The sequence below is a fragment of the Abrus precatorius genome, unplaced genomic scaffold, assembly GCF_003935025.1.
Source record: "Abrus precatorius isolate BTA unplaced genomic scaffold, Abrus_2018 Scaffold8, whole genome shotgun sequence".
In the NCBI taxonomy this organism is placed as follows: domain Eukaryota; kingdom Viridiplantae; phylum Streptophyta; class Magnoliopsida; order Fabales; family Fabaceae; genus Abrus; species Abrus precatorius.
The window spans coordinates 19,603,102-19,675,190 of NW_020874428.1; the positions used below are offsets into that span (position 1 = coordinate 19,603,102).

A 72,089-nucleotide genomic window follows, 5' to 3' on the forward strand; every position below is an offset into this window, starting at 1 on the left:
AAAGGCTTATGGAAACTTAAGACGCCATGTTACATCAAAGAAAGCTCTATCCAATCTTTTAGAGATCACCCAAGTCCCATTCTCCTTTCTGTACCAAGTGAACCTACTTTTCATACCCATATCAAGTAAGCCACATAATTCCACAGCCACTACAAACCGCTATGCTCTCCTAGGGTAGAAAGAACCCTCTTATACCTTTGACGCCAATAGGATCTCATTGAAGTCCTCGATCATAACCTAGGGTATGTCCACCGGGCTTCTTAACATTGCCAGATGTTCCCATAAAGACTCATACATAATCGGGGTTGGGCTTGCATAGACTCCAGAGAAAGCCCAAGTCGTATTGCCAATAGTCATTTTCAACGTGGCAATTTGAGGGTGTGAGTCAATAACATCTCATCTTAGCTACAAAGAGTCATATGCTGGAATCCAAAGACCTCCACTGTGGCCTTGAACTTCCATAATCACACAGGGTCAATAATTTAACCTCCTCCAAAATTGTTGAAGACGCGCAAACTGGTAGTGAGTTTCCATGATCACACATATACTAGGCTTCCAACACTTCACCATATAAGCCAGGAAATGCTGACAGTTATGGCCCAAGACTCCTCTACAATTCCTCTATAGTATACTCATAATTTTAAGATCCATGAGATACTAATACAAGAAAAGACCTTTACAGGTCCCCAGCTAGTTTTGTTGGTCCCTTATCCACATGAGAGATATAATTGATTATTTTTATATATTTATAAATATATTATTTATTCAAATGAAATAAATAAATTTATATTATTTTTATGTAAAAATTTATAAAATTTATTTATTTTATTTCAACTTTTATGTTAACAATGAGATTTATTGATCTTGTATTTTAAAAAAAATTTAAAAAGTAATATAAATATTTAAATTTAACATCTAATTTTAATAGATTATAATTATATATATATATATATATATATATATATATATATATATATAATTTAAAGTAATTTTTATTGTACATTATTATTTCAAGTATACGGGTATTATAGGAAACACAAATTAATATATTGTAAAATTAATATTTTATTTAAAAAAATATTTTTTTTATCTTACAAAAATTACAACCATCAATTTGAAAGATAATATACAATATCATTAAAAATTTATGCTTATAATAACAAGTAATATAATTTAAATTAATTTATACATATATTAATATACTTTAATATTAATACATTTATCTTTATTATAATAAATATTATAACTTAAACAACATTTAATGTTGCTCAATTCTCTTCACTTTAAGAAGATATATTTCAATTATAACAAGTTTAGAAACTTTAAAACAAAGCAGAGTTTTAATTTGAAAAGTAAGTAAATTATTGAGTAATTTCGAGAATCTGTTTTGGCATAGTTTTAGATTCTAGTTGAATGATATTTTCATGAAAAATTATTTGTGTAATTTTTATCTGAACGATTATTGAAAATTTCTCAGCTGAATTCCACACGTTAATTATTATCCTTGATGTGAATATACAATATTAATGGAGGTGCCTAGCCAACTTCTGAATATTGTTTCGATAACAAGCAATCATAAAGGGTAGAAAATAAGAAAAAGAGTAAGAGTATTAGTTTTTAAAATGGAATAAAATTGGTTAATCATCTCTTAATGCATTGCTAGCTTAACTATATTTACTTTTACCATAGTCATGTTTATTATAGTTACTCTACTATGATTAATTTTCTCTAATCTTGGTTACTTGTATTTAATTACAGCATGTTTATTTAACCATAGTTGGACTAAATTTCATTTTTATTGGTTAAGGAGGAAGAGGGAGTTAGTGACATGCATAAAGGGCACACAATGATTGGATTTTACCATAACAAATGGATAGCTCTTACAGTCGTTTTTCTTTTTGAGTCCATGACTATATAATCAGGCCCAATGCTAATGAGCAATGGTCAAGCCCAAAAAGAAAGCTTACATTTCGTACAAAAGAAGTGCTCATATATATATATATACTTAAGAAAATATTTTATATATTTTTAAAATTAACAATTATAATTATTTAAATATTTTAAAAATTTGAAAAAAATAATTTTTTTAAAGATGAACCACTAACCTCTTACTGTCTATAATATATATTTAATATAATATTAATAATAATTATTATTTCATGCATGAAAAATATATAATGTCCTCTTAAGGTCAATAAGCTTACCAGTACATTACTGGCTAGATACAAGACATGTATTTTCAAAAGTTTATATATACTTTATAATATTATAACTTTTTTTAAAAAAAAAATTATATAACTTATTAAAAAATTTTAATTTATAATATAAATATCTTATATAATAAAAATTTAATTAGTTTAGACACTAAAATTTCGTTAGATTTATGATAAGGTGTTTTTTGTTAAATAAAAAACAAACAATTAGGTTTAAGGCCTTATTGATCATAAATAACCTTGGATTGATTTTATTCTTTCTAGAAAAGGAATTTACTTCATTTCTTAAAATTAATCAGTTTTAGAACCACCGTAGGAATCACTCTCAATCTAGTCTTTTAGTAAATTCAGCCAAATATCATCATGATTCAATTATAGTTATGATCTAACTTTGAATTAAATTAATTTTACATCATTTTTGACTAACACGATTCCTGACTGCACAGGTTAAACACTTATTTTTACATCATCATTTTACAATAAATAGATATATAAAATAAAACATTTTTAAGATATAAATTTTACATTTGTAATATAAATATATAAATTTTCCTTCAAATCCCCACACCTATCTCTCTCCAATACCCATACCCATTCCTCACATCCACACCACCCTTCTCCCTTCCCCACATCCTTTTCTCTCCAACACCTACACTTTTACCAACATTCGCACCACCCCTCCCCCACTTGATAGACGATGCCGAATCATTGTCAGAACAACTAAATTTTCTAAAAATTTTGTAATATAGAGCCAAATCTAGATCAATTCATGGAGACACATTCTCAGTCAAATTTAATTTTATATTTTCTTTTAAAAAATGCAAGTAAGGTTTTTGAGATTTTGAAAATTGTAAATTAATTGAATTGAATTATGAACAAAATAAAATTGAGTAAAAATGAATTAAGAACATCAATCCACAGAATATTAAATGCGTGTAACTCTGCTTATCATAATATTTAAAGATTTAAATCCGCTTTTGAACAATCACCCAATTTAATTATAATTCAATCGAATAAACTAATTGAACAGTGTTACAAATTAAATCAAATAATTATTTAACCTAATTTACATTAATTATCAAATCAGAGCATCAATCGTGTCTTAATTTGATTTCTAACAACAAAAAAGTTAATCACAATCGCAATACACAATTATGAGATTGGAGAGAAAAAGAGAACAAACTCGGAGCAATTAGTGCATAACTCAAGTCAAAATTACAACATTTAGGTTTCGCAGATTGAATAAAAGATTTAGCCTTCCATCGAAGCACTTAATCCACGCAAGAATGAGAAAATAACTAAAGAGTTCGAGAGAAAGTGAAAACAAAGATTCTTATTTCGGCCAAATCTTAAAGTGTTTTTATTACCTCCCCTAAATTAGAACCTTATTAGTCTATTTATAAGCTCTAATTAAGGTAAATTAAATGGCCAAAATACAGGTCTTAATTATAACTACAAGCCCAAATACAAATATTTGATAATAAAGGGTCCAAATGCAATCTCGCAACAATATTCAACAAATCTATTTCAACTTCAAAAAATCATAAAAAATTGAAATTAACTCCAAATCTAGCGATCCATATATGCATTTTGAAGCCTTGGATGCGTAGAATGCAATGAAATTAGAATCAGTCAAAAATGATATATGTAGAAAAAGTTATGGCCAAAAGAATGGTTAGAGGTTAGAATTACCCAAAACTACGAAATTAAATTATTTGTAATAGGCCCAATTTATTTCAATAAAAAGAAAATGGTAAAAAACTCTAAAAATAAAGCATATTAAAAGTGTTTATAAACTAAAATAAAACTATAAATATAAACATAAAATATATCACATCACCACCCTAAACAAAATTCTACATATTGAACTTCTCCACTAGCTTAACAGTGCCCACAACCATTTTCCTCACATTCACCACGTCACCATTATTCTCGTGGCAAGTTGACAATTTTGGGGGTTGAAACAACGACGCAGTGGAGAGAACCGAGGAAGAGTTGAATGATGAGACCATAGCAAGTGGAGAGAGCGTAGAAGCTTTGATGCGATAAATGAAAGTTAAGGTGAAAAAGACAAAGGGGAGAGGAAAAGGGGAGGGGAATAGGGGTGCTGGAAGGGGTTGTGAGGGAGGGGGAGGAAAAGGGAAGGATTACGGATAAGAAAGAAAGAAAGTTAAAGGAACTTTTATGTAGTTATGTAAAATATGTTCAGGGACTTATTTGTTAATATTAATTTTAAATAAAAAATAAAAATAATAAATGATGTGACATGCTACATACGCTGTGACTGGGCTTCGAGATAACCACGTGGCGCTATATGGAATGCTAAACTGACTTTCCATCAATCAACTCAGCACTTAACAGAGAGAGGAGTTTAACGACAAGAATTAAATCTTAAATTTTTAATTTTTAAGAACTACATTATAACAAAATATTTTATAAAGACTTATCACAAGACGACCTACATTTATAGAGATTAATAACATATTTACGCCTAAAATTACTTACATTGATAATGCACTAAAATTAAATTCTTCACATTTGAAAAATAAACATTATACATTCATATAAAATTTTTATTTTTGTGAGAAGTAAACATTTGCTTCATGATTTAAGTGTTATTATATATTTATTTTAAAAATTTTTCATTCTCATATAATGTATTCATGAATTAGATATGAATATATTTTTAGGTAAATTTTTCATTTACGTATGATATAAATGTTTATTGTGTGATTTATATATTGATATACTTTATTTCATTTAGATATTAATTTATTTTTTTAGTTGACGCTATAAAAATCTTATATTAAAAGTAATTCTATTTGAAATGGGTAAAATCACTATAAACATTAAATTCTTTTTTCTAAATATTTAATACAACTGTATTTGTTATACATACAAACTTGAGATCATACTAGCATGTGATGTATATATTATTTTGTAATTGTAAAATTTCTATCCACGTAGTAAATATATCTTAAAAATTTACATATCAATTCAAAATGTAAATTTTAATCAAATATAATGTAATTAATTACTCTTCTCATATGGCAAAAAAATTATAATATTTATACAATAATAGGATCAGCATATCATACATATTTATTAAAAATAAAATATTAATATATATTCTAAAAATAAAATATTAATTAAGTTTGTTATACATTTTTGTAGTGTTATCCATGTTTATAACACAAATATTATTTACTAAAATTGTATATATGAAATTCTTACTGACAGAATTCAAAGATTACTTTACCGTATACATATATCAACTAAAATATATTTTGATTAATTATTTGTATTAAAGTTTTAAACTTTAAACCCTTAATTTAATTTAATATTAATTTTTGGAAATATACTTATAATTTTATTAAATATATTTGGAAACATTTAAAATATATTTAATAAATAAAAATATAATTATTTTACAATATATTTATCTAAACTTTTCAATCCAATTATGTTAATTCTAATATCTTTTTTCTCAAGCTTTTATGTAACAAGAAAATTCTTTGCTATGTTTTACATTAATTAAATCTTAAAAACAAATATAAATAATTTTTTATGATTATTTTTAATAATTAATATAGAAATATTTTTTTTTGCTATAATATAGAGATATTTTTTTATTCATAAAAAAATTACATGATATATATTTATGAAAGTGGATGATACAGTAGAAAAAAATTAATTTATGGTTATTTAAAAAATAAAATAATATTAAAAATAGTTTAGAGTTTATAGAGAAGGAGCTATAAATAGAAAACATGTGTCTTTAAAACAAAGAAAAAAAAAACTCTAAAGAGCACATGAAATAAAATGAAAGAAGAAGAGAGTATTGGAAGTACGGAAAGAGTAAAAAAGAACAAAAGTTAAATTGCATCAACTAAGGTTTTTTTTCCCATCTTTTTACATTTTTTTATTATATTATTGATATTGTATTTTTCATTTTGCACTCTCAATTATTTTGGTTCTTTTTTCTAAGTGCAATAATAAACTCCAATAAAAATACATTAAATAAGATTTTTTTTAATCTCTTAATACTTTTGATTATATTATTGATCTTATTTCATTATACTAATTTTATTTTATTTACCCTCTCACTTGTTTTGGTTTTTTTTTTTCTAAGTGTAATAATAAATCCAGCCAAAATACTCATATTTGGTTTGTATTAGTCTTTTGAGTGCACTCTCAAAAAAAAATCTAATCTTTTCTAACTCTACAAATTTTGATGTGTTTTTTGTTATGACTTATTATTGCATTTAAAAAAAAATCAAAATGATTGAGAGTCCAAATAAAATAAAATTAACACAAGTCAATAATATAATTAAAAATGTCAAGAGATAACGAGAATCTTATTTAATGTATTTTTTTTTAGAATTTATTATTGCACTTAAAAAAAAAGAACTAAAACAATTGAGAGTGAAAAAAAAAACAACAAAACAAGATCAATAATATAAACAAAAGTGTAAAGAGATGAATAAAATCTTAGTTGATATGTTTTTTTGTTAGAGTTTATTATTGTACTTAGAAAAAATTAAAATAATTGAGAGTGTAAATAAAATGACATAAACACGATAAAACAAGATCAATAATATAATAGAAAATGTAAAGAAAAAAAAGAACCTTATTTAATTACTTTTGTTAGAGTTTTTTGTTTACTCTTTAAACTTTGCTCTCTTTTTGTTGGTTTTTTTAAAATTTAAATTGTGTTGCCTTTTCTTTTTCACTTTTAGTGTTCGTTGAGAAAATACACTCTAAAACTGATTAATTTTTTCTCGTGCTTTCAAGATTCTATTATTATTTTTCTTTGTTTCTTGTATCTTTCAAATTCTTTTTTCTTTCTTGAAAGATACTTTTTTCCAAACTCTAAACCCTTTTTAATATTGTTATATTTTTTAAATAAAGATTTAATCATTTTTACAATTTTTTCTTGACAACAATAAATATATATTTTTTACTGTTTCACTCTTTTTTTTTAAATCTACAATTACTTTGACTATTTTGAATATAAAATTCTTATCTACTAATCCACTACCTATTTTAAAATTAAAAATTAAACTTAAAATTTTTAAATTAGTTTTTATCTATTATTTTTAATTTTTAAATTATTTTAGAAAGAGACAGAGATAAAATTAATTATTCAAGTATCCAAATCATTAAATTGGTAATGCTACACACTCTCATGTATTGTTGTTCCACATGAGATGCATGATACTTATGAGATGAAGGGTAAAAGCCATTCTCTTTATTTCTTTGGAGCGTTTCCATAAGAATTAATTTCTTGTTATAAAAAGAAGTTGCCCTCGTGGAAATTTCAGCTCCACTTGCATTCCCTTCTCTACTCCTACCCCATACACTTCCTCTTAGGAGTATCCACTTCTCTACTTCTAAACCAAAAGAGGCACTTCTCAGTGTAAATTTTATATATTAATTAACAAAACATTTTCCTTAATTAAAACATGAATTACATGTGCACAAATTATCCTACTTATGATCACTAATTCTCCCCCCCCCCCCCAATAAATAAATAAATCTCACTGATCATTGCCTTGAGAGATAATGCATGGCAACCCTCGTTTTCTATAAACAGTACACAAATTAATAAAGCAATCTCTCTCTACAAGAACAAAATCAAATGAAGAAGTAGAATATAATGGTTTATAAGTAGATTCTGAAGATTTTATTTGCTAGTTTATTTCAGCTATGATTACGTTTTGTCTTCACCGCTCCTTAATTAGTTTGAAAATGGTTTCCCCCCCTCAATTAACAAAATCAGCTTAACAATTAGCAAAACTGATACGTTATGTATAGTCAAAAATACTAGCAGGATACTCTAATATATTTATTTAAATACATTAGTCATTATTAATTAAGATTTTTAAAATTAGGCATGTTTCATAAACTTTATAATTTTTTTATAAATTTAATTTCAGTTAATAATAATAAAAATTGTGTTAGATATTGTAGTTTTAGCACTACTTGTCTATCTTTTTTATTTATTTATTATTATTATTGAAATTATGGTTTCCATTACTGAATTATGTGTTTCTAGTCAATGAAGATTGCCAAATTTCTGAAACGTAATATGATAATAGCCTCACACGTAAGTTAACATAGTTGTGGTTAACTCAGTCAACTGATGAACTGGTAGTTGTGGTTAACTCAGTCAACTGATGAACTGGTGTACCCAAATCAAAACTGTAATTTGTGAAAAAAAAGAACTAATTAGTGGAACTTGCTAAATATTATCAATCACATATTGATCACATGCGTAGCAAAATTATGTCCACAAATATAATCTGCGAAAGAAAGAAAAAAGATTATAATAATTATTAAGATGCTTCTATTTACTTACCTAGAGAATTGGATCCTTAATCTTTCTATAATCTTGATTGATTTTTCTCAGTTTGTTTTTCTCCAAGTGCCCCACGTAAATTTGACTTCAAAATATTAGTTGGATCAATGCTAGCTTAAACGAAGATGCTTTTCTTGTGTCGAAAACGACAAATGAATAATTGGGTATGTCCCAATTCAAGTAGGAAGCTTATAGTTTTCTTTATTATTTTTCCTTATACGATCGAGGAAATATTGTATATTTCTTTCTCCCCGTATTCAAAAAAGCTTTATGCAAAATCTTGTTGCCATTGCTGCATTAAAGTCTACATTTCTATTTGCAGCAATATATTTTAAGAAACATATTATAATCCCCTTGATTATTTTAAGTAGATATTGATCCCAATCAAAATGGATGGTAGATATATTTCTCTCTTTATATACACTAGCAAGTCATATATGGTACTCACAAATCACTTTTAATAATCTTTTTCATTTATTTAATATTTTCTTTATCAATTATTATTTAATATTGATTGTAATAGAAATATAAACTTCATTTGTTTTTTAATAAAAAAATTATTTTAAGTTTATTAACATTAACTCTAAGGATTGGTTAATGTTAGCACACTATTTCTTTGTAAAGTAATAAAAATTGCTAAAACAATTTTAGAAAAGACACATAACATTATTATTGTTGTGTAGAGAATGATGGAGAGGCTTTCTTCTCTTTAGTTTATGTATATACCAATCAATATTGTATGCGTGTGTAATGTTAATTAATATGATAATTCATTTAAATTATACATCTAATGAACTAGTGGGTTGAAAAATCATTTAATTATGTATCTCATAAAAAGACAAAGGCTAGATTACACTGGAGTGTGACCACCCTACACACATGCATGGAGTTTAACCCATGAGAAGATCACAACTCACAAGCACTTTAGCACGGTTATGCATAAATTTAATTAACCAAAGACTATTAGGTAGAACTGAACTAGTCATTGATCTTATGGAGAAGACCATATATGATCAGTCTTCAAGAGAATCTCAGATAAGAGATTAACCACTTGCTATTCCCTTTTTGTTATTTTTTTTTTCTAACAATAATATTCTTGAAGGATCGATGGACCACTAGGCCAATTATAGTTTTGGTATATATATTTATATAACAAAGCGTTTTGTTTTTATTAGAAATTATGTAAGAAAGCGTTCTTGTTGCTTATATGAGGTGGGAGAGGTGATATAATCTACCCTTAATATAATGTTCCAAAGATATAGTTCAAAAATAATAATGCCATAGGTAGTAAACAACATCAAAAATATTCTTCGTCCATCAAATTAAATTAGTCAATTAGAACGCAGAATTTCCAACATAGAGAGGCAACATGCACAGAATGGTTTACCAGGTTGTCACGTAATATGCATGTTTGAAATGTATAAAAGATTTGGTAGTACATGTATGAGTGATTATTTTTATATAATTAATAAGCAAACTGATTTACCAAAATTTTGTTAATTTGTAATTAGCATATATCATTCACCAATATACACATTACACATGTTATGGGTGAATGGAAAGTGAACAAAGAAGGAGATAATAATTTTTTTTTGATTTATTTGAAGACGAAAAATTAAATTACGAGATGATAGAAAATGATTTTTCAATTTATCTTGCTCACAGCTGTCTACAGATCGCTTGTAATTGAATATGGTGTAGAAGATGGCGAAACAAAACAAGGACAATATTTTCATAACAAGAGAAAATTTTAAATCGGTAGGTTTAAAACAATTGACAAAGGAAGTTGAGGATTTTTTTAATTTATTTATACCACATATATTATTTATTGAAGATAATTTTATTTAAGTTGGATAAAATCACTGTTGAAGATCAAATTCTCTTTTCATATATTTAATACAAATATAGTCATTGAAATTTGAATTTGAGATTATAAATTAAGCTGAGACAAGCTCCTGCTGAAAAGAAAAAAGAATTTACTTTAAGATTAGAATTTGTACACAGAAACATGGAAATATTTTTATTATGGCTATTTAGTATATTTTAATTATTATAAATTGCTTTAAAAAATAAATATTGAACTTTTTGCATCTTTCATACGAGAAACATCTTTTAATAAAATTTTCATTGTTAAGTTAATGTGTTTTTATAGACACAATATACAAACCTATAATTGAAATAAGCATATGATCTTGTTAACTAAGTATCTAGACACTAATTAAAAAATTAATAAATATTTTTTTATTAACAATTATGTTAACGGTATAAAAAAAATATAATAAGAGGATATTGATAACATTTTTAATAAAAAAAATTACTTTTAAATTTTTTAATCAATGTTTTAAAGACACTAATTATTATCATAAGTTTTTTGATTTTGTCAACACTAGTACCTATATTAATTTTGAGCAATTACAAATTAAAGTTTTTATCAGAAAGAAATTATTTCTTATATTAAATATATAAAAAGATAGTAATTGCTTTTTTAAAATCCACTTTTATTTACTTAAAATAAATTATAAATTTGATCTTAATAAAATCGATAAACTTATCGTAGTGATCATTTGATAATAAATCAACAAAAAAATTATATTCTAAATTAATTGACATAAAAAACCATTATATATATATATATATATATATATATATATATATATATATATATATAATATTATTGACGATGATAAAGCCACAGATGGTGAAGCAAAATATTAATGAATCAATGATCTCTAGTGTATGGCTTAACTTGTAATATTAAGTTGGAGTTTTAATTAGAAAATATTTTTATGAAAGACGTATATGATTTAAATAATAGAAATTATTTGAATCGATGACTTGACCAGTTAATGGATTTTTAAAATTAAATCAACTGGTCCATTTGCACTCTTTTTTAATAACTTTTTCAATGTAATTTGTTTATAGCTGTAGCCTAAACTCCAGTTTAAACTGGATACAAACAGGCTATGAATATATTTTCATGAGTATGCGCCTTCGTTCTATCATATAAACATCAATTACTTATGAGAAAAGCTTGAAGCACACACTTTCTTGTGTATTTTTTGTTTAATAAACTCTTATTTTATTATTAAGTAGTATTCAAATGCAAAAATTTTAATATCATTGAAAAATATGTTCAAGAATTTTATTTGTAAAAGGACCTTAAGATTATCTTTTTACTGTTAATTATATTGTTCTTTGTATATAGACCTCTTATACATTGTATTTTTTTTAACTTTAATATGAATAATATTTAATTACAATATATTTTTATCTTCTTTCCTTATCTCTATTTCATCTTCCCTCACTCGCTTACCACTGTTTTCTAATTCCTTTATGGTATCCAAAGCTAACGATCTTAGCATCAATGGTGACTATTCAAAACCCTAACCTCAATCATTTGATAGTTTCTGTTTCTATCAAATTAGATGATAAAACTTCCTCACATAGAAGAGGCAAGCCTTAAGAACCATCCAATTGTTCAAATTGCAGAAATTTCTTGATCAATCTTCACGCGGAGACATGCCAAAAAAATACAAAATTGATGAAGATAAAGTCGTAGATATAGTTATGAATGAATATGAGACTTGGGATCAACAAGATCAAATGATCTTTACATGACTTCTTGCATCAATGTCCCCTAGTTTGCATGCTATGATGGTTGGTGGTGATCATTCTTTTCAGATATGGCGCACTCTCCATGCTTATTTCGAGTCATAAACTCGAGTGAATGTTTTATCGATTGAAAGCTTAGTTAAAAAGTATCAAAAAATTTGACTCTCTTAATTTGTAATTTGTTATCGATTAAGAAAATTGTAGATACCCTCACCTCTGTTGGATCGCCAATTGGTACGTCAGAACATATCTCCATTATTCTTGATGGTTTACCCTCTGAGTATAACCCTCTTGTAACTTCTATAATTTCAAGAACTGATCCATATACGATCTTGAAATAGAAAACTTTCTTGTCACTCTTGACAATTGTCTTGAACATCAAAAGAAGGAAGAATAAGGCAACTTTTGATACAAAACATGCAAGTTAATCTTGCACAAATTCAAGGCAGATTTGGAAGGCATCAGTCTAGAAGGTTCTCTGGTAGAGGGAATACCAATTTTTATAGACACAATTTTAGAGACAAAGGTAGAGGTTTTGGTCGTGGCAATGGAGGAAGAGGATCCAACAAACCTCAGTGTCAAGTATGTGGTAAACTTGGTCACATAGCCTTAACTTGTTACCATAGGTTCAATCCCAGCTATCAGGATAACTCTTCTTCAAATCAACAATCTTACTGTTCTAAAAGCCAACCTACTGCTATGGTTTCAAAAAGTGCCTTTAATGGTCAGTCAAGTGTTTCTGCTCTTATGACTGTCCCAGAAACATTGTATGATCCCTCGTGGTACCTAGATACAGGTGCAACTCATCATATCACATCTGACTCCTCAAATCTTATGGTTAAAGCTCCTTATACTAGAGACACCAAACTTAAGATGACAAATGGTGATACTTCTTCCATAAAAAGTATTGGTAAATCTTTCTTTTTTTCTCCCAAATCTTTTTCATCTTTTTTGTTTCATAATCTGTTGCATGTTCCTAATATTACTAAAAATCTTTTAAGTGTATCACAGTTTGCAAAAGAAAATAATGTCGTCTTTGAATTTGGTGCTAACTCTTGTTGAATGAATGTTCTTATGGAAGACAAGTTAAGGGATGGTCTTTATGCCTTTGATGACATTTACATACAGACCTTTTCTTCTATTGCTGATTCTGCAAATAATTATGTTTTATCTTGTAAATCTAGAGGAAATAATACTTTGACATGTAGTCCTATTTCTACATATACAAATAACAATAATAATTCTTCTTCTTGTTATAAATCTAGTTTGTATAAGTTGTGGCATTCTAGGTTAGGCCATGCTAACTTTAAAATTGTACATGTTCTAAATAATTGCAATATTTCTGTTCCTACACATTCTACTTTTTCAGTTTGCAAGACCTTTTGTTATGTTAAGTCACATAAATTGCCTTTTCCTTCATCTGATAGCTCTTATGATACTTCTCTCCAACTTGTTTACTCTAATATATGGGGCCCAACACCTATTCCTTCTTCTAAAGATCGCAGGTACTATATACACTTTTTAGATGCTTACTCAAAATACACTTGGATTTATTTGTTAGAACACAAGTCTCAAGCATTATCTTGCTTTACTCATTTTAAGACTATGATTGAAAATCAACTTGGTCTTAAAATCAAGTGTCTTTAAACAGATAGAGGAAAAGAATTTACTACTTTTTCTAAATATTTGAGAGATCATGGTATATTATATATAGACTCTCATGAACAAAATGGGGCAGCAGAGCGAAACATAGACATATAACTGATATGGAACTGTCTATGCTTGCCAATGCTTCTATGCCTCTGAAATTTTGGGGTGAGGCTTTTTAGTTTGCTATTAATGTTATAAATCAGCTACCTACACCAACTCTTGGACTTTCTAGTCCCTTGGAAATTCTTTTAAAGAAAATCTCTGAATACAAATCCTTAAAGGTTTTTGGATGTGTTTGCTATTCATGTCTGAGACCTTATAATAAAAATAAATTGAATTTTAGGTCTCAAGAATGTGTGTTTCTTGGTTATCATTCCTCTTACAAAGGATATTTGTGTTTGTCTAACAGTGACAGGATATACATCTCAAGGCATGTTTCTTTTAATGAGGATCTTTTTCTTTTTTTGCCAATCCACACTTTTTGAAAGAATCGAAGCAAAATTCTGTAGAAGATATCTCATGTCCTTTGCCTTGTATACCTATTGTTCCTCTAATTACAGCTCAATATCTTCCAAATACAAGCACCACTATACTTAACGATGAGCCTCTGCCCCCTGAACTAGTGTTTCCTATACCTCCTACACCTTCCTAAACTAATGACAATACTTCTACCATTCCACCTTGCACTATCAATACACATCCTATGACAACTCATGGCAAATATGGCATTAGAAAACCTAAAATATATTGTCACTTCCTCTTCAGATTTTGATACAGAGTATTTTCTCACAAAACCTTAGAGTGTTCAATCTGATCTTGCCATTCCTCATTGGAAAATAGCCATGGACTTGGAATATGTTGTCTTTTTAAGGAACAATACTTGGATTTTAACCACCTTATCACCTGGCTGCAATCTCATTGGTTGTAAATGAGTTTTTAAGATAAAGACAAATGCAGATGACACGTTAAATAGGCACAAGGTCCGTCTTGTAGAAAAAAGCTTTCACCAAAGGGATGGCTTCGACTTTAATGAAAATTTCAGCCTTGTTGTGAAGCCAACAACAATTAAAGTTGTTCTCTTTGTAGCCTTAACTTGTGGTTAGCACATAAAAAAACTTGATATTGCTAATGCCTTCTTAAATGGAGATCTTCAAGAGGCTATTTATATGCAACAGCCACAAAGATATGTACGAGGTGATGGCTCCTTAATATGCATATTGAACAAAACATTATATGGGCTCAAACAGGCTCCTAAAGCTTGGTTTGAAAAACTACATCAAACTCTACATAGTGTTAAATTTACTGCTACAAGAAGTGATTCTTTCCTCTTTGTGAGGTTTTACCCTAAAAATACTACATTCATACTCGTATATATCGATGACCTTGTGATTTGTGACAACTGCAATACAACTATTCAAACTGTTATCTCTCACCTTGACTTCAAATTCTCTGTTAGAGATGTTGGATTTCTTGATTTTTTTCTTAGGCATTCAAGTCAATAAAACTCCAAATAGCTCTATCATATTGGCACAAACCAAATACATTACAGATATCTTAAAGAAAGCCAATATGCTCACTACTAAACCTGTCAAAACACCAATAGTAGCCAATTTAAAACTTAGCTCAAATGACTACAAATTTTGAAAATCTAACCTTGTACAGGTTTATTGTAGGAAGCTTAGAAATTTCCTTTGCAGTGAACAAGGTTTGTCAGTTTATGCATGCCTCTAAAGATGCATATTGGCAGGCTGTTAAATGTATATTACAACATCTTTGTTGCAAATTAGCTTATGGAATTAAGCTCAATAAATCAAAGGATTTTTGAATCACTGCATTTTGTGATGCTGATTGGGGTTAAGATCTTGATAATAGGAAGTCCACTACTGGGTTTTGTGTGTACTTGGGTTGTAATCCAATCTCATGGACATCTCGAAAGCAACACGCTGTCTCACATTCAACTACTGAAGTTGAATACTGCAGCATAGCTTCTATTACTATAGAAATTGCTTGGCTGCAGTCTTTTCTTGCTTAATTTCATATCTCTGTTTCACTTATACTAATGATATACTGTGATAATTTGAATGTTGTTCTTATTATTGCCAATCCTATCCTTCACTCTAAAATCAAGTACTTTAAGTTAAACTTATTCTTTGTTCGAGACAAGGTGTCCAAATGTGAAATCAGAGTTCATCACATCCCTGCTACAGAATAGACTGTTGATGTATTAACTAAGTCTTTAGCTTATTCTTCTTTGTCAAAATGTATAAACAAACTCATGGTACATTGTAATGAACCCATGATTTTGAGGGGGGTGTAAAGGAAACTTAAGATTATCTTTTTACTGTTAGTTATATTGTTATATGTATATAGACCTCTTATATATTGTACCTTTTTATCTTAATATGAATAATATTCAATTACAATATATCTTTCTCTTCTTTCCTTATCTCTATCTCATCTTCTCTCACTCGCTCACCGCTGTTCTTTGATTCTTTTATTATTTAATAAACAAAAAATGGGTGAGAAAATATAATGCTTGATATACTTCTTTCATTCTTTTTATCTGTTATATTTTTAACAATTTTTTCTTATTTATATATTTTTTAATAGTATAAGATTAATTTTTATCAATTATAAAATCTTAGGGAAAGATTTTCTTACATCGGTATAAGTCTAAAAACTTTTACATCTAATCTGAGCCTTTTATTTAACTTAAATCTAACGGGTTATAAATTATTATTTCACTAGATGTTAGATTTAAGTTAAATAAAAGACTCATATTAGGTGTAAGAGTTTTTAAACTTACACTGGTGTAAGAAGATCCTTCCCTAAAATCTTAATTAATTTAACATAAAAGAATAATTTAATAATAAGATAAATAAAAAATGATTTTAATATTTTTTTTTATCTTTTCATTGTTACAAAGTTTTGATTTTATTCCTTAAATTAAGTTTTTTTTTTTCATTTTAGTTCCTAATTTTATTAAATTCAATATATATTTTTTTTATCTATAGTAATGAAGTGATTATAAGTAAATATTGTTATGCGTCAATTTTGATATCACATGACAGTAATTTTGTTAGAGTATATCATCACTTGTCACCAAAAGCATTAAATTAAAAAAATAATTTAAATTATATATATATATATATATATATATATAATTATAAGACTAATTTTTTATAAGAAAATATATAGAATTAAAAAATATATTTAAACATAAAAGAGTTTATAAAAAATAATAAAATTAGATGATAATTTTAACAAAAAAAAAAGTTACATTTTTTATTAATTTCTGTCAACCTCTTAAAGTGACTAATTAAATTAAAAAAATCCCACAAAGTTCTAGCGAAGTCGTGCATTCCTTTCAGAAAAATGTGAACATTATATTCCTTTTAATCGTAAATTTTAAAAATAATAAAATTTTATTAAAAAAAATATTCATTATTTTTTAAACGATAAAAATGTAATTGATATTTTTTTAATAAAAACTTATTATTTTTATATACTTGAAAGAAATTTTAAAAGCTGATGATAACAAAAATATTATTTTTATTCATTTGATTCTCTCTTTCCCGAGCATATATAAATTCTTAGCCTTTTCAAACTCGTCATCAAAAAGTTTAATATTCTAAGAACCATTGTCCGTTTGCCACTTGAATTGTAAAATTATTGTCATCATTAGACTGAAAGGCAATAAACCTTCTTCGTTCAATGCATCTGTCAACATTAGTCTGCTTCCATTGACATTTATTCTCAAACCATAGACCAAAAACCTTATATCAGCAAACTCTTCCATGACCTAAACGACAAATACCTAAGACAGACATAGTTTTGTCCACATAAGTAATAAAGATATGTCACTAAGTCACAATAATACCTTCAGAAAAACATATACTAAGTTCTCTTATTTGGGCATATAAGGTTTGTGTCTCTCAACTTTGGTGAAGCTGCTTAGAAATAAATGCAAAACAATGGCACTACAAATTTTTAAAAATATTCAAATAGTGGACTGTAATTTAGCCGTGATCATTGATCAAGAAACAAGTTAAACTTCTCTTAATTAATGCATTTGCATTAACTTTTTTTTTTCTTTTAAAATAATTCTGTTAAGCATTATTTTACACAAACACATAGAATTGAAACACACAAGAATCAGAATAAGAACCACTCTCGATCATCATTCACTCACATGATAGTGTAAGGAAAAACAATTAACCAAACCTATAATTAAAAAGTGGCAAAACAATGAAAAGGTTGTTTACTTTCCTGCATGATATCTATATATGTAACCCACGATGGAGAAAATGTGTCAGGTAGCACTGTTTATTATAGAAAGAACACCAAAAAAAATTCAAAGTGACACATATTTAAAGAAAAACATTTATCATATATATTAAAAGTACAAAAGTATTCCATATCTACTTTTAAAATAATTTTAAAAATGACAAACTACATTAACTATTTCTTAATTTGTATCTTTATATAAATAGAGGCTCGTTAAAAAATTTCATTATAAATATTTTAATCTACTTCCTTACATATATTTAATGCTTTTGGATTTAAACGACAGATATTCTTTAGAAAAGATGATCCTATTCAGACTGGGAACATTTACAATATAATTACAACAACTCTCCTTAGTAAAACTTATTTCTATACACAAGTATAAAGTCATTTTTAAAGTTGGGTAAACGATAAATTCTCTTATTTATTTAAGTTTCATTTAAGGTAATAGCATACAAATTAAAAATATGATTAATATTTTTTATTTTTTCATATATCGTTTCAATTATGTCATTAATTTCACTTATATATTATAATTATTTATCAAATATTCAGAGCGTGCCAGAGTATAAATTCTTAAAGATACGTGAACGAATAGTTCATCCTAAATCTTTTATTAACAAGTTGAAATAAAGTAAGTTAAAGATGTTTTTATAATATTTTTATTTATATATTATAATTAATAGAAATTGAAATGTAATTTAAAATTTTATTATTTTATTTAGTGTCTCTGCTAATTTATAATTATAGATTATAAATATCATGTGCTTGAATACATGAAGGAGATACTCATGACTAAGAAATGTAAAATCCTAGATACCATATGCTACACTTTAATATTATGGCAGTTCTAAATTTTTTTCTTACTAATGCGATGCAGTACTTTCCTAATTTCAAAGACTCGTATCAAACTTCAATTTAGTTGAATAAATTTAAGAAAGAATTGGTACATTATGTATTTGAGAATTGCCTTAGTTAGATTTGTAGTATGGTATAACTTATTTGTATAAAATTGATCGATCTACATATTTAGAAAATCAGTGTTTATAAAATTAACTTTATTTAGAAATTCATAGTCCATTCAAAGTATTTTATTGATTAGAATTTTGGTTTGTAAATTTGAATATAATTTCTGTATATTGTAATTTGAACAATTATTTAAAAAAAATAATTTTTAAGGGTTAAAAATAAGAGTCAACTAAAAAATATAACCTTTCTTGGTTAGTGTATTAACTTTTAAGAAAAAAATCATCTTCTTAGTAATTAATAGATTAAAACCACTAATAAAAATCATTAACAGTTTCTTTAACAAACCCATTAAGAAATTAGGAACTAAAATTCAAACATTTCTTAACTCTTTAATATATAGCATGTAAAATCTTCAAATATATATATATATATTATTAACTACAAAATGCTCTAATATAGTATAAATAATTTTATGACAATTGTGTAAAATAATTAAAACTTATGTACAGATAACAATATGATTAACTATTGTTATATTAAAATTTTAAAATAAAATATAATTAACAGGCATAATTTTTAAGATGTTAATTAAAATAAAAAAGCAGTATCTATCAAAAACGAAAAACAGATGTTCAAATTAGTTTCCGAAAAGAAAAGTACAGGAGACAGTTTGTCTAAATTGATCATTAATTTATTTTTTCATGAATAAAAACATATGACCATCAATCATTTTTACACACAATCTTTCAAAAACATGAAAACAGTACTACTAACTTAATTAGTACTCATTAATAGTTCAAATTAATTTTTAAAAATAATAAACTCAAAACAATGAAAACACACAAGTGTCACACATTTATAATAACAACACCTAAATAATTTGATTTTTAAAAAATGAAAAATATTTACATTATTTTTCAAAGACTAAGATAGATATTATGCACTACTCAGAACTAAAATAAAAATAAACATGACCTGAGGCCTGTTGGACCCAAACCACTGTTTAAGATTGCTGACTTACAAATAAAGTGCTAGCAGACAAGAGTGGCAGATGAAGAAAGATTAGTGGTTTCGTTGGATGATGGGAACTACAAAGAATATATTGTGGGCTGTAAGCCTGGTATTATATATATTTGCTATTTTTTAAATATTTTTATTTAAATATATTTAAATAGTATTAATTTTGATGAATTTTTTTAAAATATATTAATTTTTAATTTTTTATATTCTTATAGTTTATGCTATTCAATGAAGTTGATATTTTTATTCATGAATATTTTTTAAATAAAATATAAATTTACAATATATAATTGTTTTTATTATTCTTATAAATAAAGCATTTGTCATTATATAAATAAAATCGGATATACTATATTTTAAACTTATTATTGTAATTTTAATAATTCAGTATTTATTAATTTTTTTATTATACATTCATAAATTCATAATATGAAAAATACCCACTGTTATTTTTATGTGTTTTTTTGTTATCTTTATTATTAATCTAATTATAGAAAATAATAATTTAAACAAAAATAATAAATAATAATATTAGAATAATGCTAACAAAGCATTTTCTAACACACTTTTTGTAATATATATTTTAATAAATGTTAGTTAATAATAAAAAATAATAATAGTTGGCTTGCATGCAGGAATGAGAGTGATTGGGGGAAACAAAGTGCTTTGATAATACCACTTGGTGTCGGAACTGGTACGAGGAAACTGCCGCGGTTTTCTTCAACGACCGTTGCGCTCTTGATTCTGAGCCACATGTTTTTGGCCTGTACTCCACGTGGTCGCTTCAGGGCCTTTCAAGTTTTATTTCTTTCCCTTCATATTCTTCATCATTGTTCTTATCATTAGATTCATTACATCAAATGAAACTTTATCTCTTTTTCATTAAAAAATATAAAGTCCCATTTTAATTTGTCTCAAACAACTCAAATGTAATTCAAATGTCTAATCCCATTTAAGGGGTATTTTGTATTTTCTTAATTAAAGGTAGTAATTTATCTTATATTTTAAAAATTAAAAAAATATTAATATTTTTAATGAAGTAATTAATCTCGTAAAATTAATTGTAACAATTGTTTTAAAATATTTTATTATATTATATATAAATTAATATATATCTATAATTGTATATAGCTTATTTCAAGTAGCAAAACAAGTTGGGGGAGGGTTTTAAATTTCTGTGTGCGGCTACTTGATGAGCAAGTGGCTCTGTATAATGACAAAGTACACAGCGTGTATTTATGTCTTTACATTGAGTTTTAATAATTTTGGCTAACACATAAATATATTGATATATATTATAATTTATATCACTTAAAAAGTCATTTATTAATAGTTTTAGTATAAATTGTATAACAATAAGTAAATAAATTCTCAGTATACACTTTAAAGATATTAGTTTAAAAATTAATAAATATTTTTTTTAAATTTAAAAATTATAAGGAAAGTTCATTAATAATATGTTTTTAATAATTTTGTAGTTTTAATTATTTAATTAATTTTCTTGATATATTTTATATTTTTATCTGTCACTTCAAGCTTTTGATACAAGAATTAAAGAGTAGATTTAATATTTTTATTTCTATTCAAAATTACCAAATGATTTTCTGTTATACTTTTTTTTATCACTTTTATTGAGTAATTTCTCTTTTATTTTAAGTTAGGATATAGTTGGTAAAAAATAATAAATATTGTTTTTAAATTTAAAAGTGATTGATATAAAAGATTTTTTTTTTCTTTTAGAAATTAAGGTGTAGTAGATAAAAGAAAATGGAAGGAATCCTCTCAACATTTACCTTATACTAATCAAACAAGCTAAATATGCATTTTAGATCTTAAAATATTAAACATCCATTAATCTGTATATCAAGAGTATCCCTTAACCGGTGGTTGAAGAACAATTCTTTTGAAATATAAAAGTTATCATAAGTGAATTTTGTTTCTTTAAATAAAGTTTTTTTTTTTCATACACATGATTAAGAATCAAATTCCTGTGAATCAATGCAAAATAATCAAAGTTCTATCATTATATTAAAGGGAACATTTATTTACTTAGTTAAATGGTTGAATGATATAAAAGAACTAATTTAACACATAATTAAATGGTTGAATGATACATAAAGCAAAAAAATGGTTGAATGATAGATATATTAGTTCTTGTTGGGTAGTTTTTATAAGATGTTTTTCGCCATTTAACTTGTTTTAGGAATTGTTTGAAAATAGAAGTTTTGAAGGAAAGAAAAGAGGAGGATACTTTTTTATTTAAATCATATTATTTAATTTAATAATTTTTAATAAAATAATATATTAAATTTTTTATTTACTAAATAATAAACTATTTATACATTATATTTATCTTAATATATTATTAGTTCTTGGCATGATGCACCCCGTGTGCATCGTTAATGCTTGTAATGGTAGATGCAAACTACGTTCGAGTGTGAATTCTTTGGCAAATTAGTAGAATTATTTATGGAAAATTCAAGAAAATAACAACGTGAGGCTCGTAATCATATATGTTATTAATGCATTTTTCCTGTAATTTTTAATGTACATTATAATTTCTTAGTAAAAAATTGTCTTTTCAATTTTTAATAAACACTGTTTAACAAGACTAAAATTATTATATTATTGAATTAGAAGAACACCCTAACAAGTTTATTAATGGACGATCTATAAATGCATTTATAAACCTTCTTATATTTTAAAATAGTCCCTAAAATGGAAGAAGTGAAAAAGTTAAAAATCATGTAAAACTTTAAATTGGTCTCTAAAAAATAAAAAATCCTTCAATTTAATCTTTACAAAAATATATTAAAATTAATTCTTAAATGTGGTCATTATGTATATTTATTTTAGTCCTTCAATCCATCCTTCAACCAGAATACATTAATGAATTCAACTATTTTAGTCTCTCAATTAGAATTCATTAATTAACTATCTTACAGGTAGAAATATAATACGTTAAATATAATTAATATGTTAATATCTTTAACCATGTCAATTAAGAATATTATGACACAAGTAACTAAAAAAATATTTTATTTTAATTCTTTTTACATAATATTTCATTAAAAATGTGCATGAAAATAAAATATTTTTAATCATTTTATGTTCTAACATTTTAAATTGACATAACTAGGGACATGTTAGTTTGTCAATGATTTAACATTAATATTATTAATAATTATTTAAAAATAAATAGTAAATATTATTAATATAGGTTTTGTTTATAATATATATTTATATATAATGAATTTATACTAAAAATATGATATATTATATTAATAAATAATTTTATTAATAAAACTATTAATATACACTATCAATATATTAATATTAGTATAATATATTATTTTATAGCATAAACTTTTAAACTTTATACTAATATTTTATTTTTTATTAAATAAAAAATATCCTACAAAATTTATTGTAACTTTTACAACTTTTGTTTGTCCGTAGGTAAATGCCGATGTTTTTGTAGTGTTTGGCATGAAAAATGTTCTATTTAACATTAATAATATTACTAATAGAGAATTTAATTTTGTTTTTATAGGCAAAATATATATTATTAAAGAGAGTTCAAGGAGAACTTTAAACTTAAACTTATATACACAATAAAAATTAATATTTATTCAGAAAAATAAAAAATAAAAGTATACTTATACAAAGTTAAAACGGATGTAATTTTGTGAATTCAGATACCAATAAGCTAACAAAATAACTTTTCCTTTACTAACAAGTGATAGTCATTTTCAAGACTTCAAAATAATAGAATTTAGGACTTCTCTTTCTTCCAAAACACTATTGAAAAACACAATTCTATTTCTATGCAATTAATAAACATATCTCTTTTCTTTTACTACAACTAACATCAACCCAAGAAAATAAGTGAGTCGATAAATTTGAAAGTAAAACCAGTGAAAATCTAAGCCAACACACAGTAAAGTACTAGGTTTGAGATAAAACTAAACACGTTCAAAACAAATGAGTTGGAAGTTTCTCTAAATCATGACAGAAACAACAAGTTATATTAACAATTTAAACACTACGATAATTAGTAAACCTTTACAAGAAAGAACATTCAACAACAATTGCTAAAAAATAGTAGACACTTAAAATGAATATTCCCTCTCTATAGCCTTAATATATTGTCTTTTATGTTTGAGTATATTTTTAGGATCTATGTATTAAAAAATAAAATTCAAGTAAAATCAAAATAATAAACACTATATATTATATAAGCGATCACAAACGAATATAAAATTATAGTCCATTGTCAATAACTGTATAATAATGCTTGCAAGAAAAGAATACATGCGTCGAAAATTCAAAGTTACAGTGACAAATTTGTTTAGAAATATACAAAATAGTTAGAGAGAATAATCAAAGTCTTTGAAAGTCAGATTAGGAAGCATTAGTTTTACGGAAGTATTTGTCACTCTAATTAAATGATTTTTTTAAAAAATACTTTTACTATTAATATAAATATAAAAATTAAATATTTTAAATACAAATAACTTAAATAAAAAATACAGTGAACATTTAGTGTTAAGTTGTGGATATTAATTGACAAATGATTACCCCCTCCCTCCAATTTTGATATGCAGAGGTCTTTATATTTTGGAGAAAAAATATTAATTAAAAAGAAATAATGTAGTTAGCTTTCATTGTATAACTCTTACAAGAAATAAAAAGTAATTAAATGTATTATTGTTGAACTTTTAGTTGACTAATGAAGTTAATGATTTATCGAATTCCTCGTTTAATCGTTTGGTTTATAGAAGATATGATAAACATCATATCATACCTATCTAAATTTTCTAAAAAAAATATTCTTATATGATTCATTTGTTAGTCTTTCATTAAATCTTTTTTTTTTATTTGCTTATGTGATAATAGACTTAATTCATATAACGCAACATAAAATCTATGCGATATTTACACATTTATCTCTTTTATATTATCAAATTCGAATTTTTAAAACCTTAATTTTATAACTTAAAACTTCATTTAGAAATATAACAAATATAATAATATTAATAGAACATCATATTTATGGTATATTCCAGTTAAATTATATTAACATATATTATGAAAGAAAATAATAAAGCAAATTAACATATTATTGGTAGAACAATTATGTAAAAATGAAGAATAAAAAATTAAAAAAGGAACCAAATAAAAAGGTAAATTTTTAAAAGTTCAAAATAATATTTTAATTTTTAACAAAGTATTTTATGATAACCATAGCAAAATGTTATAAATTCACAAAACTTGTAACTATAAATAGTTGGACCGTGAGATAATTACACGTAATTTATAGAATGAGGATTATAAATTTCAGGATATAAAAAATGTAAAGATTTTATGTAGAGTCTTTTTTATATTATTACAAAAGAAAAAGAATTTAAAGCCTAACAGAAAACTAAAGATGTAAAGGTTTAGATGTAATTAAATGTTGTATTTTTCCACAGAGTTATGCATGTTCCAAAGTGATTACAAATTGGAAATAATCTATTGACTAATAATTCCAGCTCGAGTACATGTTTTATGAATAAATGATTGCGACGTAATAGTATAAACATTCAAACAATTGAAGCTATTTTGTACTGAAAATAATCTTATTTAAGATTAAAAAAATTATTATAAATAAAAAAACTTTTTTTTCAAATATTTCATATAATTATATTTATTGAGATATTTTTATACAGGTAAAAATTTTGCTGTATCTTTACATATTTCTAATTAATTCTTATTAGTGACCCGCTTACCTCAAATTCTATACATTCTAATTTTCCTATATCTTTAGTATTTTCAATTATTATTATTTGTTGATGAGGACTTAGTCATTTTCGCATTTCAATAGCATGTGGCACATATATGCTTAGCTATAATATGTCATATAATTCTGAAAAGAAAAATAATTAATATAAAGGGTTACTGTTAAATTATTTTTACACTGCTCAATAGTAAAATATGAAATACACATTATAACAAGTACTCACTTTCTCTATCTATAGTTTCTTATTCAAGAAAAGCAGTAAATGAATCGTGTTAAGCAAATATCAAAGTCCAGTTATATTATATACCTGAAGAATATGCTAGCTCCAGCCCTGTGCTATAAAGTTGCACCAAATAACTAAACTTAGCTACTAAAGAAAATGCCATTATTTCTTTTATAGACTAGCTTGTTTGTTACATATCAATAGCATGTTCTTAGATCCTTCACAGGGTGATAATAACTTAAAAAAAAACGACTTAAATTTATTAATAACAAATATAATAATTTTATAATTTAGGACATTTTTCAGAATTTCAATAATTAATTTTAATAACTTTTATACTCTTTAACATGCACGCCCTGAATTTAGACGAGTGAGATTGATTATTGAAATTTCCTAGAACTTGCTGTAGGCTATAACCTTGTCATCAAGGGACGATTAAGCATAAACTTTTCTTGTCTTTCGTTTTCCTATTTGGTGGATAAGCTTAAACTCTTATGAGGTTCGAAAATCTTGAAGTTAATTTGTAGGTATTCCAACTCGAAAAGCTGTCTCTAATGCACAATAACGCGTTGATATGTTTAATTACCCCACAAACGATTCCTACTCATGGCACAAGAATTCTTTCTTGCATCATATGCACATACAATCTACATTGCAAGTTGCAAATCAAGTGGCCATGTAATGCATTAGAATTAATTATTAGGCTTATAGGTGGTTATATCAACATATATAGCAGCTATTAATTAAAAGGTACGTAGGCTTTGTTTTGTATATACATACAAGTATGAATGAATCTCCATGTCAAGACTTGAATGTTAGTTTTTAGATCCCCACCTATCAATACAAGCTGCTATATAACAACAATAATGAATTTTATCCACCATATGATTATGTGGATCAAGATCAAATAGTAGAGCCAAAAGTGGATGAAAGACTAATAGGGATTCCCTACATATATACGATCAATATTAATGCCTATACAGGGAACAAGTCAGTGGTGTATAGAAGACCGGATGAGCCAAAAAGGGAAGCAAAAAACTGATTATGATATTTGCATATTCGTAAACAAGCAAAAAACCAAGTACATAAGCCAAAGATGACCCGCTTAAAAAATAGTACGTGGGTTGTATTCACACTACTATTGTTGCATTCGTGTACGTAAATATATTGTTATAGAGATGCAGAAATGTCATACACTAGCCAGGTGTTGGTGAGAATCGAGGTTCTATATACCTATAATAGCTTCTCACCCCTGTGAAATAGAAAATGAAAGTTAAATATATAGTCCAATTTGTTGTAGGGATATGGTTTTTGTACAATTTTATTATTCTTTTTAATTTTAAAAAATATTAAATGTATATATTATTTATTCAAATAACAGAACTATTTATTATTTTACGAGTATGGACAATTTGTATTAAGTACATATTTGGATATTAAAGGCAGAGCAGAAAGAACAAAAAATGATTACCAACCCATTTGAATTTCTGAGCTAAGCCAAACTATAAAGGCTAATTAGGAGAGTGGGACCCAACTCTGAAATCTTCTTCAAGTTGGGAGAGAGAGAGAGATAGATGGAGAATTGGCTTTTTGTTCTGCCCATAACAATTTATAATATGGATCTTTTAACATGCAAAGAACCTGAGAAGGTTTATGATGTTAACTCCATTCTTTTTGGTTTCAGACAGATCTGAGGGTCAAACTTTCGTTAGAATTCCGATTAAATATTTTATTTGGTTTTGATTGCATAAATTTCGGTGAAAAAGACATAAATGGCCCCTCTTAGTGAGGGGGAAGGTCTAGGGAGAGCTGTAAGGTGAAAAGCAGATTCCATTTGGTCTTAGGCTGGTGCTAATGAATACCATATAATACGTACTATAATTTAATGCAAAAAATATCCAATTTGCAATAAGTTTTTCTGTTTGCTATTATAAATGCTTCAACTTAGCACTCTATTTTCTCAAGGTGTTTCATAAATAATTACCCTTCATAACAAAGAGAGAGAGAGAGAGGGAGATGGAGCTCTATGACCATGATTTCTTGGAGGAACTTATGTCTCTAAGAAGAGAAACATGGGACACCAATCCATGCTTAGAAGAAAACCATGTTTTCTCTAATGGTTTGAGTTTTGACTGTTATAATCAAAACTCTTCTACTTTTCTTCCAAATTCTTCCTCTTGCCAAGAAGTTCCTCAAAGTTACAACAATGACTATGCCTTCAATGAAATCTATAGTTCCTTACTTGATGATTTCTCTGCACCCCAGATCCTAGATTCATCCTATAACACCCTTGATACCCCACTTAGTAACTTTGCATTTATCGCTCAAGAAGATTATCCAATGTCCATGATGATGGAAGAAGATCCGGGTTTGCTAGGGGAAGAGCTTCATAGTTTGGACTTGCAAACCACATGCAAAGTGGAGCCTAATCATTCCCCTGAAATGCCTGTTTTCAACAGAGATACATGTGTGGAAAGAAAGAATAGAGCAAAGAAGATGCAGGGGCAACCCTCCAAAAATCTAATGGCGGAAAGGAGAAGAAGAAAGAGATTGAATGATAGGCTTTCCATGCTAAGGTCAATTGTCCCTAAGATAAGTAAGGTATGAAGTTAGAATCAATGAATCATTCGATGTGTACTAAAATGTAAAAACACATAGGGAACTACTATAGTTTGTCATATGTAGAAAGTGCTAATTTGCTTGTTAAAAAATGCTTGTCACAGATGGACAGAACATCTATACTTGGAGACACTATTGATTACATGAAAGAACTCCTGGAGAAGATTAATAATTTGAAACAAGAAATAGAAGCCGATTCCAACATTGCTAGCATTTTGAAGGATGTAAAGCCAAACGAAATCTTAGTGAGAAATTCCCCTAAGGTTTGTACTTTCTCTTCTAGTATTGCTTACCAAGATTCTTTTGAAGTCAAATAAGGTCTAACTTAGATAAACTTCTCAATAAGTACTTGTATAAAAAGAAATAAAGAGATAAAATAAATTAAACTTCTTCTAAAAGTAAAAATCATGTTATGCACCTAAACTTTTGAAGAAAGTAAACAAAAAAGCTTCAAAAAAGAAAAGTGTATAAGTTGATTTTAAAGAAACTTGACTCGTTTTATCTCTTTTGTATTCTTCTCCCACAAGAACTTATTTATAAATTGATCCAAACGCCTAAATCACCATCAAAGAATCCTTTTTGTGATTTGGTGCAATCCTACATCGATTATTTTCCCCTCTATGCAGTTTGATGTAGAGAGGAGGAATGTCAACACAAGGGTAGAGATCTGCTGTGGAGCGAAGCCAGGCTTATTGTTGTCTACAGTAAACACCTTGGAAGCATTAGGCCTTGAGATCCAACAATGCGTTATTAGCTGTTTCAATGACTTCACAATGCAGGCTTCATGCTCAGAGGTATGTTAGCGTTAATTATACATTAATATAAAATCATGTACCTTCACCTAAAAGTATTAGCTTTTGAGATGGTTGGTTGGTGACATGATATTCTGAATAAGTAGTCTAAAGTCTGATCTTGTAGTCTTCCCTAATTCTTCTAACAAAAAAAATTGAAATTTTAGCACAAGGCAAGGGTGTCTCTGCATTTTTTATTCTTCAAGTCCAAAGATTCTTTTGCAAGCAAAAAAGACCATTCATGTCTCTTTGCTGAAAAATTTTGGGATAGTTGTCATTACTATGATGGTTTTTGGGCAATGTGTAAAAATGCTTTGGTTTTGTTTTTGTATTGAACCAATATCATGATCTAGTTTGTTGAGCAGTGGAGTAATGAATCTTATTATCCTATTTTTTATTATTTAATAGGAATTAAAGCAGAAGACGATTATGAGTTCTGAAGATATAAAGCAAGCACTATTTAGAAGTGCAGGATATGGAGGACCATGTTTGTGAGAATAGAAGAAAGGTGTAGAAAACACAGGAGAGTTGTTGAGTTTCTGTTATCCAATGATTCACAGGCCAAAGCTGGATTCCTTTTTTTTACTTCATGTATGAAAATAATTGATTTCTTCAACAGGGACATTATAACATTGCTTCAAATGGATTGGCTTTGTTCCCTCTAACATATTCCTAACACAAAAGCCAATATGATTGACTAGTGCTTATGATTATTTGGCACATTTCATGTAATATAAAGTATGGATCATTACAAAGCTGTCTTGCTGAGTAGGGTTGCATCCTTTACTACATAAAAAATCATGTATAATCATATACACATGTTATGTGGGTGAATGTAATAGAAGTTATGGACACCTAGTTATATTGCCCTCAGGACTAAGAATATGCATTTGGAAGGTCAAGCCAATATGTAACAGAGAAAGTAAAGTTCGAAAATTTGTCTCTATTCCCTTAGGATATGCCTTTTCAGTTTCTCCTTAGCATAACTTGTATGCTAAGAGTACAGACAATGATGTGACAACGATAATTCTGAATGTAATATTTTTATTATTAATAAAAAAAAGTATTGGAGGACAGTTGATAAAATATTTAGTATGTGATTATTCGAGTTATTTAAAGAAATAATTAATGTTTAATAGTTTTAATATTTTTTAACAAGCATTTTCTTTAAACAACACCTCAAATATAAATTATATGCGAAAATAAGTTATCAAAATATTACGAAAAATAAAAATCACCAGATATACGCAAGTAGAACTGATTAATTATTAGTGCATTAGTAGCTGCACCATAAAAATAATTATCACACAGAAGATGAAAAAAAGCTACGAAGTTTCTTCATTTTGTGCTATTTTTCTTAAGGTGAGAAAGTGGTGTTGAAATAAAAGAAAAAAGAATGAAGTAATATGTGTGTAGGCAGATAAAAATAACAGCGGTTCTCCATAGTTAACACACACAAAAAGAACCATTAACTTGATTTAAATACGCATCAAATAGCTCTTTAATAAAAACAAATTGAATTCATGAACCAACAAGAAGCATAAAAAAGTTATAACAAAAAGAGTGGCGGAACTCTGGCTTAAGATTTTGAAGGGACGAAGAAATAGAACAAACTGGAATTATTGCAGGATATTAGAATCCTTGCTTGACGCCTCTGGTGATTATCTAAATATCTGTCATTGAATAATCAAATGTTTAGAAATGAAATTAACAATAATATTATTAAATAATAGATACTGATAAATTAGAGTTGTCATTGAACTTTTTTCACTTATTGGAAAATGAAAACCTTGGAGTTGCATTCCTTGGATGCAAGTAACAGCAATGTATACTTGTCTCAATCTAAGATTCACAAGTGTTCATAAATGACAATTTTTTAAGTTTAAGTCTTGTCTTTTTTCAATTTTGTTTTCAACTGCAATTCACCAATCTTGCTTTAGTAATGGATTTTAAACCATATAATAATTAAGTATACAATGTACCTTTACCATACTGCTGATTGGAATTCAAAAGTCGTCTTCTATTGCATAAAATAAATAAAAAGTCACCATCCATCCACTCCACCAAATCATCAACATATATACCATCATTTATGAAGAGAATGCTTATTTTAAAGTTACAAAATTAATTATATGTTTTAATAAAAATACGTTATTTGAATTAATTTGTATGCATATTTTAATCTTCTTAATCGAAATGAGTTCCACTGAACTTTAAATTAAATGGACACTAAAACATTGTCTCTATCCTTAAAAATCAATTCATTTTATAGCCTTTATGGCAATTCCCTCACTTTTAGATGTTTCTAGAAGCTTTATTCTCTTTTCCTTTTGGGTTCACGAGCATTCCAACAACTAATAGCCAAGTTCAGCGTATCATTTGCAACATACAAATTAAAGTTCTTTGCAAAGGGTCAGAATTAGATTGTGCTTCAATTTACCATTGGACAATTTTTACTAAGTTTGATAACAACCATATATAAGCAGAAAACGTTCTAAAAATCTACATGGGAAGTTTCCAAAAAAAAATAATTATCAAGGGACCCAGAAACTAGTAGAAATTAGAAACCAACATAAATCTTTTAATCGATCCAGAAACAAATTAACAAAACCAAGACACCCAAAACAAACACTTAACTCACTATACTATAAACTTTACTGCTAACTCCAAATAGGTCTTTTGTGTGAGAGGGTTGCATATTATTTCCAATACCCTTCCGTATATAGTTAACCCATGTTCACGTTCTGCAATATATTAAAGAAATTAACATGAATACATCCAACCACCAAGCTAGCACCAGATCGAGGAATAAATTAAAAAGAATACTTGGAATCAGAGAATATAATATGAATACCCTTTGTATTTTGCTTGTACTATAATCACTGTCTTATCCAATCATTCTTTTGTTCGAATTGTTTTTCTCTAAAGATTGCTCTTATTAGAACTACCGTTGCCTTGCCCATACTATATTTGGTGAGAATCTTTTCAATATGACCAATGAAATGGCCCCATCTGCTCTAATCTCTAGCAGAAACAGTTCGGGCTTGAGTTTCCAAAACTGAATTTTTGCATCTGCTGGATATTAAGATTAAATATACTCTAATACTGCATGAGAAAAACATTTCTTCAATCAGTTTTTTTTTAAATAATAATTTATGTTATAAATTTTATTAAGATAAGTTAAAAATAACTTGTTTTAATAAACTATGTTGAAAAGTATATTGAAATAAGTTAAAATATATTTATAAAAATCACAAACTATTTTTTTAAGTGGTTCACAAACTCCTTCAAATAACGCCTAGTGCAACTCACTCTTAAAAGTTAAATTAGAATTCAAGTTTTGTAAATAGCACTTTGATTTTATATTTAGCCAGTGTGAGACATCCAAATAATCTCAAATTTCATGCCAAATAAAGCCACCAAGAGTCCAAAAAATTCAGATCTTTCCATTGTAATATTCCAGAAGTATAGGACCCTTTGGTTGTAAGGGAAAAAATCACCTGAATATATACAAACATACAGAAAATATTTGGATGAAGAATCGTTTAGTAATGGAGATTTGTTGAAAAGGTAATGATGATGACTTCATGGTACGTTTAGTTGAATGTAGCTATGTAGAAATGAAGGACCCGAACACTTGCCTTGCCAGTCAGAATAAACCATAATATATACCTACAATAATATACTCTTTTTAGTCCTTTTTATAAAAAATAAAATGAAGTATTTTTTAATTTTTATTATAAAAAATAATAATAAATTCAAAAAATATTAATTATTAAATTTCTTTTATACATTTCTTTTATTAATATTATTAATTGTATAAATTATTAATTACAACATTTAATATTATAGATATTTTTATAATAAAATTTATATTTATAAAAAATATAAATGAATTAATTATTTTTTTTAGTCTTAAAAATTTAATCTTTTTTTTTCTTATAAAAAGAACCAGAAATAGTATTTCACAGCACATGCATGCATCTTTGTAACGTAACTCTTTTCTCATTCACTAAAAAGATGCTTAGAGCAACTTTGAGCCTTAAGATATATTCCCACTTTAGGAGATGCATGAAGAAAAATTTTATGTTTGATATGTGGTAATTTTTAGAGATTGGGAAGAGAAATGATAGATTTTAGAAACTTTTGAAGGGCTTATATTTTTTTTTCCTTGCTACTTCTAGGTTAGAAAGGATTGTCTCTTATGAATAATTTAAATAACTTCAATTTTTTCACTTTCTAGATTTTATATTTATCTTATATTTTATCAACTATCATATTATTACTTTCTCTTTTTTAAAAAGGGTTATAATTCTTCTAATTTTTTTTATTTTATATATATTATATATTCTGAAAAATAGTATTAACTCTTTAACCTAATCATTTTGTTAACGGTGCTCTTTTCTTTGATCATCCCAATTAAAACGATCTGACTTTTTTAATTTTTATTTTCTTTATTTTTATGTGTAATTTCTTTAAAAAGAATATTATTTTTAAATTAACTATTTTATTTATCATACTCTTCTCTTTTATTACCCTAATTAAAATTGTCAAATTCTATCTTTACTATTCTCTTCTTATTTTCTTTCCTTTACTTGAACACGTTAATAGAGAGAAAAGATATTAATCTAAAGTACCTTGAAAGCTTTGATTTAACATTTCTAAAGTCTCTTAGTTTAGAATTTAAAAAATAAAAGTTACATTTGCGTAAACATAAGGAGAAGAAATTGTAGACAACATTATAGTTTATCTAATTCCTATTAATTAACGACTAAACTTATAACAAGTATTATCCTAAATACTTAGTTATTTGTATATTGTCATATAAAATCCAATTAAGTATCAGCGATGCTCATTGGCATGTTTCAAATGGTTATTTGCATTAGTTTGTTCATTGTCAATGTTACTAGGACAATTAATCAGTAATGATCATGGGTTTATATATGCCTTAGATGTAAATCTATTTCTTGAATTCAGCTAGACTTGTCACTTAAGAGCCCATTTAAGACAATTATAAGATTTAGAAATCATATAGTAACACAATATCCCACTATTCATTTTACATAGTCTTTGCTATCCCCCAAAAAATTTGATATTTTGAGTTAAAACAAAAAACCCTAGTTAGGAATCAAATTAATGACTGTTATTTCAGAAATACTCTCGCATGAGTCACCAGACAAACTACCTAGATTTGACTAATCATTTAGTTTATTATTAATCTCTTCAACATGGGCCTGTCTCCATATCTTGCTTTTCTTAGCTACATTATTGTCTTCTTTTAGCTCTCTCTCTTCTTTAATTAGCACCAAAATCAAGTAACGACTGTATTAATTGATTCGATAATAAAAAATTTACTTCTCTATTTTGTTGTTGTTAATACTAACACTTCTTCCATGTATTAACTTTGTGTTACTATATTCATTCTAATCATTTTTATAAGATTTATTAATTAAATCACACGTATTAAAAAAGTTATTGAAAGCGATTAATGTATTGGTTTTCTAAAATTAATTACAATATTTTAATTTTATTTTTGATAAAGTATTATATTAATTATTAAAAAGTTAGAAAGATTCAACAATAAAAGATAAGTATGTAAAAAAATAATATATATTTTTAAAATTTTATAAATAATATTAAATAAATAACTAATTGAAAAAAAATCTTAAAGGTTCTTGTAAAAATAACAAAAGAGGGTACAATTTAGTCATAGTGTAACATATTTACATAAATAATAGTGTATAAATATTTACATTAATGATACTTTAAAATTAAATTGTAACATAAACAATATGAACAATCATTACGGAGCATGCATGAATTTCAAGCACCAAATTAAAAAATGGAAAGAAAGGTACATACATACCTCTTTTAAAAATTGTTTTTGGTTAAATTTGATGAGCATCTTTATTATCTTAATATTGATTTGGGTGCCTTCGATATTTTATAATCAGATACGACATTTCTAATTTTCTCTGTTAAGTTTAGATGAAACATTATACAACTATTCAGAACAACAATTATGAGTCTTAAGACACATTAAAGAGAAGATAGAAATAAAACTTTTTTTTTTTTTGTTTTAATCAGCAAAAGCGACCTATCTTTTTATAATAAGTTATAATTAAATTGGTTCCAAGTAGCCGTTAGAAATCTATCTAAGTACAAGTAACACACACTGTTCACATATACTTAGGAGATGTATTGGTTTAGGATTTTATAAAATTTTAATAATTTTTTTTAAAGTAAAAAAGTTTATTGATATTTAATTAAAATTTTATATCAATTAAAAACAATCTAGTAGTATTTAATTTGAATTTTTAAGATTTTTTAAAGAGTTCATTAACATCTATTGATATTCATTTGAGAGTTTTTACAATTTAAAAATAATTTATTTGTATTAAAAAATATAAGGATTTGAAAAAATTGTTCTATTAGATAAATTTTGAAGGACTTTTTAGTAGTATCTATAAATACCAATTTCATAAAACAATCACATTCAAACTCATCAGATTTTGAATGATTATTTAAAATGACTTTTCAAGTGAGTTTTTCATCTCTATTTTTTTTATGCTCTTGTCTTCTCCAATTATTTTTTTTTACTAATAATATTATACTACTGCTCATATATAACAAAAAAATGTTTGAAATTTCAGCTTTTAAGTTGTAATTTTTTTAAAGGTATGTACTAATTATCTTATCATAAAAATTATAATTAAATTTGGCACTACTATAATTATATTTTTCATATGATGAAGTGTTATATATGCTAAATTTTAGGATTGCATTGGAGCTATTGACGGGATACATGTTCTAGTAATGATAAGGGGGCAAGATGTAAGCAGTTTCATAATTGCATAAAAAGATATCACAAAATATATTAGCTGCTTGTAATTTTGATTTGGAATTCATGTACGTTCTTAGTGGGTGGGAGGGTTTGGCTCATGATTCTAAGCTACTAAATGATGTTATAAAAAGGAGAATTGGACTTAAAGTAGCTCTAAGGTAAGTGCTTATTTTTTAAATGATGATGATGATGATGATGATAATAATAATATTATTATTAATATTATTATTATTATTATTATTATTATTGCATATGTAATTAAGTAAATATTTTTTGGTGAATTGTGAATTTTTTAATTGACACCAATTTTTAGTTCCATTTTGAGGTGTAAGATATTATCTATAAGATTTTGTAGGTTGGGGTAATAACCTTAAAAATGAGAAAGAATTATTAAATCTTAGTCATGTGTCTTTAAGGAATGTGATCTAAAAAATATTTAATATTTTTAAATCAATGTTCACAATTTTTAAGTCAGTACTTTCATTTTTATTTAAGACATAAGTAGAACTTGTGTTAGCATGTGTAGTACTACATAACTTTCTTCGCAAGAAATGTCGTTCTGATGAATTTTTACTTGAATCAATGGACGAACCTTCATTTTCAACATTACCTGTTAATTAAAATCATAATTTTGAGCCAATTTTTCAAACTCAAGAGTAAAAGCAAGAAGTTAATGTTTGGAAGACTAATATAGTTATGGATATGTAGGTGAATGCTATTTAGGAGGACATGATATTATGGGAAATTATTATTATTATTATTTATTTAGACATTGTTGTTTTTTTTTATTTTAATTTTTAACTTTTTTTAAATTTAAATGTATGAAAAAAATCTTGAACTCTTTATATAAAAAATCTACAAAATTCTACAAAGTCCACAAAATCTCGCAGAATCTATTAAAATCCTAACTTAAAAGTCTTACATAATTTATTAAAATTCTGATTTTAAAGTCTTGCAGAATCCTGCAAAATCTTAGAAATCATGAAAATCTTGCAAAGTCTTTTAAAATTTGTAAAACTTTTTTTAACTAAAAAAGTCCTTTAAAATTATAATTTAATACACTTCCTTGATTATACGTGATTATTAATATTCACTTGTCACAAAATCGACACTTTAACACAATCAAGATACCATTTGGTTAAAATTTTATAAATCAACTGATGATCAACGTTATGCATCTCGATGAGAAAAGTTGATCAATAATTATCATAGCAAAAAATAACATATTTACACATTTTTCAAAAATATATCTTGTCAAATGTCGAGTACTTTATGTAATATCTTCAAGAATCTAAAGCATACTTACAAAGGGAGGGTCTCTTTCTTGGGGTGGTGGTTCTCCTTTCTCTGATTATGGAATGCACTAATACAAAAAAAAAAAAGCATAGTAACGAACCTCTTTACATGTGGCAATTTGATTTTGATAAAGTTTGGTTCAAAATTATTTTGCTTTCCACATGGGAGTTCCAATTTGGATGTTGACCTAGACCTAATAAGTGCTCTTGCCCCTTTCGATAGAGCCCACAGAAAAAGCAATTTTATTTTATAATATTTTAATGTGTATTTAAAGGTATATAATAAAAAATGAATAAATATTTTTTTATTAAAAATCATAATATTTAATAGTATTAATATATTGAATTTTATGATATTTTAATTTTTAATAAAAATTATTATATCTATTGTTATTGTGTGTTTTAAAATATATATTAAAAAATTATATATACATATAGAGTAAAGATCTTTTTATATTAGTATAAGTATAAAAACTATTACACCCAATCTAAACATTTCATTTTTAACTTACATTTAACGGTCAGTGAAGTAATAAATTATAACCTGTTAGATATGTAAGTTAAATAAAAAATTTATATTTAGTATAAGAGGTTTTAAACTTACACTAGTATAAGAAGATCTTACCTTTTATATATATATATAAAACATGAAATAAATAGATTCAATGTGCGCACATTAATTATTAATTTTTGAAGTATAATTTATAATACTTTAATTTAATTCAAATTTTAATTTTCGTAAAATATAGTTTACTTACGATTCAAGACTCTGTTTTTTACAACAATATTTTTATCTTACCATATTTCTATTTATCTATTGATCTCGTCAATTAAATAACTAATGACATTTATTAGTTCCTTCTTGGAAGGTGTTATTTTTAATTTATAGAAAAACACTAACATAAGTTTTTTTAATATTTTATATCTTTCAAAGGATTATTTTAATTGTTATAATTTTTAAAACCCATTTCTAGTTTTTTTTTTTTTAAAGTACAAACCAACACGTTCACAATCACCCAATTGTCTTTCAAAGTAGGGTTTAGGAACATATACTCATTCATTGTCGAGAATCAAGAACAAAAAGTACAAATTGGACGCTAGAAAGACACTCTAAAAATTTAGAATCAATTCTTTAAAAATGATGAAAGGAAAAATATATATTATAATATATGTTAATGCAAAATTTAGTCAATATTCTTATTATAGCTTTAAGGGGATCATTTATACCCTTATATGAAAAGTATCAATAGTTAAAACCTTAATCGTCAAGATTCATTTTCCTTTTAAAATAATGACATAAGAGTATTGAAGAATAATATAGAAATAATTAATTTTATTACGAATTTGTCCCTTTTCATTTCCCATTAATTAGTCTTTTGTCGTTTGAATTTTCTAAATCTTTTGTACAATAATTTAATGTCTTTTCCTTTTCTCTTAACTATCATTCTTGCATGTTTAGCAACATATATAGGTCATCTTTAATGGAAACTATTTTATTGGTTCTTATATAAGTTTGTGTATTTTTTAGTAGAATATAATATTAATTATTAATTATTAATATATTATATATAATATCATATATTAATTTTTTATACGCATAATTAAAAAAAGTATCCATTGTGAACTTGTAATGGTAAAAGAAAACAATTTTGTTTGTTGATAGTGAAAGCTTTATAAGCAACCGTGCTTAACACTAATACGCCACACATCTCATCGTGGCAATGGTAGGGTACGTAGCCACAATAATTGGGAAAGCTACCTTCAAAAGTTATGTTAGTTTTTTAATGGAAAAAAATTGAATAAAAAATATGTAAATAAGAAATTTGAGTAAAAATAATGATAAAAATAAGATGAAATGTAAAATAGCAAAAACTATTTTTTTATTTGATTGAATGAGTAAAAAAAATATAAATAAATAAGTAAATGATCTAACAATTTTTAATATTTTAAAATTTGATTTTTTTTTATTATTTATATTTATGTTGATATAAAGTTATTAATTTTATTTTTTTATAAAATACTATTTTTATTTTCTTAATAATTAATAAACAATATCGCTCCATTTCATGCTCAAATGGAAGTAAAATGTTTTAACGTGGGGCCCACTAAAAAAGTTCATTTCATTTTTCAATTTTTTTAGTCAAATTAAAGACTCTATTCCAACCCTTTCAATTTCGATTAAAACAAACGTAGCGTAAGTGAAAATTTGAGAGTTTTTGTGAAATTTTATGAAAATAGTTATCCAAAGTCCATACGACATTTCAGTTTTAACTGTATTTACAATTTTATATTTTTAATTTAATTTGATAATTTTTATAATATAACGTATCAAAACATATTTTTAGATTATTCTAATAAATATTATGATTAATGGTACATGTCTTTATATAATAAAATTTTATTAAATAATTATTAATCAAAAAATGTGTACCTAGATGGAGTTAAGTCTAACCAGAATGTTCGAACAATGCTACATAAATAATTTTTTAATTATTGTAATGTTATTGTACCCACAAAAATCTGATAAACAACTTTGCTTGTGTTCCATTATGGTGGAAAAAGCTTCACTTGTTGCATCAATTGAATAATACAATTGCAGTTAATTGGTTGTTCATGAATTATTGAATTGAACAGAAGATACATCATTTTTTTATTTGGAATGAGATTTTAAATTAGCCATAAATAAACAATAAACTAATGGTTGTTCAGCAAATGAGTTTTGGAGGAAAAGAGAGAGTAAAATTTAATATATAATAATATATTAACATAAATTTAATATACTAATAATTGTATTTGTATCTGTGTGTAAGTAAAATTATTGGGTAAAAATGTATTTATAGTTAACTAGCAAACTAATAACTAATTTTTCTATGCAAACATGTGGTTTTTAAGTTAAAAAAGATGACTTGTGTTAAGTCTTTTAGTTAATCAAATACAATAGCTTTTTCATTTACAATACCTTTTTATCAAAAGGCTAATAAATAGAAGATGATGCAGCAGTGTCAAAAGCTTATTCATTGCCCATTCCAACTTTGTTTTCTTTTAGATGAAAAAACAAAAGTAATCGAAAACGAAAACACTTCTATTCTGTGAGACATCTAATTGAATCCATCATTTATATTTTCATGTGTGTTTTAATTTGACAGTGAGGCTTAAATTTAAAATTTCATATAAATTATCTAAATTTATTAACACCTTGGATGAAGAAAATAATCATTATGGTCAATTTATTCACTTACTTTTGCATAGAAAAATATTGCATAGTTTTTGAAAATATCTTGGGGTTAAAATCAATTAATTAGTATTCCTATTATTATTCTTTTAATACTAAAATTAATAAGGAATTTTTTGTTACGAATAAATTTAGAAAAAGGGATCAGCTTATACTGTCATAAATTACGAATTCTTATGTAAAATGTAACTTTATTAATTTAGTTGATAAATTTATATATTATCTTAATTATTTATATTAAATTTTATCAAAATTAAAACATATTTTATATGTTTTAAAATTCATATAATATCAATTTGATATATTAATGGAGTATTAAACGATTATATATTAATATAAATCTTTGTAAATATGAGGTATATAATAAGAACTTTAATTTCACAGTAGGTTTTGAGATAAAATTAGGTAATAAAAATTATTAAAGATTATAAGAGTTAGTATAATTTATGATAGTGTAATTCATTTTTTATAACTTTATTTTTCAATAATTATTTTTAAAACTTTGGTAATTTCTAACTAAATTTTATTGATGTTTCAAAACTATGTACCATATGTGACAGATAATTTTGCTACAGTTATTCGAGTGTGATGTATTAAACATATTTTATTTGATAGCAAATTAATTTGTTTATTCTTATATACATCTATCAGATTTAATTTAGAAAATAATATAAATATATATATATATATATATATATATATATATATGATTTTCTAGATAAAATTTTAAAATTTAATTTTATATATAAAAAATTATAACTAAAAGAATTGGTCACGTCATAACGTGAATGATCCCAAAATTCTAACTCAAACAAGATTATAGTTTATTCTAACAGAATACTTTTAATCCAAAAAATCATTTTAAATACGTAACTTATCTAGATTAAGGTAATATCACTATTTTCATAAGTGTGACAATATTATTAGAAGTTTAGATAATAAAAATTTCAAGACTAACCACTCCTTTTTTTCTTTTTTCTTTCTTTCTTTTTTTTTTTTTTGGGTGAAAAGACTAACCACTCTTTGTAATAAAAAGTTACTACAAAACGATCATAGCGTAAAAGTGCATTTGTTTTGTATAAAAAGAAAAATAAAATAGTTAGCAGAAATTATTTTTTTGATTTATCATAGTTAAGAGATATATAACTTTTCATAACCTAATAAGCATTATGTTAAGATAAGTAATATTTGAAAGACAAATATGATGGACGTATAATGACAATAAAATAACAAACAATAATCTCCTCGACAAAGATATATATAATAACATCAATTCAACTTTTTTGCTTTTCTTTAAGGAGTGGATTTGGATCTATTTTTGACTGTGAGTACCCCATTTACGGGGCACACTTAATTCCATGAATGTGTTTGGTCCATCTTTGATCCTTGTAGACCCCAATATTCTAGAAACTTCACCATTAAGGCAAGTTTGTCCATTACATTAAGATACCTGCCCTTACATAAAATCACTAAAAAGAGTTTCACAATGATATTTAAAAGTACCATTCATAGTTTGCTGAATTCAATACAAGTCAACAAATATTCCTAAGAAATGTTCTCTAGTTTATTATAAATTAATAATAAAAATAATAATTCAATTAGTCTAAAACTTTCAAGAAAATAATAATGAAATGCATGTAATTTAATTATGAGAAATGTTTGACATGCAATGACATGTTTGGTTGTGTTTGCACAACTCAAAAGGGGTTTGATCTTCCAAAGTTACTTTTGTTAACTTTTTATGATCCTTGGTTTTTTAATATAAACAAGACTATGTATGAGACTTGCTTGTTTCGAGATAAAATTTCCTTCTTTTTTCTTGCTTCCTCATCTAAGCTTCTTCGACAATGGTGGCTTCTCTTAGTAAAGGGGAGTGAGATGTAGGTATCGGCAAAAGCATTTTAATGCTTAAGTTGGAAAAATTCCTTAGTAGTGCAACATATTGTAATAAAGAAATGGAGCATGATAGGTTTGAAAAATAAACCTTTTTTTTTTCTTTTTGCCTCACAATTGCGTGAAAGGGAAATAGCCATTTTGGAGGCAAAATTAGATCATGAACGTGCACATAAACAGCTCGAGGATTGTGAAATTCTTTGTAATAAGATCCCTAACCCTTTTAGAAGTTGAATTGGAATCTTGATATATATAAGTGTGACTTGTATGGGTAGTCTAGAAAAGGACTAGAACAAAAGTTCGAGTTGAAATTTAAAAAAAAAAAAAGAACCTTTCACAAAAAAGGGATTAACTACTTTTCTTTAACAAATCAATTTTGTAAAATCAAGAACATTTATAATCAAGATTGTAATCGTTCCTTCAACATAAATTTCATTGCTCTTTTCATAAGCAGAAGTATAGAACCGTACGAAATGAAAAGTGCCCTCACTCACTCAATACTATATATATATATATATTACTCATGTCAACCTCAATAATAAAATTGTCACACTCCAAAGTGTGAGTCCACCCACTAGAAAGTACACCCCACCATCAACCACCTAAACTAAAGTAAAGGTGCCACATTAATTCTAATTTAAATATCCCTTAATTTCACTCATTCAAGTGATATGAGAAGAGATTCAAACACTAGTAGAGTAGAGAAATGGAGCTTCAAGACACAGCAGCAAGCCGTGTATCAATTGGATTTCCTTTGGGTTTAGCCCTTCTCTTTGTTTGTTTATTGTTCATTTGTGGCTTCTTTTGTTGTTGCTTACATTGGAACAAACTCCAATCTTTGTTTCGATATTCTGAGGCTATTATCCCTCAATCTTTGGGACAAGCTCAGATACAAGCAGACATCACTTCCTCTCCCCAGAAACCAGTTTTTCCTGTTGTGGTAAGTAATCATTTCTTTTACTTACTCTCAAAAGCCATACATACATGCTATTATTTAAAAATTTAATCACTTGTTTTTATCAGTTTCCTAAAAGAACTTTAAAATTTAAGTAGTTATGTATTAAATCTTAACCATACAATTAAATTAAACAATCAAGATTAGATTTAAATAAAATATAGCTGATCCCTCATGTAAAAATGTATGATTATAATACATCTCATGTGTGTGCATATGTAATATGTATTGAGAGAAGATTAATGAGATTGGATTTTGTCGTAAACAGATGATGAAGAAGAATTATGCTGAGAGCTTGCCTGTGCTGATGCCAGGGGATGACATCCCAAAATTCATAGCCATGGCATGCCCATGTCAGCCTCCAAGAGAGGAAAGGATCACAATTCATGTGGAGAAGGCAGAAACTACTAATTTTTGCAGTGGCAACTAAAAGAGTTGCTGCTTTCAAGCCTAACCCTTTCGTAATTAAGGGTAGTTTACATATATACATATCTTGGAACTCTTCTCAATATACAACAGCTAAAAGCTCTTTGATAGCTTTGTGCTGAGTGAGATAGTATACCAAGCACACAGAAGGTGCCATAAGATACAAATTAGGGAGCCCATTTTATTTTTTATTAGAATGGGAAAAAAAATGGCTAATATCAACAAAGCTCTCTCCCTAGTTCAAGGACACTTTTTTATCTGCTCCTTTAAGTCTAAGAGTAAGACTAATGCCACTACCTCAATGCACCACTTCTGAGCCCTGTGTAAAATAATGTGTTGAAATCTTTGACATGTAAAATCTTTTAATTGTTCTTCTGGTATTGGTAACATCTGAATTCTGCATATAATTTTACATGTTACAAATAATTCACACTAGTGGAAGCATTGCATGGAAAGAAAAAGAGGTTAAGAAGTGCCTCTTTTCTTTTCTGGCTCTAACTTTTTGAGATGAAAGACCTTAGAATAAGTACATGATTAAAAAGAATAACTTTTTAGAAATATTTTTTTATCTTTATTTCCAAATTAATGAAAATTGGTGATTGTAATTTTAAAATAAGTTCAATAGTCTAAACATGTACAGACACACTGGGAAAAATGGAAAGTCTCCCTTACATATCTCAGTAGAGGCACCAAAGAAGTGGGAATGGGATAAAAAGCCGGCAAAACTAGAAGGCTCTACTTCGTATTTTTAATTGGACAAAAATTGTAAAGTTTGTATTTTTAATTAAAAAATATGTTATTTTGTAAATATTAATATTATTTAGTAATTAAAATTAAAATTTAATTTTAACAAAAATTTACTTATAATATAATCATGTAATATCAAAATAAAACTTGTAATTAATAATCAACATCAATACAATATAAAGAGTATCCTTTTCTATTCTCTTTTTCTATCATAAGATGTGTACTTAAAAAAATAAGCTTTTGCTTAAATCTTAATTTGATGTTTTTTAAAGGTTAAAAATATAAGTGCTATGAATTGACGGATGTATTAGGAAAGAAAGTTTTTTCTATATAAGACTGAAAGAAATATATCCAAACCATTAGATTTTATTATGGATAGTTAAGAGAGAAAATTCTATTATCTTACTTTTAGATCTTATCATTTTAACTATCTATTATGAGATCTAATGGTTAAGACGCGTTCTTTTCACTCTAACATAAAAAGAATTTTCTCTCATGATACATTCTATTCATTTCAAGCACTCACTTAAAATTATAGAAAAACTCGTAAATTTGCTAAGTTTCATTAATAAATAACATGATATTCAAGATAATGTATAACTCTAACTGAAGAATAGTATGTGTATTGCTCTTCATAATATAAGATGAATCACAAAATACTCAAATTTTTAAAAAAGTAAATACAAGGAAAAAGGAGAAAGAATATGTTGAAAGCAGGCTAATTTTAAAGAAGTTGAAATAAATAATAAAAACTTATGAATGTGTTTCATATCCGCTGAGAAGAACATATAATAATAGCATAGTACAGGTTTGATTTAATAATTTTAAGTATTATGTGGCTTAATATTAATTCACAATTTGTATTAATACAAGTAAAATGAGTTAAATTAATTATAAGTCTTTTATATCAAAAAAGATATATTACAACCAACACCTTCATGCCAGCCTAAGTCCTTTTGAGTGGAGAAAAATAAAATAAAATAAAACAAAGTAGCAAGGATTTTTCTGCAAATACAACAAAACCCTAAACCCAAAGCACCAATGAAACCATCTTTCAAGGTCCATGGAAGTAGATGTCTGGTGAGTAAGACACTCAAACCATCTTTAGCAGACTTGTACTGTGTGTGGTGCTTACTTAAGTATGTTGAAAATTTATAGTGGTGCTTTTAGGACTTTATTTTCTTCTCTTTCTCTCTCCCTTACTAATATGGTGGTGACCTATATAGGCTTGGGCCAAGCAAATCTTTGGTATTATGAGCCCATGCCAGGTGGTCTCTAAGAAACAGAATAAAAAAAAAATAGTAATTTTGTAATTAAAAATAAAAATATTTATTTTTAAAACCAAACAACCCTTAGGTCAGCAGCAACTTTGTCACCAGGAGCTCTTACACTCTGTTTGGATGACAGGAATTAGGAGAGAAGAGAAGCAAATAGAAAAAATGTTTAAAACTTTTCTTGTTTGGTTGCCTGAAAGGAGGGGAGGGGAGGGGAGGGAGGGAGGGAGGTTTTTTTTGTGGTCCCACCAAAAAGAAATCTGAAGAAGTGAACAATATATGAGAAGGGAGAGGGAGAAAGAGAGAGGAATCGATTGGGCAAGAGGGAATTTTTTTTATTTTTTAAAATATTAAAAATTATAAAAAAAAAAAAAACTATCCAGAAAAATATTATAATAAAAATTATTTTTTATTTTAAATTTTTATAAATATTTTTAATACAACTCAATTTTTTTCACATTCTTTTTTACTCATTCAAATAAGTAGAAGAAATTTTTTATTATTTCTTTCTATTTTATTTCAACTCATCTAAATATCTAATATTTTTCATTTTATTTTCACTTTATTTCTCACACTCTTATTTCTTTTTCTCCTTTTTTTTTCTCTATTTCATCCCTCATCCAAATAAAGCATTAGTTATTAACTAAAATTTGTTAAAAATTATAAAAACATAAATGAGAAATATTAAATTAAGAGTAAAAAAGAGTGAAACTGATATGATTTTTGTAGTTTTTAATAAACTTTAATTAATAAAAATGAGTGTGTTAAAAAATATATTAAAAACTGTATATTAGATAATGTATTAAAAAATATATATTAGAGTGTGTTACAATCATTTCTTTTTATAAGTAGTTCTAAGTAGATTTTTAGAATTTGTCTTTTATATTTTTTGTTTTGTGTGGAGTTGTTAAAACCATTAATCTTTTCAATTTTAAGAATGCATACTTACTGTTATTTAATTTATCTATTATATTATGTTTACTCCAGAGATTTATCATCCTTTTGTTTTGTAAGTATTAGTGGTTTTAATTAATCTATGACTCCTTGAATTAGGTATGATATTGGGTGTGCCATGCACTACGTTGTTGGATTAATGATACAAAGGAAGAACAAATCATTAAAAGCATTTGCAGATTTTAACAATAAAAAGATAAGAAGCATATTCTAACAATTAAATCGTATTCACAAAATACTCAGAATGTTTTTAGTGCTATTTTTTTACGTACTTTTTTTCTTTTTTTTCACTTAAAATACTAACCTCACTTTTCTCTAATTTCTCTTTCTTTTTCGTTGCATGTTGTCTCATCATGGCTTTCCAAACCAAAATTATTTACATATAAATGTAAATTAAATGTAAATTAAATGTAACTCAAGAAAAAAGTGAAAAACTCATTTCCCAAAAAAAGTTATTATTGAATAGTAATTTTTTATTAAAAATATAATATTATACATGAGTTGTTATTATTAGGTGTTCTAAAAGACACGTTAGAAAAGCTGTAAAATTTTATTATAAATTATTTAATTTTTGCTAATATATTATTTTCTAAAATGTTGTCCAATATTCTAAGAAAGAAACAAATAATTCTTAAATAATATTCACTAATTCAGATTAATATTCTCAATTTTCCTGTCTTGGGAAGTTCATACTATTATAAACATGGCTTAACGTAGTTGACCACATTGAAGATAATTTATTAACTATAAGCAACACCAACTATTTCTATTATTTGAATGAATTTATATGCCTCTGTTTGCATGTAATTGATATATGAATCAATCACTTTCCAATAACTCTGCCCAATGAACATGGGCTTTTGGCTGGCCCATTTATACAGGCCATGATCCATTGGGATATTGTTTAAGCTCACTAAGCAATGACCATCAGACCAATAAAAACATAGGCAATGACCAAGAATCCCATTATTATTTTTCTATATATTTTCTCAAGGATTTTTCTTTTTGTATCATCTTTTTTTTAAGTCATGCCACCCCTCTTTTCTTAGAAAAAACTTCAGAATTTATTAATCATTTTTGAAATTTTAATTTGGAAAGCTACATTTAAGATTTAATTTCTTGAAAGGGTAGTGTTAAAATCAACAAGCGTTTCTCAAACTTGAATAAAAAGGTTTTTCTTAGTCCTTACAGAACACTAATAAACAACCCTAAACCCTAAAGTGAGAAATGTATACATAAAAAAGATAAAAGTAAAAATTAAAATTAAAATTAATTACATATAATATAAAATACGGTTTAGTAATTTAATATGTAAATAATGAAACAATAAAATAAAATTGACAGAAATGAAAGTATTGGACTCAATCCTTCTTATAGGCTTTCATTGACATGTTCAAAGTAATAAGCTTTTGCATACATGTTCAATGCAAGAATTGGGTATGTATGAACTAGGATGAGTTATATCCATTTGACCCAAAAAGTTAATAAAATTATTACTTTTAGATTCAAGTTTGATTCAAGTAAGACTAATAATATTATGTTGAGACTAAATCAACTTAATTTGCGAATAGAATATATCATTTTAGTATTATGCATAATTAAATAATATAATTAACAAAAAATAAAACTAAAAATAATATATATTTCAAAATAAATAACATCAATATAAATATAATATCGTGATATATAAAAAATATCTATTAAATATTGAAGTCGTAAGAGTAATGCATAATTGTTTAAAAAATATATAATTTTGAAAATAAAAAAGACTATTCATGTTGAGACAACACAAAATGTAGCTAGCTTGAACTTATCTTTAAAATATATTGGATTTTATTTTAAAAAATAAAGCTTGTGGAAATGAATCTAGAACCGGGCCGAATTAGTGAGATGAAATAAGTCATAAAGACTCATTTCGTTAATCACTCAATTGAACATTATATTTAATAGATAATTAAATATTCTATTAAAAAAAATGTCGAACATTAATTGCTTTCAATATTCTAAACACCCATGAGAAAGATAGGTAATAGCAAATCAAGGCCTGTTTTTATGGCATAGTTAACTAATTAAACAAAACAGAATTTCACGTTCACAACACATGACAATGTCTTTTATATTCGTAGTTCAAATTCGTAACCTTTGAAAGGGGACCATAAACTTGAACATAATAACAAGAACATGAAACCATATTTCATGGATATCGACCTAAGGAATCCAATGTTGCTAGCTAAGGGTAATCGAAAATATTGTTCCAACTTGCTTCTTTTAGTAAGTTGACGGCAAAGTATTCATTTTTTTTTTCTTTTAATTAATGAAAGAGTATGATTAAATTGTGACATTCTCAATTAAGGGCAACAGCTAAAGCTTTAAGGTACAAGAGCAGAGTGTTATATCAATGATGTGGAGCATGAAGAAAAAGGATATTTAAAAGAGAGAGAGAAATACGATGCTGCTCCTTCCAGTTTTTTTTATAAGAAACAAAAGACTAAATCACTAAGATTAAAAAAAAAAAATTAATTCTGTAATATTTTTATAAAAATAAATTTTATTCTAAAAATATTTATAATATTAAATAGTATAATTAGTAATTTATATATTTAATGATACTAATAAAATAAGAGTATAAAAAAATTTAGTAATTAATGTATCTTGAATCTATTTCTTCTTATAATAAAGACAAAAAAAATACTTCATTTTGTTTCTTATAAAAATTATTAGAAAAAATATATCACAAGTTAATAGTCAACTTGTTAGGGTCCCAACTTGTTATAGCCTCTTTGTTTTTTTTATCAAACAGAGTTATATCATTCCCAAAGTTCCCTTCACTGAAAGTAACTTTTTTTAATCAATTTTACTAAAATTTCGTTGCCTTGACAAAATGAACAGATTAAATGTTAGGCTAAATTTTAACTAAAATAAGATAAATTTATTTTTAAAATTTAAGAGTAAGTCTAATTTATTTTATTTAATATAAACTATTTTTTAAAATATTTTGGCCTTTTAAAAGTTTAATTTAACATAAACACAATTTAGATGTCTCCCTTCAATAAAACCTTTAGAACAGGTTAACAAACTTACTTCTAAATAAACTAGTGAATTAAATTTTTTTGTATAGGCCAACAAGTCTAAGTCTTTATAAATAGAACAATAACTATATAATTTTAAAAAATATTATAACAAAAATTAAAAAAAAATTAAATACTCTATTACTACGATTCAAATAAGTCGGGTTGTTAAGGTTGAAAATTTTTCTGAAAAGCTTGAAGTTTGACTTATCTTAACTAATATTTTTTAAAAAATTAACCCATATTATTTAATAAAAGTTAAATTATATTTTTAATTCCTTAAAATAATACAATTTTTTTATTTAAACCTTGATTTTTAAAAAAATGTTATCAGTCCTCAAACAATTGATTCTTTCTGGTGTCAGGTCTTTATCATAAAAATCTTTAGCATCTGCAATGACATATGTACTAGTAATCTGCTCTTGGATAAAAGTGACTAGCCTTCCCATTTGGTCATGATCGTGAAAGGTGTACACATAATTTACATCTTTGAGCATGTGAAATGTCTCTCTCTATATATACAAACATAAAATGTGGTGTATTCTACCACTAATAGGATATTTAAAAAGAATATTATACCTATAGTGAATTCTAGTGTACTTACATCATCATATCCATTTTCACTAGAAATTTCTAGTGACAGTCTCTCTATTATTCTCTAAATATATAGTTTAGTCTATTCTCTATAGTAAACTCTAACAGTCTAATGGGTCTCTATGGAGTAGTTATCATTGTTCTTGTAAATATTAGTAAGGATGAGTTATCTCCTCACCACTAAAATATAATCAAAATCCAAAAAAGAATTTTCACAACATCAACCACGTAATCAACCAATTATATTCAAAAGAAAATACGTTTCAGCCATTCAATATCAATCAAACATACATCATCAACTTTAACAAACAGTAAAACTTCAATTTAAACATATATTTATGAGATAAATAAACACAATATTATACTTTCATAAGCACAACTATATTCAACATTTTAACAGTGAGATAAAACTCTCATTATCTTGATGAGAAGATTTGCTAACAGGTTTGCAGAATATATTATCCAAAAGATCAAGTTCTTTTTGAGGTCGAGTGGAATAGAAGTTTAGACTTGGATTTGAAGGTAGTTTGGAGTTTACGAGAGGTTTCTATGAGAAGGGAAGTGAGAGAACAAAGAGAAAAATGAGAACGAGTTGTTTGGCTTACAATACAAGTTTTAAAACAGAGAAATTTTTTAAGTATCCTTTTTAGTCCATAAATTCTCACTTGAGTAAACGAACTCTCATTTGAACAAGACGCATTCTCGCTTAGGCGAGACCTTTTTCACCTAACTACTAACATTAGACAAAATATTCTACACAAGTTTATGATAATCATGCCTAAGCGAGATCAGGTCCGGAGAACTCCCACATTTCCCTATGTCTTCGCCTAAGCAAGAAGACAGTTGGGACAACATTGTTCATTCTCGCTCAAGTAAAAATGCTCTGAAATACCTAATCTGAAAAACTCAGTCTTGTTTAAACAAGACCTTTTGCAACTTCTACAAATTAATTTATTAACCAATACATTAAATATACTTATTAGTATTTTTTTACATAAAATATAAAAAATTATCTATTATGACACATTTTGTTTGTAATTTCAAACACTTCTTTTCTATCAATTAGGCTTATAAGTAGAAGTTATATATATATATAATATACTTAATCGGTTTAAATTACATAAAATTTAATAAGTTTAACTTATTTTATAAAAACCTTTAACTGAATAATTGAATTAATAAATATTACTTTTAATAATATATATATATATATATATATATATTAAATATATCATTTTAATAAGTTTGACACTTTGATACTCACTTGTATCCGTGTATATGTATGCATGCATTTGCATGTTAGAATGTTAAAATGCACATTTGTTCTATGTAATTGAAATTGATTTACAAAATAGCATACATATACAAATGTTACATTTTGGTCTAACACTGTTAAAAAATTGTTAACATAATTTTGTAATAGTAATTTTTATTAACAATCTTAAAATAACATGTATTACAATATAAGAAATTACTTATACAAAAATTAAAATATAAATTCATAACATAAAAAAATAATTTGTAAATAAGTATTAATTTTTAAATATATATTTTATAATGTCACTTCACTTGCATGTTTGAAAGTTCTCTCATTGGATATATTTTTAATATCTTATAGTTTATATTTATTTATATTATATAATTTATAAAATTATATAATTAATTTATTTATTAAAAAAATTTAAATAATTGTTAGAATAATAAATTTAACGTTGATAAAAAATAAACAATATGAATTCATCAAAAATTATTCGTAGAAATTAGAATAAGTGATCCATTTATTACATATATATCTTACTTTGATTTAATCACAATAATTTTAGTATATTCAGCTTCCCATCATATATAATTATAACTGGCTCTAAAGTATAAACATGAATTATTACACTTTATCATTTAAATAAAAAAACGTGTAAATCCAATCAATACAATTACATTAGTATAATAAAAAAATGGTGAAAAAAAAAGTATAGTATAATTTAAAAAAGAAATAAAATCACTATCGAACAAGTGCAATCCACACGCGTGCATTACACTTTCACATAAAAAAGCAACAGCATGATCGCTTCTGAAAACGGTGGTTAAAGGGACCCACTTGGGCGAAACGAAACTTGAAAAAGTTGGTTCCGACAAAAATGATTGGGTCGTGTATGCCACTCGAGGATGTTTAGCGTGTGGGATTGTGACAGAGGAAGTGAAGGAAGTTATTTGTCGCGGTCTGCACCCGGCAATCCAACGTTAAAAGCCGCTTTCTTGTCTCCCCAACACCCTTTCGCTTTGCCTTCTTTTGTTTTTTGTCTCCATCAACCTTTTTTTTAATTATTAAATATTTAAATTAAATCTATATACGTATTTTACACTCCTTCCAAAACCTACCTAACTTTTTTTATATATTTTTGTTTGTTTTTTTAACAATTAAAGATTCAATATACTCTCACTTTTTTTATTTTTATTAATTTACCATTTTTGTTCATTTGATCCTTTAGTTTTATTTTTTTAACAAATCTTTCATATATTTTTTTAAGCAGTTTTTTTAATTTTATCACCCACTTAAAGAAAATTAAATAAAAATTTTGTATTTATAAAAATTGAATATTTAAAAGACCAAATAAAAAATTATAATATTTAAAAGTATGAAATAAAAATGTAAAATTACATGACAAAAAATATTCCTTCAGTCTCATTTTATAAATATCACTTAGCATTAATATACACAGTTTTGTCAATATTATAGTAAAATAAATTTATTACATTAAAAATTTTATACTAGAAGTGGTAAAAATTATTACAATAGTTAATAGATAAAGATGATCCTTAATAAATAAGAGTATTGTTAAAAAAATATTTTTTAATATTTAAAAAAATTGAGATAATTAAAAATAACTAAATTATATCTAATATAAAAAGAGAGAATAAAATAAAAATATTGAAAATTAAGTAAAAATAAAATGATAAATACTCAAATTTTTTTAAAAAAGAAAATTTTAATTATTCTCAATTTTTATTTATTCCCCTAATTTTAGGAAAAAAAAAATCCATTGCACCACCCATAGATAGTTGTTTTTAAAATCTTGTGGCCTAATGTGTAATATTCAGTTCAACTCCATTTTACTACATCATTTAAAGAATGGAAAAATTTTCAGTCTTCCCTTACACATTCCTCCTTTTAAAATAGTAACATTTTCTATTCAATTTTTTTTAATTGGATATCCAAATTTCTTAGAAAAGGGAAATTTTGGTCTGTCCTTCCGAATTTGCCCCATGAGAATGAAGGGGTCCTATGGCAATGTCCTACCAATAACATGTGAAAGTAGTTGGTGGGATCCATATAGAAGCTACACATGTGACTGTGTGATGTATATTTGGTATTAAATTATCATTTTCTGTCTAATACTAAGGTGGTGGGTGTGGATGGAGAAGGGAATCTTGCCAATACAATAATAATAATAATAATAATAATAATAATGAAAATGGGTAATGAGTGGATTTGGTGAAATTGTTGATACAATTTTCAGTATTCGGCTCAGTATGCCATGTTTTTCTTTGTCTTCATGATCACAATGTTCCTCTCTTAGATGGACTCTTTTCCTTTTTAGTCATAGTATTGAGAAAGAAATGTGTAATACTACTTATTAAGGGCTGAACCAAAAAATCAAAATAGGTAGCATAATAAAATACAAGGTTATGGATAGCACCATCATTACATTGCATAGGACCTTTCTCAAAAGGTCCACACATATTTTTTTCAGGGGTAAAATTGTCATTTTGTGTTTATAATGCAACAAGAAATTGTCTTAAAATTGAAATTCTACGTAATTTTTCTGTTTAAATATAAATTTGAAAACATACTTAATTTTAACTCAAAACATTTAAATCTAAATTTCCATTCAAAATCAAAATACGCACAATTTTATATTATCAATGATTTTTTATTTTTTATATTACATGTTTTTTTAATAATAACACCTAAGTATATATAGTTTTTCTTATTTTTTTAAAATTAAAAACAAAAAGAACTAATTATATATAAAAAAATTAGTAAAATTAACTAATTATCAAGCGCCTAACTAAACATAGATAGGAGGAGGCATTGACTTGAGATTTTGGGCACGTCCTAGCTTATTAAAATGACAACTTTGCCACTAAAACAAATGTTCATTAGTGATAGTGGTGCATCTTTATCTCCGCAAAGGGAATGTGCTTCATTAGCTTATTCTTTATTTCGATATTTTTGTATTAGTAATTTTAAGAATATTTTATTTGATAAAATATTATTAAAACAAGATTTAAACAATGTTTTCTTAAACTAGTTTTTAGAAATTAATTAGGTTCAGAAAATTTCTAATATCCGTTTGATTTAAAATTAAATAAATTATTTTTAACCATTAAATGGAATGAAAACATGAATATAAATTAATTTAAACAGTATATTTTTAAAAGAAATGTGAAATTATTTTTTAAAATTATTTATGTTCAAATTGATAGATAACTTTAATTATATATTAAAAATAAGATGAAAAACCAGATTAATGTGTTATTACTTATTAATTGAAATGGAATGGAAATATGAATAAATAATGAGCATGGCATGGAGACACACATCATTTGAGATTCCGTGGTACTAATGTCCATAGTTTGGCAGAAAAAAGGTAAAAAATTAATATAAATGCTTTTTAAACATATTATCCCTTTTAAACTAATTGACAAATAAAGGTTTCTACCCCAAAATTCCAAAATTCGTAAATTATCATATTTGTCATTATGATATATATACTTTTTTATATTTTAATTTTATAAAATAGGGTTACCTCCAATAAAATATAATTGTGATTTTAAAAAAATTATCCGTGTCGTACCGTATCATCAATCCTTATATACAATTGTCAATATTTTTATTCATGTTATTTTAAGATTTATTAAAATAATCTTTAAATTAAATAAAATATTAGTTTAATTATTATTATTTTTAAATCATCAATTCTTATAGTCTTTTACATGTATAACTATTAATTATTTTAATTCATATCTTTACCTAATATTAGTTATCCTAAAAGATAAACTGACTTATAGGTTAACTATCAGCCGAATATGATACGTCAAGAGATAAATTAATTTAATTTTCATAAAAGCTTAAGTTTAGAGATTATTTGGATGATTAAATTAATAAATTTTGAAAAAATTAACTGAGTCATGATTTTATATATATGAAAGAATAAAATAATTGACATTCTCACGTTAATTTTAAAATTATTTTAAATTAATTATAAAATATTAAGAATGAAATAATTAATAATTGCATATTTCAAAAAGTGAAAAGATATTTATTTAGTTTAGAAATTATTGTTTTATCTATAAAAATAATTTTTATTTTTTCTCTATTTTTTATTTTCCTTGTATCTGTTTATTTTACTAATATATATATATATATATAGTTGTTTAATGAAGGTATCCGATCCGTCGATTCCACAAGAATGAAAAATGAACGGTGAATTGTCAATCACCAGAGAAGACAGGTATTTCAGGTGCATTTCCTCGTATTGTATTGTTCGGCGGAATTAATACATTCTTTAATAAATAAATAAAAAGAGTTTTATTAAAGAATATTTTAAAAATACATTTAATTAAGTTTCTGAATTTAAATAAATGTAATTTTTATTTGATTTTTAATTTCTGAATGATTTTTATAAAAAATTTCTTGCTATTTAAAAAATTTAAAATAATTATATTGAATAAAAATATGGATTTTTAAAAATTAAAATAATTAGTTAAAGGTTAAAAATATTGATAATAGTGTATTAAGCGTGGTGATAAGATGTATTAATAATACTTTTAATAAAAAAATTTTATTTTAAAATCTTTAATCAAAGATCTTACATGAAATAAAAATGGAATTTGCATAAAGAGCAGAGCAGTGTTTTTCTTACGGCTCTTTCTTTATTTTAAAGTCATATATTTTAATGCACGGTGTCAAGCTTTTGTTACTTTGTGACAAATGGAGGGTCCTTAGTTCTGTTTCTCTTTCTTCTCTTCCTCTGTTTCTCTTTCTTCTCTTCCCTTTCTGCTCTCTACTCACTCTTCTTCTTCACACTTCTGATCCATTGATTCTTCAGGTAAAACATTGTCAACTTTAGCTTCCATTTTTTGCTTTCACGTTTTTCTTTTCTCTTGTTATTGGTTTAACCAAGGATTGGGAATGCCCAAACCTGAAATCCTTTATTATGTTGCTTGTTTTTGCTTTAAAGGATCCAACCTTGCCATGCAGAATCTTTCCCCTTAATGGGTTGTAAAAAACTGATCAAACTTTCAGTCAATGTTTTCCCTTTTCAAAATTCTTTTAGGCCATTAAAACAAGTGTCAAGCTCTCTTTCTCTCACTGTGTGTGTGTGTGTGTCTATATATATATATATATATATATATATATATATATATATATATACTTTTTTCTGTTGATGGGTGATTGAAGGTGATTTAGTGAAAACTTTGGCTCATAGTTTCTTTTTTAACTTTGTATTTTGATTAAGACTTGTCCTGTGGTTTATTCTCTTTTGGTTCTTTTCTGAAAATTTGTCCTATTGCTACCCTTCTTCAAAGTAATTTTTCTTATATATTAGATATAAATATGTACCCATGATGATTGTGTTTTAGTTATTATTACGGTGTTTTTAATTAAATAATGTTATGTTGCTTCCAAGTACTTACTCTCAAAACTCTGCAACTAACTTTATGTTATCGAAGTGCTGCTAATTTGATGCTTGTTAGGCACAAAGAAAAGAAAAAAAAAAATTGAGATGAATGAATCAATTTGTTGAGTTTGTTTATATAAACCAACTTTGCTTGTGTATTACTTGTTTATACATCAGGTGCAAAGAAGGATCTATGACAGATGTTGTTATTTGTTATTGTTTGATAGGGTATTCAAAATTGGGAGTTTTTTGTTTGAATTGTGATGTCTCAGCCACTGCTAGACATAGGGGATGAGGAAGGTGAAAGCAATGTCACTTTGTTGGTTTCTTCTTCAGCCACCATGGAAAGTGTGTGCCTGAATGGTTCAAAATTGAAAGAGCGCAACTACATGGGGTTATCTGATTGTTCATCAGTGGACAGCTCCATCCCGTCCTTCTCAGATGAGAGTAAAAGTAATCTGAACCTTAAAGCAACTGAGCTCAGACTTGGGCTTCCAGGATCACAGTCTCCTGAACGCGATTCGGATCTTTGCTTTAGAAGTTCAACTCAATTTGATGAAAAGCCACTGTTTCCTTTGCATCCTGCAACCGATGATCATCATTCCTCCTCAAAGCCTGCTGTTTTGGGGAACAAAAGAGGATTCTCAGATGCCATGAATGGATTCTCAGAGGTAAATACTTTAAAATTTTTAGCTTGGGCCTAACTTAAACCCCTAAAGCTAGCTTTTTAGATGAGAATTGTTTTTGCCTTTGTAAGCTCTTATTTGGCTATATCTGTAGCCGATGTGACTCGTGAGACTTCAACAAATACTAATTCTATCAAAGGGGATCCCATATGTACTTTTTAAATGATGGATCAGGCACTAAAACTCTCCAATTAACCATGCAGGCGAAATTGCTTGTTAATTCTGAGGTCAGCACTAAATTGTCACCCAGGCCTTCTAATGTGGGGTTGAAACCGAGTTCTATGCTTGATAATGTTGGAACACAGCAAGCCAAAGCCAAAGAAATAGCAACAACAAATGTTGGTCTTGAGAGTCCTCATGCTGTCAATGAAAGCAGACCAAGTCTTAATGGTTCTGCTAATAATAACAGCAGTGCACCAGCTAGCAAGTAAGTGGATAGTGGGAATTGGCATAAAGTTTTGGCTTAAACCCTGGAAATGACCTCTGATGATGATCCTTGTGTGGCAGGGCACAGGTTGTTGGTTGGCCTCCTATAAGATCATTTAGGAAAAACTCATTGGCTACTACTTCAAAGAATGTTCAAGAAGTAGATGGAACAGCCAGGTCTGGTGTTCTCTTTGTGAAGGTCAGTATGGATGGGGCTCCATATTTAAGAAAAGTAGACCTGAAGAATTACTCTGCATATGCAGAACTATCTTCTGCTCTGGAAAAGATGTTCAGTTGTTTTACCATAGGTAGGAAAGAATTAGTTTTATTTGAATAAACACCTAGTTTTTCGATGATTTGCGGCTGGTTTGCCTGGATCCAGTTACTGCTTATATTGATCTGATTTCAGGTCAATGTGGATCTCATGGAAATCTTGGAAGGGAGATGCTGAATGAAACCAAGCTGAAGGATCTGCTTCATGGATCAGAAAATGTTCTTACATACCAGGATAAAGATGGTGACTGGATGCTCGTGGGTGATGTTCCCTGGGAGTAAGTTCTGTTTTATTTATGTAATAGCAAGGCCTTTATTGGCATTTTTTTTAAACTGTAATGGATTATCTGAAATTAGTAGCATCAAGTAATGTTGATAAATGGTAGTAAACTAGCATTTTGCATAGAAGATTGTACAAAGCCTTGGAAAGCATAGATAATGAATATAAACCTTAGTGCTTATCATCTGTGAGCACACAGAAATTATCCTTTTTATCTAAGAATGTATAACAATTAACACTAACATGCACTTGATGAAAACATGACATTGGCTGGGGAAATTTGAAGATGTATGATGTATCATATCCTTGTTATTTGGGCATCCATAATGATTTCTGTTAAATAAATGTAACCTGCTGAAAAAATATAAGGAGTGGCTAACAAAGTAACAAACTAAAGATCTTATGGAGTCAGTGGAGTAATATCAGAGATTTAAAATATACTAGGAGCATGGGTATATGAGGCACTATAAACCAAAGAAAAGGAAAAAAATAATTGATGAGTGTATACGGGATGGCTTGTTTAGTTTTGTAATCTTAAAAGATAAAAACAATTTTAGGTTGTAGAGTATTTATTCTTTGGGGATGATCGTCAGTTCATTAATAATATTCTAAAATAGAACTGTAATTTTCTGAATGCGTGACATTATTTTACCACTAGAGAACAAAATGTCTAATATAACTTCTTTTGGAGGGAGACCTCAGCAAGGCACTTTTATTTTCCATAGTGATAAATTATGTAATTCTCAGAGGTTTTGTTTTGGCTTGAAATTATTGGCCAAGGGTGCAATACTTGAATGCTTATAGCAGCCTTAAAGACGGGTTATTTTTTATTATGTGACATGCTGAAGTCATATTCCTATAAAAGAAAGGAAACAACTCATAAGTTTGTGAGTGGCTTGCTAAAGACATGTTTATAAAGTACTTGAATTTAAATCAACGGTAGATATACCTTTAGTTTCTTACTTTACACATTTTCTCACTTCAGAGGAAGTGGAACTAAATCCTTGACACTTAAAAAAGTTCTAGCTATCAATTAATCAAATGGTGCTGTACATTGAAAGAACTATTATTAATTACTATTATAGAGTTTCACATGAACACGGATTAAGTTTTAATACATTTTAGTATTGAATTTCAAAGACTAAGCTCTTATTTTCCCACTTTGAAATGTTTATGATCGTAGCTGAACACTGTTGTTTGATTGTTAATTCCAACCTAATATCCTTGATCTTTGCAGGATGTTTATTGATACATGCAGGAGGCTAAGGATCATGAAGAGCTCCGATGCCATTGGTCTAGGTTAGTATTCCATTAAACAACATCAATCTTAAAAGCTAAATAGTTGATGATCTGAAAAGGGTACTAGTAGAGTCTATCAGAAAAGTAACGAATGTAATTTTCTGGTGTTAATAAATGGACATAAAATTCAAAATTACTAGAAAATTCCAAAAGATTGGTGCATGTTTCAATTTTGCACTTGTAAGGCAATAAACATTATCTTAGCCATTAAATTTACTGCTTCCTTTTAATTCCATAGTGAAGTTTGGAGATAGATAATTTCTTGCACTCGAAATTGTGTTGTTTAACCCTTTGCAAAAGAATTGTGTTCAGACATGGTTTCCAATTTTGGAAATGATATATCCTAAATATATACTTAGCTGAACCTTTCTTGGTTTTGTACATGAATGATTGCACCCCAAGAAATCTGTGGATTATAGGGAGAGATTGGCAGAATCCTTAAGTTTTTTTACTTTACCAATTATCTCAAATACGCTGTTAACTTCTCTTTAATACACTAATAAAGCTAAAGCGTTACTGTATAAAATGTCCATGATTTGTGTTATGTGTGTTTTTCTTTCTTTTCTTCTTTTAGTTCTTATGGTATAATGTTGTTTTAGTCTTCCAATTTTATTTTATCTATGACAACTTTAATTCTCATAAATTTAATATTTTTTGCAAAATGTTTCCCATCACCACTTAGTGAAGACATGATTTGTATTTTGCCACGTCATCTCAAAATGGTGACTGAAGTGACATGATTAGAAACATTTTTAAAAATTTATGAGGATTAAAATTAGCATATCAGATTCAATTTTATCTTTTTTGGGGTTCTTGCAGCACCAAGAGCTGTTGAAAAAAGTAAAAGCAGGAACTAGGCAATGTCAAGCATCACTCATCACCCTATCCATCTAACTACTTGTGGGGTTAAAAAGCTTTCTAGGCTATGTGGGGGAGCAAACCAAGGCCATAATGGCTTGGAAGCAGTACTTAAAGCATGTTGGAATGGATAGAATTTCATGCTATGATGGCTTAATCATGATATTATTTACTACCTATGTGTTTTGTTGTCTTGACATTTATATTCACTAAGCTTTTTTCATGATTGTCACAACTTATAAAAAACTCCAAGACCTGTCTGTGGGAGGTTCTTATATTCTGTGCTCTCATGTTCCTGATGTGGTGAAGGATTTGTAGTTTGTAAATTACATCATCCTTTCTATGTTTGCAACTTTGTGTGATGAAAAAAATAAAAAATCCTAAGTTGTTATATGTGATGCAACTTCTGTAGTTTTCTTCCTTTTTGTTATTTCTCAAATATCATCCACTTGTTTAAACCAATTTTAGGTGGTAATTAGGGGTTAGCAAAAACTGGACCAAATATTCAGTACTATTATATCATTCTTAATTTAACATTTTCCTTTCATTATTAAAATTTCAATCTATGAAAAACAAAATCAGATATACCATGTTAGGAGTAGTCCTCATGTAACGTGGTAGGTAACGAGTAAATTTTATGACTAATTTTTTTATGAGCTGTTATAAAAAAATTATTTATTGAGTAAATGCTTATTTTAATATCTCAAATCGTAAGATTGTCCGTGATTTTATAAAAACTCTATTTTAGTCAAGTATTTTTAATCCCTCAAATAATCTTTTATTGGAGTTTTATATCATAAAAGATAAAAATAAATATTGTTTTGTAAAATTAAAAACTAAAGTTAAGTATTTGTAAAATAATGAATTAAAGTGATTGATGGATACAATTTGAAGAATTAGAATAAGTATTTATTTTCATTTATGAATATTTATTAAAAAATACATAAAAACTTATAATTATATCGAAATATTAGTAATATACTCTTTAAAACAATCTTTAATATTACCTAAAATTTATTAAATATTTAAAAAATATGAAAAAAAAAAATATCGTAGCATTTGTCATTTTAACATGATATGAAATTTTAACATGTTTGATTTTTTATAAAAAAAAAATTGATTTGTGTTTTTTAAAATAAAATATGGTATAAATTATTAAAAACACTTTTAACCACCACTGCCTCTGGGTCCCAGTTTGTAATCTGGGTGAATATAATATGAGAACCATCTTTTTGTTGTTTTAAAAAATAGCGTTGTGCTTGATGAGGCTTTGCATAGTACTATTGAGATTCTGTGACACTATTGGATATAGTTGTCGGGTTGTTCAGAAACCTAAGCCTATTGCATGTGAAGCTTTTATCATTGCCTGCACTGCACAGCAATTAAATCATCATCTATTCTCACCCTTCTTTACCTCTTCTCTTTTATCAAACCATTCATTTCCATTCTCATTATTAAGCATTTTATTATATTACTTTATTTTAATAGATATTATAATTTTAAAATCTAAATAAATTTTATTGAATACATATTTATAAATATCTACATTATATAAAATTTGATATATATAATCATACAGATAATATAAAATAATTCGTCCATTGAATTCATCAATTTTTCATTGTGTGTAAATATTCAAATATAATATAGTGCATTTAAATTAGATCAACCAGAGCTTTGAAAAAGTAGCAATCTAGCATAAAGAACAACCAAAGTCAATACAGAAACTGAGTAAATTATTAACAGGGGACAAATTTTAGGCATAAATTATTCGTTATAAATACAAAGCTCGCCATAACATTGTAGTACATAACGCCTCTATTATGTATATAATACATACTACACAGTCCAAGTACAGTGTAAAAACCCGACCCAAAAGCTCAAACATGAGTTGGGCCAAGCAGACAAACACAACAAATCCATTGAAGTTCTCTAAACAATTAGTACTGTTTCCATCATGCAACTTAAGATTGCATAATTCTCATTGCTAAATAAATGTGTTATCAATGAAAAAATTGTCACTCACTTTGGTTTTGCTCCACCTTGGCTCTAATCTTCTGCTCCAAAACAGAAATTTCAGTCTCAAGGCTGAACATTCTATTCAAAGCATGCATGTTCTCAAGGGTCTCACTTAGAGTCCTACTATCACTTCCATCACACCTCAAATGTTGCATTGGACCATGAAGCAACTTATTCACTATTCCCCTACTAAGATCATCCACAGCTCTTTGTGTCTTCTTTGTGATATCATCACCCATTTTCCCTAAGCACTTCTCAAGCTCAGCCACCCTTATTCTTTCAGCATATGCCCTTAATTTTTTAATGGTAGGAACAGTTTCCAATGAGTCCCTCCAAGCCTCAAATTGCTTTGATTCTTCACCAATGATTGCTTGAGCTTCCATTGCTTTTCTTAGCCTATCCTCTTTGTTAGCAGCCACAACCTCTTTAAGGTCATCAACATTGAACACTCTCACAGACTCAAGATCTGAGACACATGACCCTACATTCCTAGGCACAGATATATCAATGAAAAAACGTTGGCCACCAACTTCATGGGTTGCATGAGGAAGATCCTTAACATGATCCTTCAGGAACAAGGGGTTCTCTGATGCTGTGCTTGCGAAAACAACATCAGCTTCGCCAATGCATGCAAGCATTTCTGAAAGCGGCTTGTAGATTATCTCAACATCCTTCATTTCTTCACGGATTGCTGCAACTCTCTCCTCACTTCTGTTCACAACCACCATCTTAGTACACCCTTTTGCAACCAAATGCTTGATCACAAGCTTTCCCATTTTCCCAGCTCCAATGATCAACATTCTTGCACTACCATGTGAGGATTCAGGGAGCTTCATCAAGGCCAATTCAACAGCTGCTGAGCTAACAGAAACCGCTCCGGCTGCAATGTTGGTCTCAGTTCTAACCCTTTTACCAACAGTGATTGCATGCTTGAATAGGCCACTGATGTTCCTCCCAAAGCCATTAACTCCTTGTCCAACTTTCACAACTTGCTTCACCTGAGCAAGGATTTGACCTTCTCCCAACACAAGAGAGTCAAGACCCGCTGATACTTCAAAAAGGTGCTGTGTGGCATCTTTGTTGTAAAGCAAAAACTGATGCTGGCAAAGATCTGCCACTGGGATCCCACTTGTCTGCAAAAACAAGAGAACATTGAATGCCTGTTAATGCACTAGAAAAACCCATCTGGGATATAAACTTGGACCAAATAATACCTACTTTAATTCCACAGGTTACATGCACAAGTTGTTTTAATCATTGAATTTACTAAATATAATTTTATTTCCTGATTTTATAAAATAAACTTTTATCTTTAAAATCGTAGTATTAACCACCTTAATTTTTAATATTGTATGACACTAATAATATTAAATAGTACAATTTTTAGTAATAACTTACAATTTATTATTTTTTTATTGTGTCCTTGAACATACATAAAAAAAATTTGTTTTCTGCATAAAAATATTCATTTCATTTTTTTACTTTGTTTTCCACAGTTATTTTATATAAAAAAATTTAAAATGAATGTCATTTTATAAAGTTAAAGATTAAAATGAGAATTTTGTAAATTTAAAACATCCAAGTTTAAAATTTAAGAGAGAAAATGAAAATTTACTTATTAGTCATTAATGTTGGTAGAAAAGGAAGTGAAAAAAGTATTAACCTGACAGACGTTTTGTAGATTCAGGGTAAAAAAGAAAGTAAATGAATCATACACAACACATGATTTTAGAGAGTAAAAATGAAAATTTATAATGAACAAAGTAGAGAGAAGAGGTACTTTTGACATCCATTCGGTGACTTCTTTGACACCACGGTGCTTGGAAAGAGCAACAACATATATCTCCATTCGGTTGCATGTGCTAAGAACAGCTGCTTCTTCAATATGATTCAGACTACAAAGCTCACCAATGGCTCTTGGCCATTCTGCTTCTGGTATTGCTAGTTTCTCTCGCATTTCCACAGGTGTTGTATGCACACTCAGCCCAATAACCACAATGCTACTCCTTTCCTTTGTATACCCTGTTATAGTTCATTTTTAAATCAAGTTAATTCCATTAACTATTCAAAAGTTCCTACTTTTGCATAATTAGCCAATCAACGGCATGTGATTATAGGCTTATAGGTTCTTTCTTTAAAATTTTCTTTATTTTTGGGTATTGAAAATTAAAAGAAAAGATTTAAGGGTTAAAAAGAAAGAAGGAAATGGAGGGAGGAGGATAACAAAATTAAAATAATTGAAAAACATGAGATTAGAAGATTTATTAGAGTTTATAAAAAAATTATCATATTTAAAAACTTTTAAATAAATTATTATCAAATAAACTTTTTTCTTTTTTTCCTTTTCCTCTTGAAAACTTAAAATCTCTTATACTTTATCACCAGTCCTGAAAACTACAACTGCTTGAATGAAACTGCATAAACTATTTAAATTTTGCAAGTTTCACATTATTACTAATTACAAAGAGAGGCAAATGGATTGTAGCCCTGTTTTCTTTTCTTATTTATTTATTTATTGAGTATAACCCTGCGTTTCTTAATTCTTACATCAAATTAAAGACAATAATAATAACTTTTGGTAGATGCAAACTTGACAAAAATAAAATAAAATACAGGTTTAGTTCTTTTAAGAAATATTTATTTATAAATTGGTCAATGTATTAAAAAAATTACATTTTATTTTTCGTACAAGTATGTCGTTATAATAGAATATAGAAATTTTCTGAATCATATAGCATTTTTCTAATAATTTTAAAATGATTAAGATTGAAACGTAATAAAATATTTGTATAAAAGTTGAAATATAAAATCTTTAATGGAAAAATCAATTTGTAATTGAGTACCAACTGTGGCGTATGTATATTATTTAATGTAAGAGATTATAGAAAAACAGGACATAATATGACATAACATATATTCTTTTTCTATATTTGATATGTTTTAAAAATAAAATAGTACCAGTTAAAAGCTCCATTGTGTCAACACCACAAATGAGAATGAAACAGAGCATGCACCAAAAGCTTGATTTTATTCAAAAACCACAAATTTACTGTTCAAAACCAAAATCATTAAAATGTCTTCTACTTTGTGCTTATTTGGCTATGCATTAAAATCATTATCTCATAAGAGTGATCAAAATTAATTTATACACAAATTTCATAAAATTTAAAATGAATTAATTTAACTTTAAACTAAACAAATCCCTTGTCATAAATCTTGAAAACTACTACTACTTGAACGTGTATTTGAAAACACATAACCCTTGAATTCAAATATGCTAGTACTCAATTCCTCAATACGAAAGAAACCCAACAACAGATTAAAAGTAAAAATGAGAACTTTAGTTTAGAGCAATAACAATGGGAATGGGAAAAACAGAACCGTGAATTGAATTACTTACTATCAGCTGCAGAAGTCTTAAGCTGCTGAAGAGCAGAAACAGTAGAAGCATTCTTAGTGGGATCAATCAAAACTTCAGAAGCAGAAGCTTCACAGCGAATAGCCCCTCTTTGGCTCTGAGTAAGTATTTTTCTATTTTTGGCAAAAAGAGATAAATGGGTAGTGGTGACATTGGAGGAAGCACATTTGAGCAACAAAGCCTCCAACTTTGCACCAGAGAAACTGGTTGAAACGGCCATTGTGTAAGCGTTGTTGGGTAGAGTTAATTGGTGCCAAAACCTTTGTTTCTGTTTTGTCTCTTTGGTTTGGGTTTGGGTCTGTGTGGAAATTATGCAAGCGATGTGGCGTAAGGAAAAGGATTTGGACGGATTTCAGAGTGTGATTTCTCTGAGTTCTCATTGGCTGATGCACCACACGTTTTATCCACACTCCTTTCCCCAATCTCCCCATATTATTTTATTAACAATTAAATTATATTCTTTAGATTTTAATTATAATTTTTCAAAACAATAATTTTAGCTCTTACTTTTTAATTCTATTAATTTTAAATGGTAATATGGTAATTTTAAAAAAATTGAATTCATGAAAGATCATAAAAGGAGGTATCTATATATTTTCCTACACACAAAAAATCCATTTTTAGTTGGAGAGACACACCTTAGCATTGGCCTTTCTCTTCGTTCAAATCAAAGGTTGTGGTCTTTCAATTTGTGTAAAATGGTGAAAAGTTATTTGCAAGTGTGAAAAAAATTTTAATGTTAAAATTGAAAGTGATTTAATGTGTTATAGACAATATTTTGACATTGACATGAAATGAAAATTACGTGTAGCACTCAATTAGCAAGGTTTCACCTTTGCTTGGCGTTTATGGTTTGAAAATAAGTGTGCAAAGGAATGTGAATAATGATTGGGGAAATCTAAGAGATGGGTATTGAGATAAGGGAGAAGAGATGGGAGTGTGGATGTGTGGTAGAGATTTGTTTCTTGGATTTCAGGGTATGTGTTGGCCACAACTTTGATGAGAAAGTGTGGATTATAGCAGCTCTTACATTTCAAGGATCATAGTTAAGATTTTAAGGGTTATGTGAATGTGGCCATGATAATGGATATTTCGAATATTGATTATAGAATATGCTAAAGAATATGGATTATAGAGAACTTGTTATCTGAGGAATCAATCTGGGCTTAATTGAATCTGATTTACATTTTACTTTTTACCCTTTATTTTGTCTTAAGAATTAATTTTCATTTGGATCAATTTGGATCTCTGTTTCATAGATTCTTTTAGTAAAAAAGACAAAAATAAAAAAAAATAAAAATACAAATCTGGAAAAGTATTGCCATCACAAATAACTTTCAACCCTAAAACAATGAATTTTTCCTTTACTATTGTTCATGCAAGAATAAGAAGAAAGTTATTTATAGTTTTTTTAATCTTTTGGTTATTTTGTAATTTGGTTTGGATTTTATTAACTTAGAAAAATATGTTACTATGTAGTATTTTATGTTTATCTCCTTCGATGAGTCATATTATGCAATATATAATTTTTTTACTTTCTTTTATTTGGTATTAAAATTTATTTATTTTAATTTTTACGTAGCAAAAATGTTACTGTAAATTATATTTATTTATTTTTCTTCATAATCTTTGTTCAAAATAAAGTTAATTTATAATATTAGTACTTTTTATTTAAAATTAACTAAAAAATTTTATTTGTATTATTTCTTAATTAAAATTTAATTTTTTCTTATATATAAAGAGGCATATAGTAATTTACAGTTAAAAATATTGTTAACTCTTTAATAAGATGCTTAAATTTTTTTTTTTATTTTTCACATTTTAGTATTTTTTTTGTTTTAAGTCTTTTAATATATATATATATATATATATATATATATATATATATATTCCTCTATGTTTCTGAAAGAACCACTCTCTTTGAGGTTTCCATTTCTCAGAGTAGAAATCTTTCCTAAGGGTTTCCTTATCAATAATGAATTTATGTGATAACATCATAAGACTCATTTAAGGAAGAGTAGGTTGGAGATTGGATACTCTGATTTTCTTCTTCTTTTTCAGAAGTCTGATAAACATTTCTAGGAATCCTAGAGGAAGTATCTAAACCCTGAAGATTTATAGAGGGGTCATGATTGACAGTCTTGGGAATATCAGGTCTAATATAAGATCTAGAAGAAAAAGATCTTCTAGCAGAGACAAAGTCAGATCGATTACTGTAAGCGTCGATCCTTGAGGAGAAATAGTTTCTTCTATCAAAGGTTATTTCAACTTTTCCAGAATTATCCTGCGAAATATCTTGTATTTGAGGAGCAGGTCGAGGAATACTGGGTGAGGCTTTATCCATAACCCATTTTTCTAGGAGAGTAACTTCGTCCCACTTGATGATTCTAGGTAGAGAAACGTTGGTCTTTGTCATATCAGTGATAAACAAAGTAGTCTCTCCTTTTTGAGGTTTAAGAAAGACTCTAGAAGCACAAGAGTTCATGACCTTGTACTGAATTCTATAGATAAGAGCTGCGGGAATGGATCCCTCTTTCATGTCTAACCCATGAAAGCAAATGTTAAGAAACAAAGAGTCTAGGATGTGTTCATCCATAAGACTCACTGTCTTGTTGGGAAAACAGTTAAAATAAATCGGTCCTTGACCGAGACTGGTTTCAACTGTTCCTATAAAAGAATCATCAAACTTATTATGACGAATATCTCTTAGACAAATTAAGACAGCAGCATCTATGCCTATGTCTATCAAAGGTTTGATTGCTACCTGAACACATCCTATGTGAAGGTATTTGTATTTTCTTTTGTGATCATTGAGAGAGGATTTAGACAGGAGATGAAATTCTTCTCCTATACCTTTACCTAAGGGGATATTGTTTTCAACAGTCTTGATGATGTAATCAGAACTATTTTTCTTGGGTTGATCTTCAGGAACATATAATGTATCCTGAGGAATAACTGGGATGGTCCAGTCATCCATACTTTGGTTGATTTCTTCGAACCGAACTTCTTCGTCGAAGAGGTTGTGTTTGGGTGTGATTTCAGGAGAATGTTTCTCCTGTTCATCAAAGAGATTGGTTTTTGTGGGACAGGAAGAAGATGAACTAGGGCCAGAACGGAAAGAAATGCGGGAAAAAGAACGTAAAAGTTTAGACATAATAAAATACTTCTAGCACATCACCTTCATCTGGTTCCGTAACAATATATCTGTTAATTATTCATAACTTGTTCGACTGGATCTGGTTATTTGGACTTTTTTTTTTTTTTTACATTTACAAATTCTGAAGTCCTTTTACTATAGTCACCAGCTTCTTCTGTTCTTATTTTCTTTTGAATACAGCATCGTCAAATTAGTCTTACTGCCCTTTCATCCACATGGGTCTTACTGCTACAGCCCTATTCAGAAGAACTAAGAACTGTTGTACTTCCAGTAAAAGATTTTCATAAAAAACTGTACATAAACAATATTTCAGAACTATTAGTTCGTGGCATTGTTACAGACAGGGACGACCATTTCTGGTCTCACCCGAAGGGCCTGTCAGCTGTCCAGCCTATAAACCATAGTTACAGAAATTTCATAAAGAAATTTAAAGTCCAGATCCAGAAGAACACAGCTACAAACAATTAATAGTTATATTCCTACTTCCCCATCAGGCTCTGATACTAGATAACCCTTGGTGGATCAAGGAAACAGAAAATAAAAGACTGAAAGGAAAGTAGGCAGTAGCAGGACTACTAACTAATTATAATGAATGTAAAATGCAGGATGTAAAAGTCAGGAATCAAAACATAAGAAACTAGAACGGCAGTGGAACCAGCACAGATCTAGTAGAGGGAGAAGAGAAGAAAGCTGGACGACGGTAGTCCGAATAGAATCGGCTAAGAGGGAGAAGAGAGGAAAATAATTTAAAACAACAAACTTTTATTGAAAAGATCTCAAAGAGGAAAGCTTACAAAGGATTGTTTCTCTTAGAGCTTCTCTCTCTAAATCTCTCTAAACTTGCTTAATAAAAGGGTGCCTCACAATATGGTCGATGACTCCTTTTAAAGAAAATTTTTAGTACTATTTCTACAGTTCCGGTTGGTAACTGGAACTATTAACTACAGTACTAGTTTTAAAGATCTTGGATGTCAATGCCGAAGCAGTCATCTTCATTTTGATACATTTCTTCTATATTGGTATCTTGTTTTGTAGAAGATTCTCCTTCTTCTTGGATTTGTAAGAGAAGAAGAACATCTTGCAAATTTTTCTTCATTTTTTCTTTTGTATCGCAACTTGATAAAAATGCTGCAATTTTAGATTTCTGGTTTAGGAACTGAAATGTTGCCGGGTCTGCTAAGTTTAATAATTTTGGATTCTTGCCAAAATATTCAGCAACACCTTCTGGACCAGCATGGTCGGCATTGAATTGATTCCACCATTTCACAAAGGAATATCTGTGAAGTAATGGAAGAGTGTCTTCATTTTCTGTTTTGCCATATCTATATTGCCATGAGAATACCCATGCTAAGGCAAAGTCAGAGAAGTATTTGAGGTCTGCTGGAATTCTTGATTCTCGCAAATATCTACCCTTGTAGATTCTGTATCCTTCTTTGACTGATGTAGGAAGAATTTCTTCGATTGGCCCAAAATAGTCCCACCATTGGAGAAACCAATTTGGAAAATCATAATTCTGATTCTTCTTGAAATATATTAACCAAGAATGTTGGTTAAGCTTATTTTGGAACCAGAAAGTTCTTGTCCATGCATCTATGTAATCCCAGTAATTATATCCTACTGGGTCAAAAGGTTGGAAAAACTTCTTATAAGAGTTCAGATTTTTCCCAAAAGCTTTTGGGGTTAAGACTTTTAAGATCTGGATTGTGGAATGGGTTGTGATTGATGGATCTTTTTGGTCTTTATAGTGTTTAATGGAGACGGAATCTGAATCCACTAAGATAAACTCATAGAATTGCCTGATTTTATTTGCCGTATAAGGTCTAAAATGAAATCCAGGTGGAAAGACTTTGGTAATAGCTTTGTACGGGTTTCTATCCCAAAATTTGGGTTCCATTTGTATGACTGAGGAAAATTTTCCTTTGGCCACATAATGGTTTGGATTAGTGGATTTTTGTTTTCCCTTTTGAAGGTCAAGGGTCCCTTCTGTTTTACTTGGATTGACTATTGTTTTCTGGGTTTGATTAAAAGACTGGAGTATGGTGTTTAGGCTTGCTAAATCTATTTCGATGTCTTCTTCAGAGGCAATGTCAGCCCATGATTTTTTTGGTAGACTACTCAAGCTTCCTTGTTGGACAGCTAGGAGTGTGCCAATTGGGAGAGCATAATCTGCTTTGGTTTGTT

At 27.2% G+C, this 72,089-nt stretch overlaps 4 protein-coding genes across 6 annotated transcripts; 3 read left to right on the forward strand and 1 right to left on the reverse strand.

The window, feature by feature from the left end:
- The first annotated feature begins 28,133 nt into the window (after nucleotides 1-28,133).
- LOC113848177 (transcription factor bHLH93-like) lies at nucleotides 28,134-30,022 on the forward strand. Its single transcript, XM_027477575.1, has 4 exons — nucleotides 28,134-28,718; nucleotides 28,841-28,999; nucleotides 29,363-29,530; nucleotides 29,936-30,022. Exons 1-4 carry the CDS (start codon nucleotides 28,134-28,136, stop codon nucleotides 30,020-30,022), a joined length of 999 nt encoding a protein of 332 aa, XP_027333376.1.
- Nucleotides 30,023-43,473: 13,451 nt separating this feature from the next.
- LOC113848111 (uncharacterized protein At5g65660-like) lies at nucleotides 43,474-44,487 on the forward strand. Its single transcript, XM_027477499.1, has 2 exons — nucleotides 43,474-43,731; nucleotides 44,015-44,487. Exons 1-2 carry the CDS (start codon nucleotides 43,498-43,500, stop codon nucleotides 44,174-44,176), a joined length of 396 nt encoding a protein of 131 aa, XP_027333300.1. The 5' UTR covers nucleotides 43,474-43,497; the 3' UTR covers nucleotides 44,177-44,487.
- A 12,278-nt stretch (nucleotides 44,488-56,765) lies between these two features.
- LOC113848542 (auxin-responsive protein IAA8-like) lies at nucleotides 56,766-61,619 on the forward strand. Of its 3 annotated transcripts, none has more exons than XM_027478134.1 (7): nucleotides 56,766-56,919; nucleotides 57,720-58,163; nucleotides 58,382-58,605; nucleotides 58,686-58,912; nucleotides 59,014-59,155; nucleotides 60,395-60,456; nucleotides 61,276-61,619. In XM_027478134.1, exons 2-7 carry the CDS (start codon nucleotides 57,756-57,758, stop codon nucleotides 61,311-61,313), a joined length of 1,101 nt encoding a protein of 366 aa, XP_027333935.1. In that variant the 5' UTR covers nucleotides 56,766-56,919; nucleotides 57,720-57,755; the 3' UTR covers nucleotides 61,314-61,619. The 3 variants fall into 3 exon arrangements, with proteins under 3 accessions (XP_027333935.1, XP_027333936.1, XP_027333937.1); XM_027478135.1 differs by having other exon boundaries at nucleotides 56,800-56,919; nucleotides 57,765-58,163; XM_027478136.1 differs by having other exon boundaries at nucleotides 56,801-56,919; nucleotides 57,775-58,163.
- A 1,471-nt stretch (nucleotides 61,620-63,090) lies between these two features.
- Nucleotides 63,091-67,153, reverse strand: LOC113846458 (glutamyl-tRNA reductase 1, chloroplastic-like). The gene is made up of 3 exons (XM_027474761.1): nucleotides 66,734-67,153; nucleotides 65,114-65,355; nucleotides 63,091-64,466 (listed from the first exon to the last, which is right to left on the reverse strand). The coding sequence occupies exons 1-3, from the start codon at nucleotides 66,969-66,971 to the stop codon at nucleotides 63,333-63,335; spliced, it is 1,614 nt and encodes a 537-aa protein (XP_027330562.1). The 5' UTR covers nucleotides 66,972-67,153; the 3' UTR covers nucleotides 63,091-63,332.
- Nucleotides 67,154-72,089: the final 4,936 nt, after the last annotated feature.

Excerpts from the sequence above, each read along its gene's own strand:
- LOC113848177 (XM_027477575.1), top strand. The coding sequence starts at position 28,134 with ATGGAGCTCTATGACCATGATTTCTTGGAGGAACTTATGTCTCTAAGA. Across the intron at positions 28,719-28,840 it reads TTGTCCCTAAGATAAGTAAG|ATGGACAGAACATCTATACT; the intron begins GTATGAAGTTAG and ends TGCTTGTCACAG. Across the intron at positions 29,531-29,935 it reads TGCAGGCTTCATGCTCAGAG|GAATTAAAGCAGAAGACGAT; the intron begins GTATGTTAGCGT and ends ATTATTTAATAG.
- LOC113848111 (XM_027477499.1), top strand. The coding sequence starts at position 43,498 with ATGGAGCTTCAAGACACAGCAGCAAGCCGTGTATCAATTGGATTTCCT. Across the intron at positions 43,732-44,014 it reads AACCAGTTTTTCCTGTTGTG|ATGATGAAGAAGAATTATGC; the intron begins GTAAGTAATCAT and ends TGTCGTAAACAG.
- LOC113848542 (XM_027478134.1), top strand. The coding sequence starts at position 57,756 with ATGTCTCAGCCACTGCTAGACATAGGGGATGAGGAAGGTGAAAGCAAT. Across the intron at positions 58,606-58,685 it reads AGCAGTGCACCAGCTAGCAA|GGCACAGGTTGTTGGTTGGC; the intron begins GTAAGTGGATAG and ends CTTGTGTGGCAG. Across the intron at positions 60,457-61,275 it reads CTCCGATGCCATTGGTCTAG|CACCAAGAGCTGTTGAAAAA; the intron begins GTTAGTATTCCA and ends GGGTTCTTGCAG.
- LOC113846458 (XM_027474761.1), bottom strand. The coding sequence starts at position 66,971 with ATGGCCGTTTCAACCAGTTTCTCTGGTGCAAAGTTGGAGGCTTTGTTG. Across the intron at positions 65,356-66,733 it reads TAAGACTTCTGCAGCTGATA|GGTATACAAAGGAAAGGAGT; the intron begins GTAAGTAATTCA and ends GAACTATAACAG. Across the intron at positions 64,467-65,113 it reads TCACCGAATGGATGTCAAAA|ACAAGTGGGATCCCAGTGGC; the intron begins GTACCTCTTCTC and ends TTGTTTTTGCAG.